This window comes from Diospyros lotus, chromosome 15, assembly GCF_014633365.1.
Source record: "Diospyros lotus cultivar Yz01 chromosome 15, ASM1463336v1, whole genome shotgun sequence".
NCBI classification, from domain to species: domain Eukaryota; kingdom Viridiplantae; phylum Streptophyta; class Magnoliopsida; order Ericales; family Ebenaceae; genus Diospyros; species Diospyros lotus.
The window spans coordinates 6,683,128-6,755,216 of NC_068352.1; the positions used below are offsets into that span (position 1 = coordinate 6,683,128).

At 36.9% G+C, this 72,089-nt stretch overlaps 2 protein-coding genes and 1 long non-coding RNA gene across 3 annotated transcripts; all 3 read left to right on the forward strand.

Moving 5' to 3' along the window:
- Window positions 1–5,994: 5,994 nt before the first annotated feature.
- On the forward strand, window positions 5,995–28,458 carry LOC127792347 (protein transport protein sft2-like). Its single transcript, XM_052322814.1, has 4 exons — window positions 5,995–6,418; window positions 27,629–27,896; window positions 28,007–28,111; window positions 28,186–28,458. The coding sequence occupies exons 1-4, from the start codon at window positions 6,207–6,209 to the stop codon at window positions 28,294–28,296; spliced, it is 696 nt and encodes a 231-aa protein (XP_052178774.1). The 5' UTR covers window positions 5,995–6,206; the 3' UTR covers window positions 28,297–28,458.
- Window positions 6,440–27,620, forward strand: LOC127792348 (uncharacterized). Its single transcript, XR_008021113.1, has 3 exons — window positions 6,440–18,817; window positions 18,932–19,726; window positions 20,028–27,620. It is a non-coding gene; the product is annotated as an uncharacterized LOC127792348 (long non-coding RNA).
- Window positions 28,459–43,968: 15,510 nt separating the features above from the next.
- LOC127791457 (LRR receptor-like serine/threonine-protein kinase RGI3) lies at window positions 43,969–47,620 on the forward strand. The gene is made up of 2 exons (XM_052321348.1): window positions 43,969–46,932; window positions 47,014–47,620. The coding sequence occupies exons 1-2, from the start codon at window positions 44,121–44,123 to the stop codon at window positions 47,460–47,462; spliced, it is 3,261 nt and encodes a 1,086-aa protein (XP_052177308.1). The 5' UTR covers window positions 43,969–44,120; the 3' UTR covers window positions 47,463–47,620.
- Window positions 47,621–72,089: the final 24,469 nt, after the last annotated feature.

A 72,089-nucleotide genomic window follows, 5' to 3' on the forward strand; every position in this document is an offset into this window, starting at 1 on the left:
TATTTTCACTTTTATACTATGTTGGGCGTCTCTGGCTTGTATGTGCTTGGGGGTTGGTGTTTTGGGAGAGTTTACTGGAGATGTTCAACTTATAGCCTTCCTTTCTTTATGCTTGTTAAGTCTCTCGACTTATTTTGCTTCCCATCATTCCAGGTAGTGATAGTGTGGGTCAAGAGCAAAGGAGATAGCATTTAGCGACATAGTCAGTATGGTGTACAGGCAGTTCCGCCAGTTTCCGTCAACTCTGATGTTTGAGAGGGATTTACCCCGTTATTTTTTACTGTGCTGGGTCTTTTCTCGTGTCTCATGTATGTCAGCACAAGAGTCTGTATGCATTTATTTATCATGTGACTATTGTGCTAGCAGAGTGCCCGTAGTGCATGCATGTGTATAACTTAGCTTTCGCTATTTTAATTCATGTGTATGCATGCTAGGGTAGTTTCTGTCTCGTGTTTCATTCTTTCTCTTTCTGTAGGTGCTCCCGTTCGGGTAGTCCGGGTGATTGGGATATTCGGGCATGGATGCTTACAAGAAAGGTCTAAGTAGCTAGGGGATTTCAATAATATACAAGGCTTGGTGATGAATTAAATGGGTTACTTTCTCAAATAATCTCAATAAGGCGAGTTTCTTTTGATACTCAATAAAGCTTGTTTCTTTTGATTACTTACATTTGTTATATTGTGTTGTATTGGTCATTGCTACGAGTTGTCTTTCACATGTAAATGTGTGTGTGCATATGTTGCATTAATTTGCTGTAATTTTGAACTTGTAATCATGTGATTAAAGATATATTGTTTCTAAGTAGAAGTTGTGTGTCTATTTCAAGGTATATATGTTGCATTTGTTCGTGACTTCTAACTTATGACCATGTGGTTAAAGATATATTGTATAGAAATAAATTGCCTAGCACAAATATATGTTGCATTTGCTACAACTTTTGACTTGTGATCTTCTGGTAGAAGATATGACCACTTGGAAGAAGTGATGTCAAGGACTGAAATCAAGAGAGAAGACGAAGAGGAAGTAATAAAAGGACATAAGAATGAAAGAAAACTAGGGAGAGGAGAATCAATCCAACTTCTTGAAATATTTCATCTCATTGAACTTTCAAAAATCATAATTTTGAAATATACCAATCCATCATATTGCATAAGAAAGCTTAATTCTCTCTTCTTTTTTAGCATTATATGGACTCTTTAATCAGAGCATAACAGTGTAATTTTTAATAATAAGCATCAGAAACAATTACTCTTTAGAAATAAAACCACTAGAGCACTAAAGTAACTTTAGCTGAAGAAAACAAATATATTCTAAGGAGAAAACCCACAAAAGTGCTAAATTAATATGTGGTTTCTTTATTATTTTGTATTTTAGAACAAATCTAGAACTAAACAACAAACATAGGATAAAACAATTTGTATGAAGTTAATGAATGAATTGTTCATATATTGATAAGTAAGCAAAAGAATTTGTAAAACTTTGTTAGCTTAAGAATGGGTGAATTAAGCTTTTTCACCATTAAAAAAAATTGAATAACTTGAAGTTAAAAGTAAAAGGAAACTGAAAGAATGAAGAACACATGATATATAGTGGTTCGGTTATGCCTACTCTACTATCTTGGCTCTTCACCAAAGATTTTGTCCAACCAATTTATTGAGGCAGTTTTTAAAATAGGCTTAGCTACAAACCTTTACAATCAATGGCTTTTTAAGTAGGATCAGCCAACACAATGCCTTTTACTAGGATCAGTCTTAATCTTTGCAAGATCACAATGAAATGTGAATAAAAAATACAAGAGAAAGTATAAGATGATACTAAAATACAAATACTTCTCTTGGGTTTACAAAGAGATAGAATGATTAGAAGATTTAAGCTTAACCTCTATTCCTTTTGAATGATGTAAGCAGTAAGGCACTTCTTTGAAACTTTGAAATCTCAAGAGGATATGGCTTTTTCATGTTCACAGCATTCTAGTTTCTCTTCAGATTTCAACTCCTTATATAGTGTTATGTTCTTTAATGCATCTACTGAGTTATCTATCAAAGTGAGAGAAAGTTCTTTGTGTCTTAATTGCTAATTTTTGTCTCTACAACATCTCAAAATTTAGTTAGAATAATCAAAATTCATGTATAATTTGTTTGAGAAGCATTTAATATTTTGAAAAGTAGAGACATATTACATTTAATGCATTGCAACGGCTATAATTTTCAAATTTTGTCAAATATTACTCGAGTACAAAGTGCTTGTTAATCGACTAATTTTATCTTTACTCGAGTATAGATGCTTTGTAATCGACTATTTATCTGACTTACTTAATTACAAGTTTGCTTTTACTTGATTAAGTTTAAAGACAGAAAATTGCAATACGTACTCGATTGAAAAGCTATATCTACTCGAGCACACATATACTTTTACTCAATTACCATTTTAAGTACTCGATTTCACAAATGATCCACAGACTTAACACATTTTTAGAAGTTATACACTTGATTACAAAATGACTTTACTCAATTACACTTAGATCATTACTCGATTACAAAAATTTACAAAATCGATTAATTTTGCTTTGCCATAAATTTATTTTATCTACTCAAGTATAAGGCTTATTTAGTTGAGTACACTTGATCTTTACTCTAATACACTAAGACTTGTAATTGATTGTCTATTACACAACTTATGCTTACTCGATTACAAACAAGATATACTCGATTACAATAACATACTTCAATTGATTTGATTTCAAGGCTTATCTGATAAGAACAGTACTCGAGTATATAAGATTTTTACTTGAATACAATAGTTAAATCACTAAATTACTTGATTACATGAAGCTTTTTACTCCATTACAAGAACCAATCTTTTTGACCTAATTATGAGATATCACTACATTACTCGAGTGACATAGATTTGTACTCGATTAAGAGACTTGCTTTACTCGATTGATCTATATATCTTACTCAATTACTTTTGTACTTATATATTAACTTTAACACACTATTTTGATCATCATCACTTAATAGAAATTTTCTCATTTCTTCATCAAATCAAAACTTTAACAAACTGACAAATTACTCAATATATAATCATCGAAAAAGATGCAAATCCACCACATATAAAAGAAGTTGCATTGTGATTAACAAGCAAATCCAAAAAATGAATATATCTTATTTAGCAAAAGAGGAATACTTTCAGAAAAAGAAACATAAAGAGGAATTGAACCAAAAGACTACAATAAGAAGTTGATGTGTTATAGAAAAAAGTCTATTAAAAAACTAAAATAGTTCAAAATAATTTTTGGGCTAAAAATAAGAAACTAGAAGTACTGGTCTTTGAGAGACCAGAATATAGTCTTTTGGAGACCTTAAAGACGCGCCTCTGGGAGGCATGATTTCTCGGAGATTGAACACTTCTCTAGGAGACATGGTATCTCGGAGACCAAAAAGATATGCCTTTGGGAGACACGATATCTCGAAGATTGAACACGTATCTAAGAGACATGGTCTCTTAAAGACCGAAAGAATCAGGAGACTGTCAGGTCTCTCGATGACTGTTTTGGAAGACTTTCAAAGTCACCTGAAAACTGTAAAAATCTAGAACTTGTCATGTAATTAATTTCCCTTTGATATGGAGGGGTCCCAAAAAAAGTGCAAATGGGACAATTCTGACATCCAAGAATCCCTCCTAGAGATCTATGAAAATGATAGAATATCTATAAGAATCTTAATTTTAGTTGATCTTGGAATGTTAAGATAAATATTGTTCGTAAGAATTCTAATACTAATAGATCTTGAAAATCTTCGTGCTCCTCTATAAATAGATGAGTCTATATTTCAAAAAATGGTACTTATTTGATATTGATTTCAATACTATCATTCAAGTTTTCAGTGTCTAAGTATTGAAATGTTTGCACAGGGACTATCTTGCGCCCTCTAATTTTGCTATTTTTTTGTAAAGTTTGAATAGTTTGATAACGATATTTTCAATTAATAAATTTATTATTATTTTCAAGCAACAACAAAAGAAAAGTTATTTTTGATGGCACATTTTAACAAATAAAATTTTAGTTTCAAATCGTGCACCGTTTTACCTAGTTTGGTGTTCAAATATCACATTTTATTTGGATTTGTTATTAGCTAATTTTTCTTATAGTTACAAGGAATACATACAAAGATAAAGATAATGCCAAGTTGAGAAAATCTAAAAAGATTAGCATATCAAGAGCAATTAGCAAATCAATTTATGAATGGTATAACATAATTAAATTAATGCTTGTGTTCTATGTATATGAATTCAATCTCATTTTATAAAAAATTAATTTATGTATAACATTACTTCATAAAATGGAAAAGTGAAAAGGACAAACTTCACCTAAAACAAATTATCTTTATATAATAACAATGATCACATTTTAGAAGTAAATGAAGAGTAACATTAGTAATTAACAATGCCTCTTATATAATGATTTAAAACACTTTTCTTGTATACTAGGTTTCAATCCTTAGATTTTTGGCCCAATGGCTTTTTCACGTCACTTGGAAAAATAAGGATAAACAATTAATTAAGATAGCATTTGTTAAAATGAGTAAAATAAAATTATAATATTTTTTGAACAAAAATATAGAATAATTAAGATAAGGTTGAAAAATATTCTAAAATTTTTATCAAATTATTTGTTGAATTTTTAAAATGTACTGTAGGACACATGTATCATTTTTTTTTTTATCTGTAAGGATCAAATAAATTTATCTAGAAGGGAAGGGGGATAGAGATAAATTTATCTGAAAAAATTTAAATAAGAAGTCATGTGATATTTTTTTTAAGAGTCGTCAGATAAATTTAACTAATATAACGAAAAACACTTTTATTTAGAATACTTTTCATATCTCATTTTTTTTCGGTCTATATATTGATTAACAAATACTATTTAAATGACATAGATTAAATGACAATTACCTAGGGAAAGGAAACAACCCAAATTGTCCAAAATCACTCTTGAAAGGTCAACTATCCAAAATCTACTAATCAATTCTCCATCGTCAGAACTAAGCGGAATCATTTAGTTAGGCTATTTTTAGTATTAATTTAGTAATAACTCAACGTGACATCTTGACAAACAAATTATGAGTAATCTTCCAAATAATTTCATTGAACTAATGATAAAAATTCAGATTTTTTTTTAGTTGAAACCTAAACCATAGATTGGTCCTAAATTATAATAAATTAACTAGATTTTAGGCAAAGTAAAAAGTTAAACTATAGATAAACCCTAAAATACAATAAACCAAAGGCAAACCTTTAATCCAAAATCAGCCAAGAATGAACTAAGAAAAAACTCTAAACTCATGAAATTCCACAAATACACTACAATAAACCAAACAATAGGTTAAAAAAAAAAAAAAGACAAGGAGATCGATGAAAGAAAATACCTTGCAAATAAAATATCATAGTGAGACGAAGTAGTAAAAAATACTAGAAAAATCAATACATTTTCAATATTTGATTAAAAAATCTCAAAAATATTGTATAGTGTCGGTACACTTTTTTCTCATATTTATAAATGTTAAAAATGTTTTTCATAAATGCCAAAGATTTTTTAACATTTATAAACACCAACAATGTAGTAAAAAATGCTAAGAAAATCAACACATTTTTGACATGTCATTTGAAAAACTTTAGACTAACTTTTTTGTTATCACGATATTTATTCTCAGTGTTTATAAATATTAAAAATAGTGTTAATAAATCTTAATTTTTTTTCACTATTTATAAATGTTAGAATTGTAGTAAAAAAAAGCCTAGAAAACAGCTTAACCCATTTTGGTTATCCCTGTTTGTTTTTCTTATTTTGTTTCCCACCGGGCCAAATCTCAAGGGTATGCAAGGGCGTTATTGTAGTTGAGCCAAATCTCAAGGGTCTTACTGCAATTTTCCCTCATATAAAAAATGTTTATCTTGTATTAATGTGAATATATACGACGTCGTATCTAGCGGGAAGGCAATGGCCAAAATATCACGTTTCGCTCGAAGGGCCAAAGCAATTGGGTTGGAGGCTTCTCCGGTATCGGAGATCTATCTCCGGCTTTCTTCTCCGGCGATCAGACGTCGCAGCCGAAATCGAATTGAATCAATCCCTTTCTTCTCTTTTACACCTTCGAATATTCCTTCTTGATAAACCGTCGTTGTCTTCTATTCTCTAAACAACAACAATGCAGAAATGGTTTTCAGTCGGCAGCGGCGACGACGACGATGGGAACCGTCCGCAACAAGCTACATCGTCTTCGTCTTCGTCTTCCTCTCTTCTGGCTGATTGGAACTCATACACAGCCTCCAAAGCTTCGGACGAGAGTGGCGGTGGGATTTTCGATCTCGAAGCTGCCGTCAGATCCGCCAACGACACCGTCGCTGGCACTTTCAGCGTGTAAGAAACGTCATCCTCATCTTCTCTGTCCTTCTCACTCACCCAATTCTAGTGTTTTTCCGTGCTTTTGATTTGATTTTTGAGTAGTTTACCAAATATTCGTCGTAATTAATCTTTCTTGTATTGAGTTCATAACTTAGAAGTATGGCCATTAGTTAATTCACAGAGCATTTTACATTTTCTAGGCGTCTGTGGGAAAGGATACTATAATTCTGGTTTAAACTTTCTTCAAGGCGAGGGAAAGATTGTTACCCTTGAAGGGGCAATATCAATTGCCTGGCAGTGTTTGGACATTCTCAAGAGTGTTAAGATTCCAACGAGGGGTTGCTCAGTATGCAAAATAATGTGGGTAATATACAATACGGAAGCTTTCTCGGTTCCAATGGAAGTGATTTCCATTTACGTAACTGGTTATGTAGAAGTGATGAATGCACTTTGGAGATGGAAAAACAGCTTGTATGGGCAGCTGGGTAGGAGACAAAGTCCAATCATGAATAACATGTCATATCTTTTGCAAGCCCATTACAACTTATGCCATGTCAAAGGGTTTCCCACCAAGTTGCCTTCAATCTTACTCTCTCTCTTCTGTTACAAATTTCTATCTCATGCACTCACCTCGCAGGTGCATTTGTTGATCTTCTTTTTTCATGTTCCAACCATCTTAATCTTTAAACCACTTGTTTACGATCTTTTATTCACCTCTACCTATACGATGTAATTGGTAAACATGAGCCGTGGAATTTAATAGATACTGATGTCATTTATTATGTTTCCACTACAATACCACATTGGAAGGATAGATGAGCTTGCCTAGGCACTCAAGTCACTTCAAGGCCCCATGCTTGTCTACCTCTGTGACATTGGAATGTGGATAGGCTGCTCAATCCAATCTTGGTGAGGTTGAAACCCCCCAAACTAATGAACAAAGTTGATGTAGATGAATGGCCAAATCACCACCTTGGTGGGTCACACCAAGGATACAGTTACACTCAAATCCTTAAGAATCCGCCACAAGGGAAAAGAGCAAATAAGAGAAATCTTTCTCTAAAGAAGACTTATTATTTCATTCAAATTAATGATAAAACTACCACATAACATTAAAACTACCACATAACATCCCTATTTATAGAAGGGAATCCTAAACTAAAGAAGAAAATAATTATAATAGGAATAGGAATCCACCTCCAAATAAGAAATAAGAATCCAAAACCAAAAGGAAATATGAATCCTAAATCAAAAACGAAAAATAAAATCTATTCTCAAATAATTAGGAATCCTAAACTGTATCACTTTGGTTGAGGTGATTCACATGAGACTATGCCTACACGTGACCTCAGATGAGGTGACATGTGTTCAAGGTGCTCTTGTAGGTGTAAAAAGAAAGTGAAGAAAATTTGTCCCTGGAAATCAAAATGGCAGTTTGATGCTGAAAATAAAAGGAAATAGAAACAAATGGGAAAAAAGGACATCACTATTGATTCATTGCTATTGTCCACACAATCACCATAATCTGCCTTCTCAATTTCTTTCTCTCTTCCTTTGTAGCTAGAAAGTTCACCATGACGTAGATCATAAGAAGGTAAATTGGAGAAGAGTCAGTGGAGGTTTCCTGGGGCTCTTGCATGCTGAGGGGTTTCGTTGAGTGAGGTCACTCGTCGATGAACCTATAGCACATGTGGCACATGGTTAACCTTCCAGGTTGTTTCTCTTCACTGGAATGCTTGCCGGTGGTAGGCAGTCCCTTTGATGGCTATCCTTCTCTCATTCTCCCTATGGTCTAGACTCTTTTTGTTTTGTGGCTTAGTGATGCAGATGACACCAAATCTCTATGTTTCTTCTCTTTGGAACTCTGGTGTGTTGCTTTCTTTGGCCTTATAATTGGGTTATTGATGGATTATTATATTACAGAATTATTTTAGTTTCACTTCATTCTTTATTGCTTGATAATATGTCATGTCCTTTTTAATTTATTAGTATTGTTCCTACTGGTACAAAAAATGGCTTTTGAATTTGTTTCCTTAATTGGAAGTGGGAAAGAAAGATCTAGCTAGGAAATATAATTTTTTGCAAAAATCCCAAAGATGCTTGTTTGAACATTATCCATTATGCAAGAGCCCCGAAGTTATTTGTTTGAACATTATTAAAATAACTTGTATTTGAGTGTATTTTAGAAGTTTTATATATGTTATCTGATTATCTTTTTTATGTTAGATATGTTTATTCAATTTTTGTCCTATAAAGCACGGAAACTTCCTAGGGGAGTCTGTTGTACTAGTGGCCTTGGCGTGTCAAACATTGCGAGATGCCTCCGACACGTATCGGGCATGCCAACATGATGCGTCCAACACTTCCTTATAACTTTTTAAAAGGATACATGAGGAGCCACGCGTAGGACACTTGTAGAACATGCATGTCCCCTATGCAAACACTTTGAACTTTGACGACTAAAAACTAAGAGTTTTCTTTTTTACTCTTTAGTTTTACGACTTGATAATTGCATAATTCTTTTTTTTTCCATGTTTTGATGGCATGAGTGTTCAGTTTTCATACCCTTCATGCTTCTATTCTCTAGCTCTTTAAATATTGACTGGATTGTGAGGGACAAATATAACTAGACTAGACTGTGAGTTAATTGCTAGATGAGAGTTATTCATTTAAAATTTTGGCTTATGAATTTTAAATGCATATTTGTGAGTTTGGAATGTATTTTGGATCTTTTGATACTTGTTTATGCTTTAAAAATATCAAAATTATTTTATTAATAAACATATCTCAATGGTGTCATGCCCTAACTTTTTAAATATGGTGTGTCTCATGTTTCGTGTTCGTGTTTCATAGTTTTTGTCAAGTTAGTGCCTTGCTTTGCTTAGATGAGTGCTTTTTGGGGGTGTCTAATGCCTCGGGCAATAAATATCATAGCGCCTTATGGGTTCGTGTCTTTTTTGACTACCTTGGGATAAATACTTTTTAGGTGTTGTACTTGTTTCCAATGTGTACTGAACTCATATACTGATCAGACAGGTTAGGATATTGTCACGACAATGCTGTGACAACCGGCAGCTTCCTTGGTTCAGTGTGAACCTAGGCAGCGAACTAAATAGAGAGGAAGAAAGAAGAGGGAAATGTAGAAGAGAAGTGGAGGGAGAAAGAGAAATAAGAGAGAGGATAACAGATTCTTTGATTGAATTCTTGAATGCTGTTACAGAAGAGAGGATAGGCTTATATAGCCTTGCCGAGAGCGTGGCCACACAGGATCACTCCTCCTCTAACAAACCTTTTTGTCATATTAGACACCTGGCAGATTCTGCTATAACAACCTACCTAGCTGGAAAGTAAACCATAACAAACTATCTAGCTGGAAAGTGAACAATTGCAAAGGAATAAAATACTAGGAATTACATATAGGAAATAACCGATCCTTAGCTCAAAATTTTAACCGCAACCATAGCCTTTTCTGTCTTTTTCTGGTCTCGTGTCGTGACAGATATATGTTGAACACCCAAATGACCTTACTAATTTTTTGTCAATGTTTTCATTTTGGACATGTTTCAGAAACATGAAGGGAATGTGTGTGACTATGAGGTAAACATTGTGGGAAGACATGGCAGAATTTTTAGAACTTTGCACAACGTAAAATGTATAAATTTTGGATAAAGTAAAGGAATAAAAAATTGAGCCCGAATCACTATCTAAGCAATTTTTTTTTTGGGTCTAAATGATGGTTATATTATGATTATTATTAAAGGATTGATACTGTGTTTTCAATTTTTTGTATTATCATGATTGTAGAATGACTGGATTCTTCATATTTTTATTGGCATTTTTAAGTTTTTTAGGGCCCATTTGAATTTGTATTAGCTTCCAAATTATATTGTTCATTCCCAAAATTTCAAAATGAAAACTGAAAACCATGTTTGATCTTGTGTTTGGTGTTAAAAAAATGACAACCCAAGTAGAAAAGAATGAAGATTTTGGAAATACCCTAAACTTCTTTTTGTGTTGAGTTCATTTTATTTGCTCTCTCTCTCTATGTACAATTAATTATAATATTATAGATATTTCAATAATAATAATATTATTAATTATTTATAACATAAAGTAATATATATTAGAATAATTCAATTATTCATTAGTATTCATATGCAGAAGTAAAAATGACATCAAAGGAATAGGACTGGACTTGGCTTTGTGTAGCATATTGGAAATCATGACTGAAAGAAAGGTGGTATTGAGTAAGGCATGGACTTTTGTCATGATTGACTGGTTTTTAAAATATTTATCAGTATCTTTTAACATATTAAAACATTAGCTTGTTATGGATATATTGAGTATCATTTATTGGTAAATTCTGTTTTTTTTTTTTGGTAAAGTGTAAATTCTATTTTTTATTTTATTTAAATACATATTCTACTATTGATTTAAATTTATGACAAGTGGAATTTATTGAATGACTAAACTAGTTAACCATGAACAAGTACATTGACCTGATAAATATGCTCTGATCTCATTAGAAATCAGACATATGGCCTATGCTACTATCTATTTAGATCATGTCATTGCATAGGAATCATTACAAGGGACAGCATGCAACAATGTGGATTCAGTGCGAGCGATCTGCAAAGATGAATTGCTACTGTTAGTGCCTTTTATGCCTGCGTTGGCTTATAAGTATTTGTACAAGTTTTTTGTAGCACAAAGTTGTGGTCTCTGTATACTGCCCAAACATGTAAGTAAATTTATGCTGTATGATAGGAGTCCCATTCAAAAACATGGGAAAATTCAGTACGCCAGATGGTGTTGGTTTTTAACATCATGATTATATGCTTCAGCATAAATCAGGTAAGGGGAGATTGAAAACCTTTACTAGAATACTTATTCTAACTCGACAGATAAAGTAAAATGAATAATTAATCAGTGATTGGAAACCTAACAAACACAATGTGCTCCTTAAATGGTTCTATTTGGGGGCTTGAATTTATGTCAGATTCATCATGGATGCTGTCTTCTCTCTTTTTGGGGACATTATACACCCCAAGATGAGAACTATTTTTTTAGATGATGTGATGATAAATTATCAAACATGTTTTGTAGCAGTATAACAGCTAAATAGATCTAATACAGTAAAGACAACAATGAAAAAGAATAACTAAATGGGATAGATTTAATGATAGGAAGTTTAAAAAAATCCAAGAAAAGAAAAGAAAAGAAAAAGGATCTTAATTGTTAGGTGGGAAAATTTTTTTAGTTGATTTTACCCCCTTGTGTCAAAGATCCCAGGAGGCCGGCCCTTAAGTTACCATTTTCTGAGTAGACATAAATAAGTCCTCTAGGTTTGAGCCATGTGTCCATATTGTGCATGTGGGTGGTAGGGACTAGCAATGACTGCAGCTTGCTATTTGGATAAGGGTGTTCCAAGTGCACGAGTCTTCCTGCTTTGTGAGGGTTAAGGGAGGATTATTTCTGTACCCAACTGCCCTTGTTTTGAACAATGCATTATGTGCACATGCGTGTGTTATGGCAGTTTAGTTTTCAGTTTTGTAGGGCTGCAGTTTGGTTTTTAGGTTCTTATGGCCATTCCTTTTTTTTGTTTCAGTCTTCTCTGTCAGTTTCGCTTTCTTATGTAATCTCCATGTGCAGTTATAAACATGGGAGTAGTTTTCGATTGGTGGTTATTTAGTTTTAGTTTTCAAATTCAGTTGTATTTTAAAAGGAGGGGAAGTTAATGAAAGTACTAAGCAGATATTCCTTCAAAGTTGAGTTCCTTAAACTTAGAGATTGAAGAATTCTCTCCAATGAGCTTTTGTTTGCGGTTATCTATAAAGAGAAAAATAGGTTTTAAGGGTGGGAAAACATATAAACACAACCTTTCAATAAATCCTTTCCTTGAAGTTCAAGTACATTGCCCTATAACTAGATCACAGACTTGGGACGGTAACAGCGTATTAGGGACATGCAATAGTTTCCTTGATCCCCATTGTTGAACTGCATTGATGGATTCTAATGGTGGTGATGGCAATGACTGCTGCTTGTCAGTTAGATTAAGGTGTCCCGAGTGGACGATGCTTCCTACTGCTAGGGTTGGAAGATGATCGTTTTTGTACAATATCTTATCCTTTCTCTATAAAGAGGCTATTTCCACAACTAGAACCTGGGTCCTCCAAGTCAGAAAAGGAGCACGTTATTGCTGCTTGCTATTTTTGATTAATGGAGAGATTACAGTGGCAAGTCAAGTGAAATGGATTTGTGTTGGGCTTTGAGATCAAACTGCTGTAGAACCAGTCAAGGAGAAAGAAAACTGAGAGTGAAAGGGTAAAGAAGTATGCAAAGGAGGGAACAAAAAGAGAAGAGAGATTAGACTGGAGAAAATAGGAGGGGAATAGTATTAGGCTGATGACATAGAGAAAGAATATAGGGGAGAACCAAAAGAAGAGAAGAAAAGCAGGGGAAGGAGAAGAAAATAGGAGAAAAAATTAACACAGGGAAATGAGGGCAGGGCAGGGCATGATTGAAGAAGTTTGTTCTCTGAATCCTTAGTGAGAATAGGGCAACATCATATTAGTGCATAGTATTCCTGATAGGGATAAGGATGGGGATATTTTGATATTGTTTCCTATTTTTATTTTAAAGATTATATTTTGATTAGCTTTTATCTTGCTATCTTATTTTGATTAGCTTTTATTTTAAACATTTGGGTTGGAATCAAAGTAGGATTTAGATTTGTAATCATGTTATAATTAGGTTTAGATTAAGACACCTTTGATGCAGTCTTTTATTCAGCTTTTGATTTTCCTTCAATTATTTCCTCTCTTCTCTGTTTCTCTCTTGGCTTTGCTTCTTCTTTCCCCTAGCTTTTGCTTCTTCTTCTTCTTCTATTACTCTACAAATCTCTACTGTTCTCCGTCATATTTGGTATCAAAGCAATCTTTTTTATTGTTCCGCATCAGCTCCCCTTGCCTTTTTCTTTCTTCCTTTTTCCTTTTTCCTTTTTTTTTTCTTTTTCAAAATGGCTGTTACCACTACTTGAACCCATGACATTTTTGTCACAAAAGAACAAGCTTACAGTCACTAGCAAGGCTCACCCTAAAAAAATAAAAATAAATACTGACAAAAGAAATAACACACAGAAATTAATTCTATTATCACAAAGAAAAGAGGTTAGATCTGAATGTAGTCTTAACCATTGTTGTGATATTGTTCAGGACATAATACCAGATTTATCCCTGGTACAACACCCTATTCAAGTACCATTTCAAGAGCATATCCTAAACACAATTTAACATTACAAAATAACAATAGATCTAAATCTACATAACAATTAATGTAAATCAACATTTAATTGACTTAGATATTCTAGGTTTTAAAAGACTAAATAAATGATAAAGACACAAGATTCAGAGTGTTTCAAAATACACATAAACATACATAATATCCTAAGTTTTGAGATTACATATAAACTCACATTCGGGATTATAAATAAACTTACATAACAATCAAAGTTTTCACATGCATAAACCAACATAAAAAGTCAATCAAAAACATAGTTTATGGATCTTCATGTCCTCCAAAATATGAAGTTCTCGCACATCAACTGTACTAGCTCCTATTTAGATTCGGAAAACTGTCATCGTCTCATCAAATTGAGGCCTTGTGATCACCCAACATCGATGCTTCCAAATCCAGAGGTTCAACAGTCTCCCATACAATGTCTTCCTTGTCAAGTAGATTAGGTTCCTTTGACCTAATCATCCAACAAATCTACATTGTCAAGACTAATTGGATCAAGAGCACCCTTTCTTTGACTAATATTCCTACAAATATCAAATAAACATTTTTATTTGATTGATCAAAAATATTTAGTCTTGAATAAAGAAGACCAATGCTTAATAAAAATTAAGAAATTTACCTTTCTCTAAGTTTCAAGTTGTAATGAATGTATACTGAATCATTTAGACTTTTATGCTCTAATCTGTTTCTTTTTAATTGATTACTCAAATGTACTCCAGTTTCTTTCACAGCCACTTGTTCTACCACACTAGTTGAGGGTTCAGACAACAAAACTTTTAAACTCTAGACAATCAAGACCAAATTGTTCCCACTATTTATTCAACTATATATCACAAATGGTTAAATAATTAATCAACTAATAACGTTTCAACTTTCAAGTACTCATGAAAAGAAATGAATTATTTTTACAGATATTAAAAATATAAATTTACTTGGATTTAGCTTGTATCATTGAAGAATGGTAACTGTTAAACCAAGGTCACCATTTATGTGCTCATATTCTTCAAGCTACTCACTAATCAAACATTGGGTTCTATCATTTCCCACCAATTATACAACAGTATCAAGAAATCCTCGAAAAACATCCTAGTACAAGTAGGTTGAAAATAATTACTAGGATTAAGAAAAACAACTTACAGCATGAAGAGAGTTATAAACTTGTTTGTCCCATCTAGCATTAATAACTTTGACAATAGGACCATACAATTAAAGCGTATTTGTTCTCTCTTTAAAGGCATGTTTTGCCCTATCCATTGCTTCATACAAATATCCCATGGTAGGCTTTTCTTTCCCTCATGACACTAGCATCTACTTGATAGGCCCCTGGTTTACTTGAGTTATCAAAGAAGGTCCAAGAGGCCGGGGGCAAGGGCAAGGGCAAGGGCAAGGGTGTAAATTGGATGGCTGGCATAACAGCTAACCATGTGCGTAGGGGTAGAGAAGGGAAATTACTAGGTTGTGTAACAACCTAGCAAGTGTGTAACAGATTTCTGTTGAGGAGGAGGGAGGGAAGAATATGTAGAGGGGGAAGAAGTTGGGGGAGGGGGAGATTTCATTCTTGTATTGAGTCTTGGGAGAGTTAAGGGCCTCTCGAATGCTCTGGATTGTTCTTTTTTTCTTGTTGAAAATTACTGAAAGCTATTGATATTTGATTGCTATTGGATTTCTATCTGGTATCCTATCAATTTGGTATCAGAGCGTTATCGATCCTAATGGTGAACTTGACGGACTGAGTAGCAAAATTGGAAGGGAGGATGGAAGGCATGCAACGGGAACTTGATTCCATGAGGGGTGTGGTTTAATCGGTGGGGAAGAAGGTAGCGAGGTTGCTAGAACGGTTCGCTTGGATGAGAACGACGTGGGAAGAGCAAGAACAGGAGAGGAAGAACGAGGAGAGACGGGAAGACTAGGAGAAAGGGAGGAAGGGGAAACAATCTGGCCAGCACTTACCAATTGGGTCGTCCCTCATTGAGAAGGCCACGCCGGAGCTGGGAAATCGGCTCAAGGAAGCTAGTAGTGAGTATGATGTCTATGGGAGGTCAGACGGAAGGGGCCGACGCCTGGAGATGCCGGTGTTTGAAGAAGACGACCCGGACGGTTGGGAGTTTCGGGCTGAGTGGTACTTCTCTGTGAATTAGTTGTCGGATGTGGAGAAGTTAGACTTCGCTGCTCTCGGCTTTGAAGGAGCTGCTCTTGCTTGGTTTCAGTAGGAGCAGCGAAGGTGACGGATGAGGAGTTAGGCGGAGCTTAAGGCGACAGGTGAAGAGTTGGGAGTTGCAGTGAATGGGCTGGCTAATAAGGAGAAGATGGACATAACAGCATTGTGTTTGGAGGGTGTTGTACTTTCATGGGTCCAGTGCGAGCAACGGAGACGAAGAGTGAGAAGTTGGGAAGAGTTGAAAGGGCTATTGAGGAATTGCTTAGGGTCCATGTAGGAAGGCGCGATGGAGAAGTCGGACGAGCTACATATTGAAGGGGGATTGGCGGTTGAGCAGAACATGGTGTCGCGAGGTGGAGTGGCTGCTGTCGACGATGGCGTTGGAGAGTTCTCCAGTGAGGCAAAAAGGCAGCCGACGATCGGTCCATTTAAAATGCCACGGACGGCTGATCCGGTGACAGCCACGAAGAGCATCTGGCCGAGGGTTGGGGCGCCATCAACAGTCCTTGATGTCTGGGAAGCTGGTTTGACTCTTAGCCAGGTTTCTCAGAGAATTTACATGGGGCTGATTGATAATGGAGGGCCCCCCATGTATTCTCACCATCATGAGGGGGTGGGTGCCTCGTCCAAGTAGGTCATGATGGTGGAAGGGTAGCATGTTTCTAGAAGTCAAGGGCTTAATTTGCATTCTGTTGTGGAGCCCAATGATATAGAAGTTCCGCTTGTATGTATCATCCTGATTAGTTTGTTTGCCCTTCAACATTATGGCACCCACAAGGTTGGGTTCTTGTTTACACCCATTATCATGATCATAGTTATCAAAGGCGCGCGCCTAGGCGCGAGGCGCCTTAAGGCGCCAGTTTGGCGCCTCGCCTGGGCCGAGGTGAGGCGGTTTTGGCGAGGCCCTCGCCTTGCGCGCTTAGGCGCTGGGGCGTGAGGCACGCCTCATGAAACTGAGGTCTTCTACTAAATCTTGCAGCCCAATCGCGCTTGCCTCTCCTCTCGACTGCATCCAGCCGCGCTTGCCTCTCCTCTCCAGCTCGCTGCTCGCTCCTCACTCCTCCCGACTATAGCATTTGCCGCGCTTGCCTCCCCTCTCCAGCTCGCTACTCGCTCGCCCGATCTTCCTCTTCCTCTCTAGCCCCAGTCGCGCCTGCCTCCTATCTTCCTCTTCTCTCCAGCTCGCCCTCGCCCGATCTTCTTCTTCCTCTCCTCTCTAGCTGTGACCCCCTCCTCTCTTCCTCTCCAGCTCGCCCGATCTTCCTCTTTCTCTCTAGCCCCAGCCGCGCCTGTCTCCTCTCTTCCTCTTCTCTCCAGCTCGCCCTCGCCCGATCTTCTTCTTCCTCTCCTCTCCAGCTGCGACCCCTTCCTCTCTTCCTCTCCAGCTCGCCCGATCTTCCTCTTCCTCTCTAGCCCCAGTCGCGCCTGCCTCCTCTCTTCCTCTTCTCTCCAGCTCGCCCTCGCTCGATCTTCTTCTTCCTCTCCTCTCCAGCTGCGACCCCCTCCTCTCTTCCTCTCCAGCTCGCCCGATCTTCCTCTTCCTCTCTAGCCCCAGCCGTGCCTGCCTCCTCTCTTCCTCTCCTCTCCAGCTTCCTCTCCTCTCCAACTGCGACCCCTTGATCTTCCTCTTCCTTTCCTTTCCACTCTCCAGCAGCGCCTGCCTCCTTTCCAGTCTCTAGCCGCGCCCTCTTCTTCTATTCTCCTCTGCCGAGTCTGCCCATGGTCTTCTCCTCTCTTCCTCGCCTCTCTTCTCATATGCTCTTGAGCTCTTCAAGTTGAAGCTGCTAAGGGCCTAAGGCTGCCCACGTCTTCTCCTATATTCATAATTTCATATTGTAAGTTCTTTACTTGTATTTTATTTGTTTATTTCTTGCATTTTTGCCTAATTTATTTTGCTGGCAATTGGTTGCTGAAATTTGCTTTAAGTCTTTATAGTTTATTTCTATCATTAGGAGAATTTTGTGGAAATTGGAACTGTGTTGCAACAGCCCAATAAATGTCGTCAACCACTTCCAAAACGGACCCGGCATGGAATTATTTTGAAGCTGATCCTAATGATAGAAATACCACCACATGTAAATTTTGTCGTAAAGTAACAAAAGGTGGTATATTTCGGGCGAAACAACATTTTGTTGGCGGTTTTAGGAATACTAAAGGTTGTCCAAAATGTCCTCCGTCAGTAAAAGAAGAGATTGGAGAGTACATGCAAAAGAAGAAAAATAACAGGGATGAGCAAAATATAGTATCGTTAGATGATGATCTTCAATTTGGTGAAGGGTATGATGATGATGATGATGATGAGCCGTTGCCTCAAAGTAGAAAAAGACCCAATGTATCTACCGGAAGTGGAAGCGGTACTGTTAGGGTTGGTAGTGTTAAAGGGCCAACACAAAAGGGTCCACTTGATGTTTTTCTTAAAGACCCAGAAGTTAATGTGTTGAAAAGCAAGGGCAAAGGAAAGCAAACAAGGTTGGGTGAGCATGATTTTGCAAAAAAAGAGTTAAGAGCTCGAGTTTGTAGAAGCTTTGCACGATGGATGTATGATGCAGGCATTCCATTCAATGCAGTGACATATGACAGTTTTAAGGTATTTATAGAAGCAGTTGGTCAGTATGGTCTGGGTGTGAAGCCGCCTAGTTACCATGAAGTCAGGGTTCCCCTTCTCAAACAAGAGGTGGAAGCCACTCGTGAAATGATGAAAGATCATGAAGAGGCGTGGGCCAAATATGGATGTTCCATTTTGTCAGATGGCTGGAAAGACAAGAGGGAAAGGACATTGATTAACTTTTTAGTCAATTCTCCTAAAGGAAGTATGTTTTTGGAGTCTGTTGATGGTTCTAGCTATTCAAAGACTGGGGAAAAGATGTTTTAATTATTAAGTAAATGTGTGGAAAAGATTGGAGTAAGAAATGTGGTGCAAGTGGTCACTGATAGTGCTTCAAACAATGTTTTAGCAGGTATGAAATTCATTTTTGTAATTTGTATTATGTTTATAAATAGAACAATTTGAATATTCATTAGATATTTATTATTTACTAATATTTTGTTAATTTCACTCTAAATAATAACAGGAAGATTTTTGGAGGCAAAATATCCTACGTTGTTTTGGACACCATGTGCAGCGCACTGCTTGGATTTAATGTTGGAAGATATTTTCAAGTTGCCTAATATGAAGAAGACATTTGAGAGAGCTGTTATGGTGAATAGCTATATCTATACTCGTTCGGGTCTAGTAAACATGCTTAGAAGGTTTACTGACAAGAAAGAGTTGTTGAGGCCTGGGTTTGCAACTGTCTTTATCACTTTGGGCATGATGTATAGTCTGAAAAGCAACCTTAGAAAGATGTTTACCTCCGAGGAGTGGATGACAAGCAAGTGGGTAAAAGAAGCGAGGGCTAAAAAGGTTGTAGAAGTGATTTTGATGCCTTCATTTTGGAACAATGTTGTATTTGCTTTAAAGGTGGCTGGTCCATTGGTGCGTGTATTGCGCTTAGTGGATGGTGAGAAGAAGCCTGCTATGGGATACATATATGAGGCCATGGATAGGGCCAAAGAAGCAATTGCTAACTCTTTTAATGGGGATGAAAAGAAGTATGCACCCATTTTTCAGATCATTGATAATCGATGGGATGTTCAGCTTCATCGCCCCTTGCACGCAGCTGGTTGGTACTTGAACGCAAAATATTTCTACAAGGCTGAACGTATAGATCCAGAGATCATGACTGGCTTATATGAATGCATTAGAAAGTTAAATCCAGATATAAAGGTTCAAGACCAAATTGATGCTGAGCTTTCGATGTATAACAATGCAGATGGGTTTTTTGGAAACTATATGGCTATTAGAAAGAGAGCTGAGAAATCACCAGGTACACATATATATTATATATTACATTATATATATAATCATTCTAGATAATAGATTATAACTAATCCATGAATTTTATTGGACAACTGAATGGTGGGCTTCGTATGGAATGTCAACACCCACGTTGCAAAAATTTGCAATTAAAATTCTTAGCTTGACTTGTAGTTCATCTGTGTGTGAACGTAATTGGAGTGTGTTTGAAAATGTGAGTGCATTGTACATATAACACTTACAATTTTTATTAGTAGTTGGTTTGTTTCATGTAGCTTATTCTTAGTATGTTTTTGCATAAATTGTTGCAGCTTCATACTAAACGGAGAAACAGGCTTGATCAACTTCATTTAAACGACTCGGTGTTTGTGAAATACAATAGAGCATTGAGGCGTCGGTATCAAATGCGTGATACCATTGACCCTATCATATTGACCAACATTGATGAAAGCAATGAATGGTTGATTGGAAAACTTGATGAGGAGAATGATAAAGATGATGAAACTGTTTTTCCAGATGACGTTGGGGATGGGTTGACATGGAGTAATGTTGCTGCGGCTGCAGGAGTTGCAGAGCCTAGTTATCAATTTAGAACTAAACAAACTCGATCACAATTGGGATCAACTTCGGCTTCGACTTCAAAGCGACGAGTAACTCAGGAGATTGAAGAGGAGGAGGAAAGTGAGGCAGGGACCGAAGATGATGAAGACTTGGAAGAGGGAGAAGAATTGAGAGATGAAGAAGAAGATGAAGGGGTGATTGAAGGGGATGATGAAGATATTGACCTTGATGTTGATGATCTCCTTGATGATGATTGATTAAAAAACTTCTTTATATTGATTGTGGATTTGTAGTGTTTATGTGTTTGTTTAAAACTTTGCATTATAATTGGTACTTGGTAAAGTTTGAGACTTTAAGTTTGAACTTTGATGATGTTTCTAGTTTAGAATTTGCATGATGAATGAATTAACTTTGATGATGTTAGTTTATAGAATTTGAAGATAATGAATCATGAATGATATGAATGTGTTATTATTGATAATTTGATAGTTGTTTTATGATTTTACAAGATTTTGAGTTTTTTTCCTAAAAGGTGTGCCTCGCTTCGCAAAGGCGCGCCTCGCCACGTGCGCCTCGCGCCTCGCCTCATGCGCCTCGCGCCTCAGGCTCCAGGACCTTTTGCGCCTCGCGCCTTTCAGAACTATGATCATGATGTGGCTGTTGTGCATCAGTGCTCTTGGTCTATATAACATCTTTCATTGGAACCATAATGTCTACAAAGCACTATACCCATATTACATGTACAAGTTTTTTAAGAAAACCCGAAGAGATGGCTGGATGTCCTTGGGTGGCGTCCTATTATGCATAACTGGTTCAGAAGCTATGTTTGCAAATCTAGGACACTTCTCACAGTTGTCAATCAAGATTGCATTCACATCCCTGGTTTACCCATCCTTAGTACTGGCATATATGGGACAAGATGCTTATTTATCTCAGCACCATGATATTAGACATGACTATCAAGTGAGATTTTATGTTTCTTTACCTGAGAAACTAAGATGGCCAATTCTGGTAGTTGCAGTTGTAACACCCCCTCTCCTAGAACTGCCCGAGAAGAGGTGCTTTGGGGAAAACAAAATAAAACTAACTGATAAACTGAAATCTGATACCATGACTGAACATCTCAATCAATTGGAATAAAAACTCTGAGTTAATACAGACTGAAAAGCACAAACTCTGTCTAAGGGACAATCCCTCAACTGAAATATAAAATAGATCTAAACTGAGAGAACACTATAAAACTCAACAGACTCCCGGACATCTTTTATCTTGAGCGGCTCCACGTACACACACTATAGACCATTGCTGCTAGGCCCCACATCTGGTACTCCCCTGCTAGAACCTGGAGGGGTGAAGAGTACAAGGTGAACTACAAAAGCTCAGCAAGTAATAAGCTAGAAAGAATAACTGAAGCTGAATCGAAGAATATCGATATCGATAAATAACTTACTGAACTTGTACTGAATAATCACTGCCTGATTGCATTCATAAAAAAATGTAATGCACATAAACTGTAACTAAATGTAGGTATGCAACTTTGGCTCATAGGCCCACATAATCTGATAAAACATACCTGACTGATCTGAATCTTGTAAACAGAAAAACTGTAAGCACATAGTGTAGGCAATATGCCCCTGGCCCCCTAGTGGCCACTAGGCGGGCAACTCATAAACTGAGCTGAAACTGAAACTGATGGGATCCCCGCGGACAAGCCGCCTAGTGCGCATAATGCAATGCAATGCTCACATAAATGCTGGCACACGATATGTAGTGCTCCATATAAAGTCATGCTCAATGCTCATACAAATGTGTATGCACATAATCCCACAAAATAATGCTGATCATGTCATAATTAACTGCTAAACATGGTATATGATTTTTACAAGCCATATTGAGATACAAAGATTTTGAAATTTCTGAGTATAGGCATGGCATATTGGATTTTATCATATCTTGGCATAAAAATTCAATATTTAAATTATTGAATATTTATATTAAATTTAAGACTTGCATTAAGAATTTATTGGAAGCCATTCGGATGCCATATGATACTATTCGGTTGATTGAGGAAGTATAAGGAGGCAATTCGAATGAAACAACAGCCCATTCGAATGAAAAAAATGGACTATAGCAAGCTCATGCGAATGGTAGAAACTCATTCGAATGACAGAGGCTCATTCGAATGATAGATAATATATAACAGAGGCTATTCGGATCTGATCAATGACTCATTCGAATGACTCACAAATTCATTCGAATGAATTTTGACAACTTCCAACTTTTGAACTGGCAAAAAGCGACTCATTCGGATGCAACAGTACCCTCATTCGAATGAATTAATGGGATACTCACGGGTCATTCGAATGACAAAGAGACTCATTCGAATGCTAGACTATACAAAGCAACAACTTATTCAAATCTTCAAGGACTCATTCGAATGACAAGAAAACTCATTCGAATGACAGTCTCAAAACTTCAAAAACACATATGAATGATACAATAACACATGACTCATTCGAATGACTGATAAATTATAAGGGAAAAACTTACGATAACACTGAAAACTCATTCGGATGCCTCAAAACTCATTCGAATGACACAAGACTCATTCGAATGACTGGAATCTCATCAGAAATAAAACCCACGATAACAGAGACTACATCTTGAATCAAAACTTAACATCACTACACCATTCCAAAAGAAATCTTGGGAGAACAATCCCAATTGACACGAACTAACTTAAGGATGAATTAGAGATCGTTTCTGAAAGCAAACGCTGAAAGATTTATGCACCAGTTATCAAACTCACTAGGTATGGATATAACTGCACATATACATACGCCTGTAAACACAACTGATAAAGATCTAGGAACAAGAACGAAAAGTCTTGTTTAATCTGAGAACATATGCTAACATGATTTGGAGATCATATTTAAAAGAATTGCTACAAGAATCATGCATAACTTCTTCATGCACTCACTGTTATACACACACACATATAGATATATATATATATACATGCACTGTCTGTAACAACTAAAACTCAACAAAAGAGTTACTGAAAACTGAGATTTAACATTGATTCATGATCCCGTAAGAATGTTTTACAGGGATAGATGCTTGCTCAATGAAGCCTTTGATACGCTAATCTAAACATGCACATAGGAATATATAAACTGGCTGATAAACTTAAACTGAGAATCAAAACGAGAGTCTTAAAAATTTTGAAATCGAACTATCATGATCCTGTAATGAAAGGGATTACAGGAAGATTACTTGCCTTTCAATCTCTCTGATTGGATCAACGAAGCTTGCAAACTATCCTTTACTAGACATTGATGCTGCTCCCAGACTTCTCTATTCTTCATGGCGTGAAGAAACTAAAGCTAATGGGCTATACATAGGTATAAAACCCTAGATCCCACTCCTTTTATAATTTGGATTTTCTTCTCCTAATATAACTAGGAGACTTCTCAATCCCAATCCTATTCACGCATGGATATCTCAATCCTCATATCATATGGATTTTCAATCCCTTAATCACAATAACTTTAATTAATAATTAAATTCTAATAACAAATCTCTAAATGACCTTTATGTCCTAGCATTTAATTTCCACAATATATAACTAGAATTAAATGCTCTTTAAATACTATTCTCTCAATTGAAAATCTAAATTGCCACATTGGCAAATTCCTTTAACTCCAACATTAAAAAGAAATAAATGCTATTCTTTTCCTTCAAAATCTTTAAATTACCACATTAAATAATTAATTGGCAAAATCTCTTAATCAAATACTTCAACAATTAATTAAGTAATTCCTGAATAAATACTGGCCCCTCTAATGGGTCGTTACAGCAGTACTTGTTGCAATTGTGGGAAGCCAAGCCATCATCACTCGGACTTTCTCAATCATCAAGCAATGCTCTGCCCTGGGTTGCTTCCCAAAAATCAAAATAGTTCACACATCATCCAAAATACACGGCCAGATTTACATCCCAGAGATTAACTGGATCTTGATGCTATTGTGCTTGGCTGTTACTATTGGTATAGACCCAAAGATCTTAAATATTGATGGGAATTTGGGCATGAAAGTTATTTACGGAGGATTGGTTGCTGCTGTTTTAAGAAACTTGAAGATGTGGATCATGTTTAGGGTGCCAATAGGCTCTTTAGATACACCACCTGTAGTTTATGAACAAGACCATCTTTTCTCCAAAGTTAAAATGAGATGTCATTTGATGGCCGTGGTTGCTGAGGTTGACCAGATTCTCAGCCTAGAAGAGGAACTAATTGTTCGCGACAAGGTGGAAATCATCAACGAGGTGGAGGAAAGGATTGGGGGCCCGGCATACAAGCGGTCTCTACCCCCATCATATGTGTTAAGAGGTGCTGATACAATGGAAGGGGCTACCCCCATTGGAACCTTACCATTTGATCTAGCAACAACATCCATTTTTCCACCTTGAGGACAAGTTGAAAGTTGGGGGTGATAGGCCCCAGGTTTACTTGAGTTATCAAAGAAGGTCTAAGAGGCAGGGGGCAAGGGCAAGGGTGTAAATTGGATGGTTGGCATAATAGCCAGCCATGTGCGTAACAGATTTCTGTTGAGGAGGAGGGAGGGAAGAATATGTAGAGGGGGAAGAAGTTGGGGGAGGGGGAGATTTCATTCTTGTATTGAGTCTTGGGAGAGTTAAGAGCCTCTCAAATGCCTTGGATCGTTCTTGTTTTCTTGCTGAAAATTACCGAAAGCTATTGATATTTGATTGCTGTTGGATTTCTATTTGGTATCCTATCACTACTCTTCCATGATAGTCATCAACAACTTTCAACAACTTCCAAAGTAGCTGGGCTTTGGAGTACAGATGATCAGTGACCATTAGCAGTGAACTTACTGCAGTCTGGCACCTTTGCTGGCCTTTGGCAAACCACAAGCAAGAAAGAAAAAGAAAACATCGTAAACAAAATTGAAAATAAATGGAAGTTATTATAAACATGTTTAGTTTTATTTTTCTAAAATGAAAATGAAACAACATGCCATGCCTTTATCCCACTGTGTGGAGTCAACTATCTAAGATGAGAAGAAAAATTGCACAAAAAAGAAACGAAAATTGAAGCTAAAAGTTGAAAGCTCTGTCAAACAACTCCTTAGAAACAATCGAGCTTTCTAGTAACAGTTTTCCTTCTAATGATTGAACAATGTTGAAAGTTGATGCACATTCTAGAAATTAAGAGAAGATGATTTCAAGAGAGAAATCTAGAGACTTGGAGGAAAATATACAAAAGCAAAGAAAAGTCTAAAAACTATTAGTTTTTCCTTAAGTAAGTAGAAAACTACAAAGACCTAAGAAAATATCTAGATCTAGAACCAATTAGGAATTATTATCTAAGAAAAATGAAGAATTCTCTAGAAAATTGGTGAAGCAACCATGGAGGCCTATAAATAGGCTTGGGGGGCCATATATAAGGCAAGCCAAAAATCCTACAAACCAATTGCCTCCCAAAGCTTCCTACCAAAGTTCTCTACCATCTTTCCAATTTTGGGGAGAAGGGCTCCGACACAACCATTGTAATATCACTTCCATCAATACAATTAATTTTTTACTTGAACTACTTCAATCCAATTTCTTTCCCTTTAAACCTTTCTAATCATCAACCACTAAAATTCCAACAATTGGTATCAGAGCCAGGTTCGTTCACTACTGGGGGTAGTCTTCCTCTTTCCATAAAAAATTTCATCCTTCTATTTCCAAATGGCTGAGTGACTTGGGTCCAATAACTCATATGTTCCAGTCTGCATTCCAATCTTTCGTGGAGACAACTATGATTTGTGGTCCATAAAATTGAGGACATATGTCACGACTATGCTATTTTAATTTTCGTTTTTTTCCTTACTGTTTGCTGTTAGGATTCTTGTTGCATTGCTATTAGTGTTGTATTTTAATTTCCAGCTGTCAGTTTGTTAGAATCAAAAGGCCACGTGTGAGGCCTTAGGAAAAGGACAAAAGATTTGGTTGTAACTGCTTGGAGGGGGAGCAATCTGCTGCATCCGCACCCACTCAAGCGAGTATATCAGCCCTTCCAACTTTGTGGGAGAGCCAATGAACAATTAATAGAACAGTTTTCTCAATTATTCTCCCTCAACATTCTTTCTTCTCTCTCCCCCCTCTCTACATTCTTCCCTACCTCCGTTCTACCCTTGAATCTCACTGATTCAAGGTAAACATCATTGTCACATCGTGACAACATATTTTCTGTCCCATAAATCCTTCAATTCTTTTAGTTGATTATCCTTAAATTCCTAAGGATAATCAGTTTGCTGGAGAATAAATAGCGCCTGTGAATCCTTTAGTTGATTATCCTTCAATTCCTTTCTCTGAGCAATTGACATAGTGGATACATCTCTAGGGATTGTAAACCCTTCACTAACAATGTTCCATAAATCTTGGGACAGAAAATGTCCTCATTTTTATGGACCAAAAATCATAGTTGTCTCCACGAAAGATTGGAATGCTGATTGGAACAGATGAGTTATTGGACTTGACCATTTGGAAATAGAAGGATGAAATTTTTTATGGAAAGAGGAAGACTAAGCCTAGTAGTGAATGAACCTGGCTCTGATACCAATTGTTGGAATTTTAGTGGTTGATGATCAGAAAGGTTTAAAGGGAAAGAAATTGGATTGAAGTAGTTCAAGGTTTTAGAATTGAAAAAATTAATTGTATTGATGGAAGTGATATTACAATGGTTGTGTTGGAGCCCTTGTCTCCAAAATTAGAAAGATGGTAGAGAACTTTGGTAGGAAGCTTTGGGAGGAAATTGGTTTATAGTTTTTTTGGCTTGCCTTATATATGGCCCCCCAAGCCTATTTATAGGCCTCCATGGTTGCTTACCAATTTTCTAGAGAATTCTTCATTTTTCTTAGATAATAATTCCTAGTTGGTTCTAGATCTAGATATTTTCTTAGGTCTTTGTAGATTTCTACTTAAGGAAAAACTAATAGTTTCTAGACTTTTCTTTGATTTTGTATGCTTTCCTCCAAGTCTCTAGATTTCTCTCTTGAAATTATCTTCTCTTAATTTCTAAAATGTGCATCAACTTTCAACAAATATTTTAATATGTGGATACGATAAAGTATCTAATGTACATTGCAAGATAGTTTGAAGGCCAAATACTAAGCTGGTCATCATGAACCTTAATTACAATTTTGTGTTGTGTTCCTTAATTTTGGACCTATAGTATATGAGCTTGTGATATATTTATATATATATATATATATTCACATGCGCGCACACACACATATAATTGATTTATTCTCTTATCCTGTAGTCCTTGTTGACTCTTGTTCAGGGTTTCAAAAGGAGTGAGAGACTTACCAGGGAATCTTCAATCTGCCACGAGTAGTCTTCCATCAGGAAAATCTCTCATGTACTTTGGCATGCTTCTGGCAACTGGGGTGTTCTTTATTTTTATTGCATTCACCTTGTTCCTTCCGGTCATTGTGCTGGTGCCTCAGAAATTTGCCCTCTGCTTTACTTTTGGATGTGGCTTGATCATTGGCTCGTTCTTTGCTCTCAAAGGTCCGAAGAATCAGTTTTTGCATATGTTTTCGAAAGAGGTATACAAGACACCTATGTTTATATGCACCAATGGTTGTGGAGCTATATATTGCTAATGCGATCTTTTTCCTCCACTCTCAATGTTTCCCATCTTTCTTTTTTTGGCCAGAGACTTCCTTTTACGCTGGGATTCTTAGGCACAATGGTTGGTACAGTTTATGTTTCAATGGGGCTGCATAGTTATGTTCTCTCTGTCATCTTCTCTGTGCTTCAGGTATCTCACTTGTATTTTCCGTCAAGTGGCTTGTTAATCCGGTTTGGAGCTAACATTATGGTAAAACCTGGCAGGTTCTTGCATTGGCATACTATGCTGTATCCTATTTTCCAGGTGGATCTGCAGGAATGAAGTTCATGCTCTCTGGCCTTACCTCTTCAATACTAAAATGCTTTGGCCGGTAAATTTGATGCTTTTTACAGTGTTCGGTTCAAATTCCTTCTCTTGGTTTATTGGGATATTGATCATATCTGTGGTACTTGTCAAAAGAAAAATAGAAGGATTTGTCTCTATATCATTTAGAAATCAAAGTGTTTATACAAGGCATAAGATGGTGTTGTATTTCATTATTCTCTTGTGTGTTTGTGCATGGTTTCCAGTCATTTTAGTTTGATCAAACCAATTCAATTTGTTGAATCACCCCTCCTAAAGGTTCACATCAAATGGTCGTATTTGTTATAAATTGAGAGCACATCAAACACCCCTCAAAACACTCATGACTCACCGACCAACACACCACAACACAAATATGTAATAAAGAACAAAATTTAAACAAGAATAGAACAAGAAAGAAACATCAAATTGCATGAGACGCAGTCTTTTATCTTGGTTCAAGTCAATTAGATTGGCTCTACATCTAGCAGTTTAACATCTTCAATCGAGCAGTTTTTATTTAGTAGAAATGGATCAATACAAAACCCAAGCACTCGTACAATTTTATTGCTCAAGTACAATCCCTTATTCACTCCAAGAAAGCTTAAGAACTCATACCAAGATTCATTTTCTCTAAAACATGTACTCACAATAACAATCGAGCGCTTGAAAGGATGTTAAATCTATTTTGACCGCCGCCTTGCCCTTTTATTTATAGAAGAGGTAGAATCTCTCATATAACTAATCAAATATGAGATATTATCGTTAGACCCTCAAAGATACAATAATTACATTTTAAAAAATAAAATTCGAACTACTTAAAATAAATTCACCCAATAAATTTTCACAGTTTGCATTGATCTTTTATCATCTATCTCGAGGTAAACACAATACTATTAGTGTCCTTAAACACCCAATAAAGGAATAGTGTTTTTTTTTTCTATGTAAAAAGAAATAGCGTAATTTTTTTCTAATAAAATGAGAATAGAAAAGCTTTTTGCGAGTAGTGGTAGTGATGCCCATGGGAGTTGTTGACAAATTCTATTCGACTTTGAGAAAAAAGGGAAAGAAAATCAGGGACAAAATTGAAAATACATATAATAATTATCAATTAGATTTTTAATTTTTTACATGAAAATAAGATCCGAATACAAATATAAATATATAATTTATGTGTCATAGACAAATATCCTTTAAAAGAGCTTAAAAGTCTAAAATAATCTTTTGGGTAAAAAATATAAATTGGAATTGTCTTCAAGGGACATGGTCTTCTAGAGATCAAAATGTTTCCAAAGAACACTATTTTTTAGAGATTGGACACATCTGGGAGACACGGTTTGAAGATTGAAAGAATCGAGAGACTTGATAGTCTCTTGGAGGCCATCTCGAGAGACTATAATTGTAACAAGTTCAGGAAGACTATAAGATCTTGAAACTTGTCATGTAAATTTTTTCTTGATCGGAGGTTTCGAATAAAACACAAACATGATGATTCTAATATTTGAAATTTTTTTGAGAGTTTTACAAAAATAATAGACATTATCTATAAAAATTTTAATTTTAGTGGACTTCAGAATACTTGAATAGACATTATTAAAAAAAATTCATAATTCTAATAAATTTCGAAAAACTCTATCAACCCTCGTTCCAAATGATATTCAATTTTTTAATGTCTAATTTAAGTATTGAAAACTTTGTGCAGTAATTGTCTTGTATCCTCTCAACATTCTTTTTTTTTACAGAGTTAAAATTGTTTGGCAATAATATTTTTAATTAATAAATTTATTATTATATTTAAAAGATAATGATAATAATAATAAATAAAAATTAAAAAAAAAAACTAAAAACCTCAATCTGTCAATCCATCCTTTAAAATGTGACTTAGTTTGGAAGCTATACAACTCTCTGCTTAGCCATAGGCATTGCCACTGGTGAAGACAATTCACAACTGGGCGCCTGTCTCAACTGTACTTAAATTAAATTAAATTAAGCTGCTCTGATCTGGATCTGGATCTGGATCTAATTATTGCTTCTGCATTGCTTTTATGTGTTATTTGTAGTTAACCGAAGCATGCAAGCGTAGAGCTTTCGCACACATTCTTTGACTCGCAAACGTTCAATCAGCTTGAATTTCTTCAAGTATTCAAAAACAAATATTAACTCGATACCAAGTAACCCACCCCAGGCCCAGGCCCAGGCTGTATGCAACATGTCTTGCTCTGCTCTACCCCTATTTTATTTTTGCCCACAAAAGTGGGTTTTGTTCAGAAATTTAACATTTTGTTACTGATAAAGATTTAGGATTTAAGTCTTAGGTTAAGGGTTATAATTTTTTGGGTAAATAGTAAAAAATTCTAATTTTTTTTTGAATTTATAAATTTATCTAAACATTTTAATTTTGACAATTTTATTTCAATTGGTTCAGTAATTTTATTAAATCAATTTGAGAGGTATAAATCATTGCTGATTTGACATTTTACTTCTTATAAAAAAAATATGAGTAAGACCCATATATATATATAAAATAAAAAATAAAATTATATATGTGAGTTTAATTTTTATATTTTTTTTATGACATGTGGCTTGACACGTCAGTAATGACACACGCTTTTCAAATTGATTTCAAGTATTTAGATAAAATTACACTTAATTGAATCAATTGGGATACAATTGACAAAATTGAAACATTTCAATAAATTTATATATTCACAAAAAAATTATTATTATTTTTTACTATTTGTCCTAATTTTTTCGGCATTTGAATTCAAGACCCAATAAATTGAGTTTAACCCTAATAAATTGTCACTTAACTAATACTATTTATATCTTACACCATAAAGACCCTTTACATCAACAGTTTTTTCATTAACATCTCAAACAAATTTTTATTATAAGGGTGCATTTGATAAGGGTGAAAGAGTGAAAAATGAGTTTGAAATTCATTTTTCACCCAAATTTCAGGAAATTCTATTAAAGTCTTTTTTTTTTTTCCCATCGAATTGGAATTGAAATTCTATTTTAATTCAAAAAGCGAGAATTTTCCTTGAAATCAAGAAATTAAAATTCTTAGGGAGTGGGGTGAGAATTGAAATTCCATAAAATTAAAATTCCATCCCACTTTCCATCCTCCAATCAAACCTACCTTTATAGACTTTTTGTCTCATTTGACAATCCATTCTATATCAATTATATTTTATTTTAAATAATAAAAAAAATATTTTAATTCTTGTACTTATACATATTTTTCATTTAGTGCTATCTTTAAAATAGTAAAGAATTGGAATGTTTACATGAAAAAATGTGTTAAAATATATATTTAAACATTTTAAATAGCATATTTAGAATTTCTTAAATAATAGTAAATTATAAAACAAGAGAATCCCTTCAAGCCGCGTCCTTAGCTAAAGTTTAGAAGTGCTTAGCAAAGCCATGATAATAATGAAGGGGCATCCACCCCGCCTGACCCCCATTAATAAACTCTAATTTTATCATAATCAGTAAGCATAGACCACTGGATTTAAGGAGGGATTGGGACAGCAGCCTTGTGATTAGGGGACAATGACATGACCTTAACTATTAACTATGGGCTTTGGAACAGACAAAACATAGGGTACTTATTTTATATAAAGGATAAAATAAAATGGGGAAGATCTAAGCAAGGAAATGGCCACCCGAAGAGGACAGAGCAAACAACGAAAGGTGCCTTAGCGTGAGCCTGCGGGTGTGTGTTGATGTGACATTTTGTTTCATTCCATGCCAAATTAAGGTTCAAATTATTGATTCATCCCATCCTTCACAACATCCAAAACATACTTTTTTCAAGTGGATGGAAGCATTTGGCATTTTTAGGCGGAATTTAAAATTTAGGGCTTTTTGTCTATGTTTCAATAACAATTAATCAATGTTGATGCTGATTTATTATTGTTATTATGTCAGTATGGTTTGGTGTGATTATTTTACGATGAAATAAAATAAGAAAAAGGAAGATGATAGGGATTCTAAACTCAAGGTAGGTCTAAGAAGAAAAAAACTAAAAAAGAGAAGACTGAAAGGTCTTCCCGACAAAATTGTCTATTTAGAGATTCTTTTGGAGATCTCTTTTGGGTACATCTAGGAGACTCTTATAGAGACTTTTCTTGGGTTTAAGAATGTGTCAAACTCACATTCGATGTCTTTACTTGGAAATCAAGAACAAATGATTCGAAAGACGTGGATATTTCCCTACTTGTTAATTTCGATCTCTATAAATAATAGGTGATTTCTCTGATCGAGATAAGACAAAAACTCTACTCAAATTATAATCTTTTTATTTTTTTACACTTTTTTTTGGAGATTAAATTAAGTATTTGAGAGTTTGTACAGTAGACATCCAGCATCTTTAACTGCTTCCTCTTTTGCAGGCCTCTTAGAGACTGGAGATTTCAAACGGACACTTACTCCCAACTATAAATTTATTATTATGTTTAGGCAATAACAACCAAAATACGATATCTAGATCATAAGAAATGAAGATAGAGAACATTAGATAGTTTATGTAGAGAGAGGTAAAATCATCTTAACAACATAGCTGTTTAGTTGTGCAAAGGGTGAGACTTTATATAATCACATGGTGGAAGTTCTATATAATTTCACTTGGCCAACGTTATTTTATTTAAAGTTAATTAATCTTTTTTTTTCTTTTCATATTAAACAAAACATTATTAGTTTAGTATGGGGCCATGTTACCACCTAATCCACAACCAAACGGGCCTTAGAAAAGAAGAACTTGGTAAAAGAAAGAAATGAAAAGAAAGGTTAAATGGAGCAATAAATTTAAGGATGGTGCTTTGTAATAGACAGGCCCAAAACAATGGCACACCAGATGTCGGAGGGATGCGACGCTAGAGAGTGAAAGAGATGCTTGAGGAAGGAGATTGCAAATGTCGATAGATAAAAGGAGATGTCAACGAAAGGAGACGGTAGACGCCGATGAGAGTCGTGAGACTAAGAGACGTAGTCGTCTGTGGGAGAAAGGAGACCAAGAGCAACATATTGCAAATGCGAGGTGGCCGTGACACTACTTAGTACTTGCACAAGAAAACGAGAGAGAGAGAGAGAAAAAGTGTTAAGGTTGATTATGCCTCTATTGCCTAGAGCCACACTAACTCTTAAGCTGGCACTAATAATAAAGGTGGTGCATTTTGCCTTTTATATTTGACTATCAATTGGTATTTTATAAATGTTAAGGGGGTACTTGGCGCCAATGGTATGCCTAGTAGCCATCAACCCAGTGTTAGCCAAACTACACAATTTTTTATATATGAAAGTGAGGGTACATGAAGATGGAAAGTTTCCATTTCCTTGCTAATTATGGGTCACATGGGATCCATTTTGTAGATGCTCTTGATTGTACACAACTTGCAACCAATGTCCACAACACTTGTATTAATGTCTGTATGTATAGGAACTATTACAATATTTTTGGATATATCACTATTTAAGATATAATGTAAAAATAAAAGAGCGTAGTGTATTTAGGAGAAAAAATATAGTAAAATTAAGAAAAAGTGTGGTGTAGATAGGGGGTGCAAAAGGTCAGTTTGGTTACCGAATTAATAGAAATCCACTCATCGAGGAGTAAAATTAAATTAAACTGACTAATTAATCCAAAAAATTAAATTAACTAATAACCAAAAAAATTGAATCTGAATTGTATAAATCAAACCGAATAGATTAAATTAAAAAAATTAAAATAACTTATAGAAAACACACAAAATCAAAGAAAATAATATTTTTTTATAAATATTAAAATAATATTATTTTTAAGTTCGGTCGATTTGATTTTTCTAACCAAAAAAATTGAGTCGAAAATAAAAAATCAAACTTTTGAAAAAAAATTAATCGAATCGAATCGATACAAAAAAGAAAAAAAAAATCAAACAAAACTAATCCGACAACTTTAATTAATTCTATTTTGGTAAGCCAAACTTTTGTTCTTCCTTAAGTGTAAAAACAATAAAAAGTGTAAAAAGTGTGATGTAAGAGAGGTGATATAATGTGAAAGGGTAATAATGTAATTAAAATGAACAGAGTGTCATACCATACCCCCATGTACTTAAAATTGCGCGTACATATATTTATGAATTTCGAGAGTCCGAACCATAAAAATGTACTACTTTATAAAGTACAAGTAAATTTGTTAATAGAAACGACTCTTTCCAAAAATAGCATAATATTTGAGTGGTTGTCATAAAGATTATAAGAAATTTTAATCTTATACCATTTTGATATTTTAATTGTAATAGAATATTAAAAATAATCGTTTTTAACAAAGGGAAATTGAGTTAAGAATTGAAAAATGAGGTTTTTTCTTATTTTTAAAAATTTTAAAATAGTTTCTACTCATTATATGATCCTCTCGACACGATCAAAATCGTTCGCTCGTGTTAGAAAAAGATTAATAAAAAAATTTGTGGGAGAGATAAAATAGAATAAGTTTTTAACAAAAGATATCGTAAAAGACTAACAAAAATTCGATATGAAACCATTACATATAATAAATAAATAAAGATGATTAATAAGATTAAATTTATGTTACCAACTTCATCTAATAAGATATGATATTATTTAGGAATATGGTAAAAAATAATTACTTCTTTATTATGAAATGCTGGTACTTCTTGACTAGTACTACTATAGTTTTAACATTTTTTTTTAATTTTCAAACTTAGGCAACACTGAGTTAATAACACCTTGTTTAATGATAAAAAAAAATAATAAAAAAATTATTTTATGGGACATTGTGTAGTGGTAAAGTATTTAGAATTTCGCATGAAATATTAGAATTTGAATCAGTGCGGTGACTTAGAAGGCAGATTTATTACTAGAAGGCTAAGATTGAAAGGTAAGTCCCACATGAATTGCGCCGAATGCCTAATTCTTAGTATTTATAGATTGTATTCACACCTGGATTTACCCGTTGGTGCATTAAAGGGGAATATCACTTGTCTCTAGGGATTTGTCGGACAAACCTCGGACACCCCAAATAAAAAATAGTAAAAATTAAAAACAAGCAAATATCCTAATGCCATAGCCTTCTAATTTTCAAAACAACAAATAGTAATTAATAAAATAGGAAAATAATTGATATTTAAGCATCTTGAAGTCAACAGTGACTGCAAATTTCCTTTATTCTTTTTCCCACTTACTTTATTTCACTTTCTGTTTGGTTTGGTTTGTCCATGAATGCAACAAATGTGTGGGGATGATGCAGCCCTCACACAACAGAAAGAGTGAGCAGTCATAATTCATTGTACCATTCTCTTTGCTCCTCAACCAAGTTATTTAAAATCAGAATATTAGAAGATTTGACAATTTGTGATATATAAGCAAAAGAGTAAAAAAGTTAGGTTCATGAATTCAAGCAAAAATAAATAAAAAAGAGTTACAAAAATGAATTTTTGCAAGTGAAGTAGCACAATACTGAAAGGACAAGAATCAACTAATGGTGAACTTATTTGATATTACTATCGTTGTCGTCTAAATATAACAATAAAATTTGTATTGAGAGAATCTTTTAAACACGTTAAGAATCTATAAGATAAAAGTTGGTTAGAGGGCATATGACATTTTTTTGCAGACACGAATTCTTTTATGTTTAAGTGAAAGCCAAAATGTAGAAGAGAATATAGAGCTCTTTTGTAGAATATTTTTATATACTTGGAGAGTATGGGGCACCACTTATTTATAGAGGTGATAGCTAATAGACGGTAGAGTCCCCACTTCTTTCAAGATTGAGATTACAACCATTTGTTCTGGCTTGTCAAGCAAAGACTTTAGGGGTGAGTTGAAGGGTTTCTAGCGAGGATGCAATTGGGAGAGGTCTTCAGGGGACTTTTGAGTCTCCCAGGGAGCCCTTTCTTATGGTTCCTGAAGAAGGCTTGCGAGGGTCTCATGGGGACCTCTTTAGTCAGAAAAAATCTCCAAGGCCCTTTTCGGCCTTTGCTTTTTGGACTTTTGTACTTGTCTTAGACTTGGCTTTTTGGGTCTATTTTGATTAGCATATCAATTCCTTCCCACTTATTCTGTGCCTCTAAAAGGATAGAGTAATTTTGTTGCTTTTTTCTCTCTTCAGTAGATTATTCACTCACTTGGGACTTTTATTTATTTATTATTAATTTTATGTTATAGCTTTATTTAGTGAACCATCTTGGGATCGTGCGGTTTTAATTTTTTTTCCAGTTTGCCGCTTCGCCTTCCGAGGTTCTCCTATTAAAGGTGTTCCTGGGTCACTTCTTTTTCACTTTTCACCTAAGTGAATTTTACTAAAACTTCCGAAAGACTCTTTCCCCACTCTCTTGGAGACTCATGTGAACTCTTCTGCCTCTTTAAAGACTTCCTGGATACCTTTACACTATCCCAGAGACTTCTTATAAACTCTCTCGGAAACCTCAACTATTCGGTACGTTCTTTTAAGCAAATGGCTAAGACTAAACAAGTACAAAGGCTTGTTCTCGCCCATGAAGTTAAGAGTTCTTTTAGGAAAGGGTTCTAGGTTAGTTGAAATGGACCTCAAGAGGATAAAGGCAAACTTCCCTACCCTTTTCCCTCTGACTGTGAGGTGAGGGTGCCTAGTCAGGGAGATACTTGCACGACTCGTGTGGATGAGGGTTGCATAGGTGTTCACAAGGCATCTTTAATAGCTGGTCTTTGTTTCCCAATTCTCCAATCTGGCATGGAGTTTATAAGGATGAGCCACTTGGTCCCAACCAGCTCCACCTCAACAGTTGGGACTAGTTAGTGGGATGTGATGCATTCCCTTGAGTAGTTTAACTGTTTATATAGGCTTTGGGGGGTAGACTATCGGGCCTATTTCTTCACCCTTTAGAGGTTACCCAAACTTGATAGGCTTTTCTTTGATCTGTTAAACAATCTTGATAACTTCGAGTTTGGGTGTTTCTAGGTGAAACCCCCGTCAAGTTGGAATACTCCACTCAAGTGATGTTAGGATGATGAGTGGGGCACTTAGGTAGTGAGCTTCCCTCTCCTAAGATTACCTGCACAATATATCGTGAGGTTATTAGGAAGTTAGCCTCTCTTGGGCTATGTCATCTACATGAGGTGTTAATTGCCGTGGGCTGTGGTCTTCCTCTTAAGGAGTTTTCGGGGCCTTCCAGGCCATTGGATGAGTGTGGAACATCTCGCATTGTCCCCTCGGCTAAGAAGAGTGATCCTTTTCTTGCTAAGGGAATGAGGGGAGCCATTGACGGACCCATCGTGGATTCTTTCCCTAGTGTTGTTCAATCGTCAGCCTCTACCCTCAACTTTTGCTAGAATTTGCTCTTTTGATAATGAATGGAAAGAGAGGAGAATTAAAAGAATTGAGGATAGTGCACACACTTCCATGTCCCCATATAAGCAACCATTTCCTGAGGTCTAGGTTTGTTCCTAAAGTTTTGGAGTTCCTTTTTTCATCAAAGTCACCTACTCTAGGAGATTCAACCCCAATTTCAACATGGATCAATGCTTTTATCCTATAAACAAGATTAAATAACGTCTCGCCTATGGAGACTCTACTTGTTGTCCGATAATTTTCTAGAATAATTCATAATAGACTATAAACTTCCAAGGAAAAATACTGGACTTACCCGGGTGTTGTGTTTTCATGCAAAACGAGGTTTTTTGATGCTAAAATTGAGACATTGAGAACCCGAACCTCAAAACTTTTTGCACGGACCTCCGTAAAATAATTTTCTAGATTTTTTAGGGATTTTTTTCACATTTTTCTAGGCCCCCATGCGCTGGCGTGTGGGATGCGCGTGAGATCCGCGCGTGTAGCTTACACGTGTTTTCTTCTCAGGCGATTCCTTCGCCGCTGGCCACCTGTAACAAGCCTCGATGCTCGTTTTGACTCCACCATCTTGAAGAACTCATTGAGTCGATCACCATGGCACCATTTGGTGGCCGAGAAACATGCCGGAACCGGCTCAAATGGCCGATTAACAGACCGCCTCCGGCTGCTTTGCGTTTTTTCGGCCAACGCTCGAAACCCACTCAAATGGTCACCAAAACTCACCAAAGTTTTCAGAAATAATCTACTCCTCATGGGTAACAAAAGCCCCTTATTTTGGTCGCTCAATTCATTCAAAAACGGCCTCGATTTGAAGCCAATTTCTTCCCCAAATTCGGCCTTCATTAACGCCTATTTATAGGCCATTTCGATCATTCAAAAGCTCGATCTTGACCAACCCAAGTCTCCTAGAGTCTCTACCTCCCCCAAGTCGGTCCAAAAACCCACCGAAAGCTCCATTTTTCGCGATCTAAGTGGCCAAACTTTCAGCCACTTTCGGCCGAAAGTTGGCTCGATTTTAATGTGATTTTGGCCACTTGTTGGCCAAGAATCTAGTCTTGGCCTTGCCCCCGAGGTCCCCCAGCCATTTCCTCGTGACTCCCATGGCCGAATTCGGCAACGAGATGGCTGGTCGGCCATGGTTGCTTGGGATTTTCTTGAAATTGCATTATAGCCCCTTATATTTTGGCTTTCTCTCTTTAACCCATTTTCACAAAGCCCCTCGACTTTGCATAATTGTATTTACGACCCTTAAGCCTAAAAACATCTATTTGACCCCTAAAAATTCTGAAAAAATATCGTTTCGGCCTCCCTCTAGAAATTTTGAAAAACTGCACTTTGGCCCGAATCTTTATTTTGGCCCTAAACCTCTTCGTTTCTTCCTAAAACCACTAAAGGGTTGTTCCTTATGAAAAATCGAAGACCCTTCAAGCTTCCGTTGACTTTTTGGAAATCGTCTATAATAATTCGGTATTGTAGCCTAATTGGCAGTTGCATTTTAGCTGTACCGATCCGATTTCTTTTGGCACCATAAATCCTATCTCGAGACGCTCGTTAATGCCACGTAATTTTTCGTTGGCATCTTCGCTCTAGGGTACTCCCTATAGTCGATTCGGTCAATTTGTCAAGCTATTTAGATACCAATCTTTTCTGAAATCCTATTTTTCTAATAAATTTCTTATTCTTAATTAATCCAAATTTCTTGAGTATTACAGGGGTGAATTGGGTAATTTAAAAATTTAGTTTGAAACTTAAAATCCTTTTGATGGAAAATAAAATTCAATGAAAGTGAGGATATTGAAATGCTAACAATGATAAACAAACAAAATAATACAAGTGAGAGAAGAACACGAAGAATTTATAGTGGTTCAGTTTAAAATAAGTTTAATCTACTACCTTAGTTCCTCATTAAAGATTTTGTAAACAATCCACTAAAAATCCTCATATCACTCCGGATATACCCTCTAGTAACAAGGTAGGAAAATATAAACCTCTTACTTAGATAAGTAGGCCTTCTAACTACCAAAGTTAGAAAATACAAGAAATGTATAATAGGAGAGAATCTAAGAGATGAATCTCTTAGTTGCAATGTCTCTCAAAATAAAAACAAGGCTTGAATGATAAAATACAAATTGAGATCAAAGCTTTTGAGAGAGAAAATTTAAAACACAATTGCAATTGAGAATATTGAGAAGATGTAAATAATTTGTAAGGTCACTTCACTTCATTTCTATCCATTAGTCTCTTCAAGATCTCCTTGATTTGTATTTATAGGCCTCCCAAAAGTTTCAAGAGAAATGTACCCGTTTGTGACCATTAGAGTTTGAAAAACTAGCTATTGAAAATTTATGCATAACAAATTGTTAACATAAGCACATAAACTGTCGACAGAATAGGCTTAGAAATGAAAAACTGTCGACAAAAGTATATAAACTGTTGATAGTTGCCTTTGCAAACTTACTGATTGTCGACAGTTGCTTGCCAAACTATTAATAGTTTCATGGCATAATCAAAACATGCTTTTTGATTGTCGATAGAGTGCTAGAAAACTGTCAACAGTTTCATGCATTTTTCTAATACTTGTTGACAGATGATCTTGAATGCACTCAACAATGATTTCTTTGGTTAAAAGATATTTTATTGAAAATTCATTTTAAATCAATTAAAATTAAACACAATATTTCAAAATGCCATAAGAAATTTTTCACAAGATATCTTGGCATTGAATTTAATTTTCATTCAATAATTTTTGATTAAATAGAAATATAATATTTCAATTGTCATCAAAATTTAATTGTATGATTAAATTAATTTTGGTGCTTAATAAATCATATAAAAGAAATTTAGAGCACTAAGATAATAACCATAGATAAAATAATTTCATTATCAAGATGCAATTGATTTTTATCATCAAAAGTATATCAAAGACAAAATATCAATCTATCAAGAACATAAAGATGGTCTTTTGCCTTTGAAATTTTTTTACTTTATTTATCTAATGGTTCAAAACTAATTTGTAAAAATCATTTAGGAAATTCATCTAAATAGTTGTTTGTGCAAATTTTTATCTATAGAAAATTATAGATCATTTGGTTTTCATTTTAACAAAGCACTTGAAATTGATTTTTGTTTTCAAATCCTATACTTTGATTTAGAGTTTAAAACCATTTGATACTTTTTCATCATCAAAATTAAACACAAGAGTAAAACATCACACGAGTCCTACAAAACTTATAGAAAGTGTCCTTATTCTTTATGAGGATCGATCAATTTTCTTTGGGAATTTGATGAGACTCGATCCTTCAATAGTTGCAAGGATGGCGGATTGTGGCTTGGTGAGCTAGGTGTAATTTCATAAATAAATCTTAGAGGGGGCATCGAGCTTTTTAGACTTGTCCACCCTCTTACTTGTCCCTTCATCATATTCTCTTTCCCTTCTTTTTCTTTCTTTATCCTCACTTCCTTTTACCATTCTCATCACTTCAACCTAGAAGATATATTTGTTAGCTTAAAGAAATAGATCTACTAGGTTTGTTGGCTAGTCTAAGGAAAGTGACTCTTGTAGAAGGGCTAACCAGGTTCCTTGAACCATTTTAGTGACGGTTACCCTTACCTACAAGTCTCATATCTCTAACATTGTATTTTGGAATCGATAGACATATTATTGGAGGGTATCTTTGCTACTCTATTGAATGTTAAGGAAGTAGGCGGTGTCCTTCTTTCTTTGACTACTGATGGTGAAGGCCTTAATGAATTCCCTTCTTAATTGATCAAAAGAGGAAATAGACCCTTCAACCGGATCATTGAACCAAACATGTGCATGATTAGTTAAAGTTAAAGGGAAGGGCTCAACACATAATAGCGTCTTCCTAGCCGTGAAACAACATGAAGGATTCATAATTTTGTATGTGGTCATGAGGATCCCTTTTCCCTAAATAAGTAGCCAACTGGGGCATTTTGAATTTCCTCGAAAGAGACTTTTCCATAATCTCTAAAGTGAAGGGCATTTTTCTCTTCCTCTAATGATCCTCTTGGGTTAGTACCAGCTCTTTTATTTCAAAATTTTCTCTATCATCTTTTTCATGTTCGTTGTCTCTTGAGCACTAAATACATACGAATTGCAAACTTCTTGTGCTTTCCTAAGCTAGTCTTTAGAAGGGGCTCGGCCTTCTATAGGAGTTGTACTTTTCTTATCACTAGGTATTTCTTTTTCTAAGGGGGGTTCTCTTTTAACGTGAAGCTTTTAGACAACATATTCATTTTCCTGAGGTAGAGCCAAGTCTAGGAGAGTCTCTTAGTGATCATCTGCTTGGGGGCCCTCATGGAGAGACAAATTTACTTATATCTCCTTGGAGAGTCATCGTGATTGACACACTTTGCTTTCCAATCACAGTTCTATAATGTTTGCTACAAAGAGGCATGAGGTATGATGTTCTGTAATAAACCTACCATCTGCTGGAGAGCCTGTACACTCTTCTTGTGTTGCCTCTAAAAAGCCTCATAGTCAATTAGAGAGATAATAGGGGGAGCTAATTTGGAGGTTCTCAAGACCCCAAATGGAAGGGTCTCTCATGGTGTTTGAGTGTTTTTGGGAGATTGGACTTCAAGTCTTTCTCGACTTTATTAGTTTCCATCCACAAGTGATCTTGTATAAGCCATTATTAATTTGCTTTAGCTTTTCGATCAAGTTTTTCACAGATAGTGCTAATTGTTGTCATTAAAATACAACAATAAAATTTGTATTGAGGGAATTATCTTAAGGTTTTTAAGAATCTACAAGACAAAAGTTGGTCAAAGGGCGTACAAAATTTTCCCATATGAATCCTTCGATGCTTAAGTTAGATTAATCGAAAACCAAAGAAGAATGCATAAAGTTTTTGTATAACTTTTTGATATAGTTAGAGAGTAGGGGTAACCCCTATTTATAGATGTGATCGCTATCAGATAGAGGGAAAGGGCCCGATCTCTCGGAAAGTCCTTTCTTATGGTCCTTGAAGCAAGCTTGCCAAAGGGTCTCACCGGACCTCTTCAGTTGGAAAAGTCTCCCAGTCTTTTATGTCCTTTTCTTTTTAGACTTTTGTACTTGTCTTGGATTGAGTTTTTGGGCCCATTTTGGTTGGCATATCAGCTATGTACTATATTATTATTTTTTTAATTTTTAAGAAATATTGTTTGGTAAAATTACACAAAAATACATGTTAAACTACTTAAAAAATACCTTCCTTTTATAATTGAGCTAATATTTATTATTTATTTGTATCATTAATAAACACTCGAATCTGTCTCTATACGACTGTCAATAATCTGCATATATCTTTGGAGCTAGAATTTGAGTTTTAATCCGTGATGTACTTGTCCAAGTCGTTAGCCTAGGTGTGATGGATCGTAGTTTACAAAGAGAGTGAAACGCTCCGACCAAAGACTATTGCAATGCAGACTCCTTGATTTCCAAGTAAAAAAAAAAACATTAATAAACACCACATAATACTAAATAGAAGTTGAAAATGGATAAAGAAAAGCAAGGATAATTAAAGTGAATAGGAAATAAATAGTATGTCTTTCTCTATGCATGCTAGTGGGCGGTGGGGTTCAAGGAAAGCGGAAATCATTGACGTCGTCACCTATGCTTAGTAGGGTGGGTCACATCAAGGTCATAGATAGGTGGTTCTCTAGTACAAATAAATGGGAAAGTAGTACCTTCTGTTGGTGGCAAAAAGCTTAACGCAAACCTAATGTCATAAGCCAGATCAAGACTAATCATCCCCCCTCCTCCTATTATATATATTTGGGATAATCACTTTAATGCGATTTTTGATATTTATGCTCACTTTTATGTGAATTTTAATATTCGTGTTGTCGATTATGTTAGAAAAAATAAATTATAAGTATGAGTCTTTGTCTCACTGCATAAAATGAGGATAAAACTCATGACCTATCAAAGTGGCACCGATATATCATTTACTCGATCAATCGACGTCTCCTAAGAACTCCAATCATATATACTTGAAAAATGTTATTAGTACACTCATTTTATATATCTTGTGCTACATAAGGGAGTATTATGATAAAAAAATTCCTTATGAAATGCATAGAGACACTTGAGGCGTAAGGTATTTTGGTCATAATATCCCCTTATATAATTTAAGATGTACAAAATATAAGTACACCTAACATGATTCTATATACTTTCGGGCAAGAATCTCTTCTATTGGTATTGGTATGGGACTTAACCCTCTTTACTTGGAAAAAGAATATGGAGCCGACAGAAACAACCAACCGAACCAACCAAATGAATGAAAGACAGAAAGCAAAACTGTGCAGCAGATGAAGCGGATGTGCATCGCCATCTCTGAATTAACAACAACGGAGCACCAAATGTCAATAAAATAAAGAAATAATAAATAGAATAAGCTGCGGTGCAATTGGATTCGATCCAGATCTTCGTCTCTCGTCTCGTCTCTCTCCCGTTCTCTTCTATAAACAAAACATGGCTCTGCAAATCCCAAAGCAACGCATCCACTCTTCCCAATGCCGCCTTCTTCTTCCTTAAGCAACAATCCCTTCTTCTTCTTCTTCTTCCTTTCTCTCATTCTCTTCTCTTCTTCTTGTTCCGCCATTGATGCACAGGGCCAAACTCTCTTAGCATGGAAAGCCAGCCTCAAGAGCTCCACCGACGTTCTCGCGTCCTGGAATCCCTCCGACCAAAGTCCATGCAACTGGTTTGGAATCCACTGCAACTCCAATGGCGATGTGGTGAAGATAAGCCTCGTTTCAGTCGATGTCCAGGGCCGATTGCCGTCAAATCTCCAGCCGCTCAGCTCACTGGCTTCTCTCATCCTCTCGTCGGCCAATCTCACCGGAACCATCCCCAAACAATTCGGAGACTACCTGGAACTTACCGTCATTGACATTGCTGATAATTCTATCTCCGGAGAAATCCCGCCGGAGATTTGCAGGCTGAGAAAGTTGCGGAGTTTGTTACTTGACGGCAATTTTCTGGAAGGCGAAATCCCGTCCGCCATTGGAAACCTCTCGAGTTTGGTGCATTTTACGCTCTACGACAATCGGCTGAGCGGCGAAATCCCGAAGAGCATCGGGAAATTGAGCAATCTGGAGGTTTTCCGGGCCGGAGGAAATCGGAATATTCGGGGCGAGCTGCCATGGGAGATCGGAAACTGCTCCAACTTGGCCTTTTTAGGCCTCGTCGAGACCGCCATTTCCGGTAGCCTTCCGCCATCGATTGGGAAACTGAAGAAAATACAAACCATTGCCATTTATAGGTCCCAGTTGTCGGGTCCTATCCCGGAAGAGATTGGCAATTGCAGCGAGCTGAAGAACCTCTACTTGCATCAAAATTCAGTCTCAGGTGAAATTCCCGGCCGAATTCGGGAGCTGGGAAATCTTCGGAGCCTGTTGCTATGGCAGAACGCCATGGTCGGCACAATTCCGAACCAGCTCGGAGACTGCAGAGAACTCGCCGTCTTGGACCTGTCGGAGAATCTCTTAGCCGGCAGCATTCCGGCGAGCTTCGGAAAGCTTTCGGGGCTTCGAGAGCTTCTGCTGAGCGATAACCAGTTATCAGGTTCGATCCCTCGTGAACTCTGCAACTGCACCGCTTTGAATTACCTGGAACTCGACAACAATCATCTTTCCGGCGAAATTCCCGATTCAATCGGCAACTTGAAGACCCTGAATCTGTTCTTCGCCTGGCAGAATAATCTCACAGGAAAAATTCCGGAATCCATATCGGAATGCCGGAATCTGGAATTTCTAGACCTTTCTTTCAACAATCTGTTGGGTCCAATCCCAAAGCAAATCTTTGCATTAAGAAACCTCACCAAGCTGCTGCTACTTGACAATGATTTTTCCGGCATTATACCGCCGGAGATTGGAAACTGCTCGAGCTTGTATCGGTTCCGGGTGAACCAAAACCGGCTTTCCGGCACTGTTCCATTGGAGATCGGAAATTTGACAAATTTGAATTTTCTCGACATGAGCTTCAACAAATTTGTGGGAGAGATTCCGCTTTCGATTTCAGGATGCAGAAATCTTGAATTTCTTGATCTCCATTCAAATGGGTTCTCTGGTTCTCTGCCTTACACTCTGCCTCAGAGCTTACAGTTGGTCGATTTTTCGGATAATTTGCTTACCGGTCCCCTGCCACTCAGTGTTTTTGGTTCGTTAATTCAACTAACTAAACTCAATCTTGGGAAGAATCAGCTTTCCGGGGGGATTCCGGCGGAAATCTCGGACTGCAGTAAGCTTCAACTGTTGGATCTCGGAAACAATGGCTTCTCCGGTGAAATTCCAAAAGAATTGGGCAAAATCCCAGCACTCGAGATCTCTCTCAATCTGAGCTGGAACCAGTTGGCAGGGGAGATCCCATTCGAAATCTCGGGTCTAACCAAACTGGGAATACTTGATCTCTCGCACAATAAGCTTGCCGGAAACCTGAACGTCCTCACAAGCCTTCAAAACCTTGTATCCTTGAATGTCTCATTCAATGACTTCTCCGGTGAATTGCCTGACACACCATTCTTCCATAACCTCCCGATGAGTAACCTGGCTGGAAACCAAGCTCTGTTCATCCCCAGTGGGGTTGTTACTCCTGCCGACAAAATGGGAGCTCTAGGCCACGCCAAATCCACGATGAAGCTGGCAATGACAATTCTCGTCGGTGTCAGCGCGGTGCTAGTGCTGTTAGCAATCTATGTCTTGGTTCGTGTGCGTGTGGCCAGCGATGGATCCACAAGCGTTGACAGTTGGGAAGTAACGCTTTATCAGAAGATGGAATTCTCCATTGATGAAATACTGCAGAGCCTAACATCTGCAAATGTGATTGGCACTGGAAGCTCTGGCGTGGTGTATAGGGTGACAATTGGAAGAGGGGAACCACTGGCGGTGAAGAAGATGTGGTCCTCAGAGGAGTCTGGAGCATTCGAATCAGAGATTCGAACACTAGGATCAATCAGGCACAGGAACATCGTGCGCCTGCTTGGCTGGGGATCAAACCGGGCCATGAAACTGCTGTTCTACGATTACCTCCCTAATGGAAGCTTGAGCTCACTCCTTCATGGTGCCGGCAAGGGAGGAGCAGAATGGGAGTTGCGATATGATGCTGTTTTAGGCGTTGCACATGCCCTTGCGTACTTGCACCACGATTGCTTGCCTCCTATGATTCATGGAGATGTCAAGGCCATGAATGTTCTATTAGGCCCTCATTTCGAACCATATCTAGCCGACTTTGGGCTGGCCAGGATTGTCAATGCTGACAATGTTGATTGCTCAAGACACGCTGAGAGGCCACTCCTTGCCGGTTCCTATGGCTACATGGCTCCAGGTAAATTTGACCTAGTGTTCAATTACTCTCCATATGGTAACATAAGTTTTTAACCCAAATGTGTTTTTCATGGCATTGCAGAACATGGTTTGATGCCAAGGATCACTGAGAAGAGCGATGTGTACAGCTTTGGCGTGGTCCTGCTAGAGGTCTTGACAGGGAGGCATCCCCTGGACCCGACTCTGCCAGGGGGCGCGAACTTAGTTCTGTGGGTGCGTGATCATCTGCGTGCCAAAGGCAATCCCATTGACATTCTTGACCCAAAGCTCATAGGAAGGCCGGATCCTCAGATGCACGAAATGCTGCAAACGCTGGCTGTTTCGTGTCTCTGCACCAGCGTGCAGCCTCATGATCGTCCAGCGATGAAGGATGTGGCTGCAATGCTGAAGGAGATTCGACATGTTGAGGCGACAAGGCCTGAGCCTGATTTACTCCTCAAGGGTGGCATGGCAATCCCGGCTCGAAATGCGGGGTTGCAAGGGTCTTCTTCTAGCTGTTCCTTGGCCTTCTCTGAGGATTCAATCCAATGAAAATAAGGCTGGATGAGTTTATAATATAAGCCTCTGCTCCGCCTAGTTCTGTTGTAGATTGAATTGGGAAACTAGTGTTGAGGGAAGAAATTTAAGTGTAAGAGTTGAAACAGATTATGGAAAAGAAGAGAATTAAGAGCAAGTATTGAGAGAATTAAGAGTTGAAACAGTTTTAAGTGTTTTCTCCTCCTTTATGAGGTAGTTTACTTACTTTAATATATATATATATATATATATATTTTTTCATTTTCATCTAACAATGATTACTAAGCAGATACCCATTACTAATTTAACTTACATAAAAATTAGAAAATAAATTCTCTAAAAATAATTTATCTTCTAAACTATGTTTTGGTCACTATATAGATGGTCCAACTATTAGATTCTTACTAAAAGTTTAAAAATGAAACGACGCAAAAATAAATTGAACAGTTAAAGTAATTTTCAAAATTCAAAAATAATTTTTTTTATTTATGTAAATAAAACATCATTTATGAAATATTATATGCTCAAATTTGGCAATGAGAAGGAGAAAATTTAAGGTTGCCTTATTTTTTTGTTTTGTTTTTATATAAATATCAACCTCTAGTTTGACACATAAATCGACCCAATTGTTAAAATTGCTATGATGTCATTTTATTATGAATTTTATCAAGCACAATTTGATTAAGCTAAACAATTTAGAGAAAATAAAAAAAAAAGAGGGGTTTATCCTCGACATCCACGATCATATAATAATAAAATAATTCATTAAATATAGTTTTAAATGAAAAACTACAAAACATTCAAATTAGATTTTGGATATATTGTAATGATCCGTTAGTGCGTTTGAGTGTTAACTATGAGAATAAAATATTTTCTTTGTTGAGCCATTATTTTTGAAGGATTAAGTGTGATATTTTTTAGTTGGTTTGACTCATAAGATAAAATAGTGAAAAAGTCACGGATTTGACTTTGACGAAAATGGGACCCACGACTATGCGAGGTATGTGTGTAGAATATTATATGAAAAATGGAAAAGAAGAGAACGATGTATTTACATAAAGAGGATTTATTTAAAAGAATTATTTGATATTTGAAATTGAAGTATTTACATAAAAAGGGATTTCTTCTTCCATCCAATTCTTCTCTTCTCCCATTTTCTTTTATTCTCTCTTTGAAATTGAAGTTGTAGATTCAAATTCGTGGGATTAGCAATTGGAATCTTCGGTGGATTCATCCAAATAGAGGCAAGTTCTTGCTTACACTTATTTTTCATCTTTGATGTGTAAGTTCCTTCTTATTTTTCTTTCTTTCCTTTCTTGTTGGATGCAAGTTTTTGGTTCCTCCCTTTGCTTCTTTATTCCTTGATGATGTTGAGTTGAGGGTTAAAGTTTGGAAAATTTTACAATTTTTGGAGAAAAAGTCATGTTGGTGCCTATGTAGAAAGTAATGTAAATCTCCCTCCTCTTTGGTTTATTTTTGTTGGTTTCAATTGGATTGCGGGATTGAGGTTATTTTACTTCATAACATGTAAATATTTGATGTATTTAGAGTTGGGATGAGGTATTGGATGATTTGGAAAGGATTTGGGCGATTTTTAGGTGTTCTGCTTTGTTAGTTCGAGTTTCTGGGTTGTTGAGTCGACTCGGTGGCATTCCAAGTTGACTCGGCACTTTTAGCTCTTGGCCAAGTCGACTTAAGGGTGATTCAAGTTGACTCGGCATCATTCGAGTTGACTCGGCACAAGTCGACTCAGATTGCGCATGTTCCACTATTTTAGTGATAACTTTTTGTATAGATATTCAATTGACAAATCGTTTAAATTGTTGTAAACTAGATTCGATAGGATTCAATTTGGTACATAATTTGGGGGTATTTGGACAAAAATTGGAGGAGTTGGATCCCTATGAACTAGCAATTAGAAATCTAAATCTTCAGTTCTAATTCAATAATGTTTTGGTGCTTGGGGCATAACTACTTGTGGTGATATCCAAAATGAAATCCATATTTTGTGCCATAGTCTAGATGTTGTAGACTTGATTTTGATAAGCTAATTGAGTAATTTGGGTATGAGTTGAGTTCATAGCACCCCTATCAAATTCTATTTAGATACTAGAATTCTTCTGTTATGGGAGATTTACCTCACCCCAGTTTTATGGAATAAATATTTTTCTTTGGGCTATGATGAGAACCATTGAGGGGTTAAGAGGTGATGCTTCTAGTTGTGATTCCCTAGCCAGTTGGGAGAATCTTATTTGGCATTTCTTGACGTGTCTTGTTTTAATGGCCGAGTAGGGCTTGATCTCTTTACGTTTCTTTGCGAAATGATGCTGAACCTTAATGAGGTAGGTTCTAGATGGTTTTATTTGGGGTTGTGTGGTATTTTAATTTATTTTCTATTACACATTGTATGGTGATGCATTGGGATATTAAGCTATGAGTTTACATACATCTAGAATCATGCTTTGTATTCGGTAGAGGTGTGAGCATTGGCATGACACAGTTGACTTGCGAGTACCGACCTATGTATTATAGATGAGCATACAAGCATGGAGCATTTGTATGTGTGAGTTCTTATGTAGACGTAGTTGTTAGTGTAGGTGCTCTAGACCCAATCAGATTGGGTATGTTGTACATTGACAATTGTAATCATGTTTATTATTGAATAAGAAGTTATTCAATTTTACAAAGAAGTCGTTCTATTAGTTTCTTGTTATTATTGTAATAACCGAATGAAACTAGATAGAAGTTCATATGATGTATACTGTGATTAATCTATAAAGATGTGAGATGATGCATCACAGTTTCTAGACATCATTAAACGTCTCAAGTTGTAGCAATGTCAAGAATGAACATTAACAATTGCGGTAAGACTTGTATGTTCTATGTTTTTGTTATGTGATAGCAATGGGGGTCTCACACCCATAAGCATGGGGATGTCTAGACAAGTACATAGGTGACCGATGTTGGAGAACGTGTCACTGGACATGACTCGCCATGAGAATTTATTTTGGTTAAATGTTGATGGTATTCTTATACGAGATGTGTGTAACTAATCCTTGGACCTGAGGTTGTCACGATCATCTCATAAGAAGACCGGTATGCTTTGACATCGTTTCGATGGACCTAGATAAAGGCTGCACGTGGGCGATAGTTGGACATACCGTGAGGCTTATGGAGATGGGTGCATAACCAAGATGAGACTCGTCTATCCCTTGATAGAGAATGATGTATCTAAGGTGCCTTCAGTAGATATTCACTTTAAATCCATGGCCATGGTGAAAGAGATCAATAATGAGTTATTGATTCACTTTCTATTAAGTGAAGATATCTAGAGGACCGAAGAAAACTTATGTGATCGTAATCAAGCAACACATCGCCAACTTGAGATCACATAGGATACATTGACGAGAGGATCGAATTACACGGTAGCCATGCTCGTGAAAGGTTATTTGCGGATTATGAATCCTTCTGAATAATTGGGTAGGCATGATGCCTTGCTAGAGACCAATCTTGTCTTATGTGTTAGTACCGACACATTGCCAACATATTCGGAAGCCTAATGAGTCATGCCTAATAGGCACGGTCCTTGGCTTAAACCAGAAGAGCGGACGTATGGTTAAGTGGGACACTTCAGCAAGAAGTTATGCCATTGTAGGTTCTCACGGAAAAAGAACAAATAGACGTAATGACGTCGATATGACGAGGGATCGTCATAAAGGAAAGAGTTTTCTAAAATGACAATTGATTAAATTAAAAATGAGTTTCTAATTTAATAATTTTATATTTATTAGAGTGGCAAATAGGAAATAAAATATATTTGGGCTTAAGTTAATATTTTGACTAAATTGGATTTGGGCCAAATATTAAATTAAATATTATATTTGGATTAAATTAGATTTGGACCAAATATTAAATATTATATTTGGGTTAAATTAGATTTGGACCAAATATTAAATATTATATTTGGGTTAAATTAGATTTGGATCAAATATTAAATAATAAATATTTTGGCTTGAATTAGATTTGGGCTAAATATTTTATAAATGGATTTGGGCCACTTAATTATATTTCTAGTTGGATTAGAATAAGTCCACTTAAGATTCTAGTTTAACTAGGATTAATGGGCTAGCCCAATCTATTAGGGTTTAAGAAACCCTAGGATGTTTTCTTTATAAATATCCCTTTATGAGTTGCCCAAAGATAATGGTTGGTTGTGTGGTTTTTCAAGAGTTGAAAAATGAATGCCATTCACTCTTCCCCGTTTCTTTTTGGCATCGATTTGAAACGTGGACGTTTTTTTCCGTCCATACACAAACTGCAAAAAGGAGAAGGAGCTAGCACTCCTATTCCACTCTCCTTACCAACGGACGCGTGCCGCGCATCACGAGTTAGAGACCGGATGCTTGGACGGCTCAAATCCACGAACGACTTAAAAATCTAAAGGTTAGATTTATTTTATTTGTATGTGAATGATTTAATTTCGACATTGATCCAACCGCCGGGATTGAGGTAAGGTTTAAAATTTTTGAACTACACTGCTTGCCCCATAGCGATCTTGCTTTACTTTCAATAGCATGGCCTGATGCTTGGCTTATGGGGGCCTTGACATCACGTTTATGTTGCATAAACCGTTGCATTTCCTTATTTGTTGCATTTAATGATGAGGATGTGGGACTTTGGGGAATGATCTGGTGTATACCTTGGAGGTCTTTAGATATAGAAGTTATTTGGGCCCGGTAGGGAATAATCTGGTGTATACTCCACAGGTGTACTTTGAGACTTCAAGGAATGATCTGGTGTATACCTTAGAAGTCTATGGTAGCCTATACTGGGCTACAATAGGTTTGTATGCCAGACTTAGGCGCCAGTATATGTCTTATGTAGGCCCTAAGGACTATTTGTGTGCATTGGTACATTTACGTTATGATTTGGCATTGTGGTACATGGCATAACTTGGCATGCGAAACATGGTATGATTTGGGGGATGGTTATGGGCGAGTTAGTTATTAGCCCTATTAACCTTTTCTTTCTATATACTTACTGAGTCTTGTGACTCACTCTTACTTTACATCATTCCAGGTAAGCGTGGAAAGGCAGTCGGGGGTGGGTTCAACCAATCTTAGTTTTCCCTATGATAGATGTTGTGTACAGAGGCACCCTAATTGGAAGATTCTTGGGCATTCTGTCTTGTTTTGAGTCTAGGAAGGATATGATCTTGTTATGCTAGGTATAATACCCCATATTTTTGTGAAGATGCCACGTATTTTAAGTGAGTTTAAAATACCGAAAATATGTTTGAATTGGCAACAAGTGACCGAATCAGTCGTAGGGAGTACCCTAGAGCTTAGATACCTAAGGTTAAAGGTATATTTTTTTATGAGTGTCTCGAGGTTAGATTTATGACACTGAAAGAAATCAAATCAGAAATTGTTTTCGGTTAAGCTAAGTTGTAGCCTAAAAAGACCGAATGATGGTAAGGGGCTTCCGAAAAATCGTATATATTGAGTAATTTTGAGTTATTAATTTTGAAATTTTAAATATCTCGATAAATTTGATGTTTGAGGGTGTAATTGTAATTAGAAAATTATCCAAACGAAATAAAGATAAAATTAAGAGCTTATGTGGTAAAATATTGAAGTTGAGGACTTGAAATAAGGGCCAAAGTGTTATTTGAAAGAAGTTTGGGGTTTTAGCTTGGATTTCAAAAGATCAATTCATTCTAGTTTTGGATTTCAAAAGCCACTCAATTATGGCTTTGAGTCTTTGGAGTCCATGGCTAAGATTTTGACAAGTGGCATAATGTGATTGGTTGGAGAAATCTATAAAAAGACACCATGGGTTCTTCTCAAATCATTCCAACCAAGTTTGAGGAGTGAAGCACTCTAAGAGGAGGAGCTTGCTCTAGAGAGAGAGAAGGGAGTTCAGCAAGAAGGCGGGAAGAAAGCGGCGAAGAAGCAGCGGAGAACGAGCCTCGTCGGAGTTGTGGGTCTTAACCGGAATTTGCCAAAATCAGTCAGCAAAAAAGTGAGGTAAGTTCAATTTTTTTTGATAATCCTGTAGAGGGGGAAGAGAAGGCCGCGTAGGTTCAAATGGGGGCCGAATCGGAGTTAAAACGAGGGAGATATGACCGAAATACCAAACCGAGGCATTGCTGTCCGAAAATCTGCTGCCAGTGCGTGAGTTACATGCACCGAAAAATGCCTGCGCGTGAGGGCGTGTGGCCCTCCTTTCCAGGGCGTGTGAGGGGCTTATTTTTCTCTAAATTTTCCATTCATACCCCTAAATTAATACCCTTCAACCTTATGTAAAAATATTTGAGTTTAGGTTTACTAAAACGTGTGTTTTCTGCAGAAACCTAGGCCGTTTGTAGTGAAACCATACCGTTTAAGAGATAAACCAACAAGGTGAGACTCCTATACTCCAAATCCTATTTTTTATTCTCTTATGAGAGACTTCTATTGCATGAGACGTGTTTCGTGAAGTTCTTACACATAAATGCTTGTTATTCTCTTACATGAAATCATGTTGCATATATGAACTGTACTTTTCTGAAAAATATATGCTGTTGGCTTTTTAACTGTTGCATTTATAAAATTCGTGTGGCCATACTGTTGTACCTATTTGTTGTTGGCCGAGGGAAAAAGTCGGATATCCCCCGAGAGGCGCTATGCGTGCGCCATCGAGAAAGCTCTCGTGGGGAAGACCGTGAGCCTAAGGAACAACGGATGTGGTGCTTGCATGAGTGCTATGAAGTCGGGCCAAAGTGACATGGTTAGGGACCTCCCGAGATGCGCTATGCGTGCGCTATTGAGAAAGCTCTCGTTGGAGGAGGCTAATGTGTTCACGAGGCAATTCGGAGTAGTTCTCGATGTCCTCTCATACATTTTATACCTGATCATGCATCGATATAAACTATTTTTGGAGTTTCTCACTAGAAGATTCATCTTCTAATTGGACTATGTCCCTGGAATATTCAAACTTTTCAGATTCGACAAGTAGCTCTAAGGGAAAGGCTAAAGGATAAGCTTAATTTACTATTTATAGCATGTTTAGCATATCTATGTTTATGTGCGAACCTTTGTAATTTTGGAAATGTTTAAGACGTTCAGTTATATCTTGCGAGAGATGATGTCCATGTAATTCATTTTGTAAACATCTTGAACAATTTTATGATAAATAAAGTATTATGGTTGTGAACCATATTAGGTTCGATCTAGCTTCCACATTCGAGATTTTAACGCCTGTCTTAGCTATTCGATTATTGGGTTTGTTAAGCTGAGAAGGTGTAAATTTGGATTTTTGGGATATTGTGTGATGTATGACAGCTATTGTGATATGAAAAATTTTTATATTCCTGAAATCCTAAGTTATAACACGCTCAAGAAATTTGGGGTGTTACACTAGGCATGGTGGTTCTTATGGGATATGCATGCACGTGGGCCCTAATGTTGTCATCAAAGAATGTATACTATATGACTTCTGCTTCTGTTGTGTATATTAATGAAAAGCTCTTTAGAGATGTTTTTAAGTCTGCATCTATATCCATTTTCGTGAGGGCTTTCTCTAGAAATTCCTGTGTTTACGAGACTTTCAGGAACAGGTCCTTACATATATACAACTAAAAACCCTCGATAACCCAGTTCAGTTCAAGAACAAACTAAAAAACCCCTTATAATCCTCACAAGTATAGATAATTGGAAGCGAAATACACAACCTTTTAATATTTGGTTGGCCAAATTCTCAAGACACAATTAATATCAAGATGCAGTCCAATTAACAACTACATTGGGGACACCTATTGTTGTTGGCAAAATATAATGATTAAATTTATAGTACAAGAAAGTTAGGCTAAATTAGAGCTAGCCATAAAACTCAAGGTAACAACCAAGCCAGAAGAAAGGGAAAGGCCACTGTCTAGGAAACAACTTACATGATGCTCGGGAAAAAGCTCAATAGGTTTGAATCTCTTGAAAAAGCAGTTGTAGTCTCGAACAAGCAATAGTATTGTTGAAAAAAGGTGAGAAATGAAAAACTACCCAGGATAAAACTTTGTTGTTTGGGAGAGAGTAGCTTCAAGGCAAAACACTATTAGATGGCACAAGGGGACTCCTCTTACGTGAGACTTTTGATGTTTAAGTCAATGTAGGTCATAATCATTGTGCAGAAGCAGGTTAAAGGTAGTTTGGGAGAAGAAGTGTTCACTATTCCAAATGAGTAAGCATCTTAATAATGCGTTTAAGCTTAATTATGTGAGATTAGTGTCTTAATGGTGTTATTCTGCTAGAAAGTCTAAGGAGAAGATGAAGTAGACCCCCCTAAAAGAAGGGTAGGGGGTATTTATACCCCTTAATATGCTAGTAGTGAGACAGGTGGAATACATGCACGGGGCAATCACAAGTTTTTTTTCTATGTGAGAGTTATTTAGGAGAAGGTCTCCCTTGAGTTCCATCGGGAGAGTGACTCAACCAAGTGAACATGATGTGTGATTCCAGTGTTATATGAAGACATTGTCTAAGAGAACATTCTTCTCCCGGAGAGGAACCTTTTATGGGAGAAGGAGATCTTCTCTTGGTAGTTGACGACTTCCTCCGAGAGAGTTGAACCTTTTTTCTTGGTGGTTATATTACAACAATGGCTCCCTACTCTTGTTTTGGACTACAAGTCAAAGGGAAAAGTAACGTGAGTGGTGAAGTTGTCTCAGAGTAGTACTTCATTTTTGTCTAGGGGAAATGCATGGGCCTTGTAGTGTCATGAGTGACCTGTTGCATTTAATGTGTGGGCTGACAATCATTATAAATTATAATGATTTCATTAACACGCATAGCGGTTGGCCTCCGGAGGAAGTAAGAGTATAAAAAGGTGGCCAACTAACATGGACTTTACTTGCATTGCATATTTTTGGGTTAAGAACACTTGAGTATTTTACGCTATCCTGGACAATAGTTTTTGCCTGCCCCGAAGAATGAATTTACTATTTCCTAGAGAAGTATTGTAACACTATCCAGGAGAACATCAACTTCTATCCTAGATAAATTTGTGCGCCGAATTGTGAGGTAAATTTCGAAGAAAGATGGTGAGGACTAGGCAAGTGGATATCACCAATGAGGAGGATGAAAGGGTGAAAAAGGTGACTCTCTCCTTAGGCGAACCCTCCATACTTTGAACGAGTGATGCTATAAGACTAAGGACTGCATACAACTATTAGTGTATGCCCTACAAGTTAAGAGTTAAGTTATACTTGATACATTAAGATGAGAATATTTGTTGAGTAATATATCTAGTTGTTTCATGTTCACGTTATCTATTGGCAAGCTTTGTCTTTTATATTTATTTATTCATTCAACAATTACTTAAATGCAACATGCCTAAAGACAAAGTCCTTAGGTTTACTTTGTGTATAAAGGAATTGAGGTGTGACTTCAATTGTAATGTCCTTGATAGACCTAAGAGTACAACCTTAAACTTGTCCCTAGTCAAAAGTGTCACTGAGACGGGACATTAATGACACAAAGAGACCGATGTGTGCTATGTTGTTACCTTTAGGAAAGATAGTAGTTGATCTTATAGACTATGGGTATGGGATACTTAAGCTAGTACGTGGGTGCTTGTTGGTGAGTATAAGTTTACTAGATAGTGACCCGACTGAAAGGATTCCTTATGAATCTTACAAGTGTTAGTGATTTTCCCTAATGCTAGATTTAGATGACATGTCTAGCGGGTTTGTAATAAATACATTTGATATATATTTGTATATCAATTAATAAAAGACAAGTTTATCTTCATTCATAAACTCTTCAGTTTATTATACAGATGAGTCCCTGGATTTCTTATTTGAGAGTTTTATTCTTGAGATGTTGAAAGATTACCCAAGAGGCCAGTGAATTTGGTGTTTTGACTATTTCTTTTGAACAATGAGAATATTTTGAAATATGATACAGTAAAGTTATTTGAAAATATCATTTTTCTTGAACTACAAACAGTTGCAGCAACAAACAAGATAAACAAGTAAACATGGACCATAAAATATCCTCATAAAGATATTTTGGAAAACTCTAATCAATTGATTCATATGAAAATATTAATATGAGAATGTATACTTTTTTTTTTGTTAAAAAAAAAAAGAGGTTTAAGAAACATCTTTGTATTAAGAGGAAACAATTTAAAACTCATAAGACTAAATGTGGCCTTGAGAAATAAGTATATATGCAGGTAGATTTGAAAAGCTTTTATATATGCAATAAAAAATGATCTTTAGAATACTTTTATGCATGCAAGTTATAAGTGATGAAACAGAAATGTTTAAAAAACGGTTAGACAAAATAGGATTATTTTGTGTGATATACATGAAATGATATTTTTATAAAGATTAAATTTAAACGAGTTTCAATCCTAGAATATGTATGTAGATAGAAAAGCAGTTCTCATGTAGAAATAAGGATTGAAACATAAAATGATTTAAGATGATTCCAACCAAAAATATTTTGATAACAATGCACAGATTGTATGTATATACGGAAAATAAATGCATAGTAGATAAAGAATGATGCTGTTAAAATATAAGTAATAAGAGTAAGCAACATGAACACAATGATTTTTAGAGTGATTCAACCAACTAGTTTAGTCCACTACCTTAACTTCTCACTAAGGATTTTTTAAATCATCCACTAAAGATTTTAGCTTTTAAGGCTTAACTATAACCCATACATAGTTTTTATAGGCTTAACTAAAACCTTTACTTTTACAGGTTAAGTAGGAACCCTAGGTTTTACAGGCTAAGAATCAACTTCCACTTTTATGGGCTAAGAATGAATCCCTGCTTTTACAGGCTAAGTAGTAACCTTTTAAATGAGGCTTTTACACGCTTGGCTTAGCCACAACCAAGACATTACTTTTCAAGGTGCAAGCATAACCTTTACAATTTTCACAGTACATGTGAAAGGATTTCTCAAGAGAAAAATATAAAATGTACAATGCTACCAAGAATTCTCTTGAGCAAAATATAATTACAAGAATGAATGAATTAAGCACTCAACTCTCTTATCCTAAATCTAGTTTAAAAGATATGCATGAAATCTCACAAGATAAATTCTTAGAGTGATAGAAGATAAACAAGAAGAATCACTCACTTAAGTATAACAAACTGGCCAGAATAGAATTAAGATTGCTGTGAGGATTAGCTTGACTTAGCATGATAGCCACAACCCTCATGACTGACTGATCATTAGACACTCACAACTTCTTTGATTTAACCAATATCGGTCAAATTTGTTAGAAACCATATGCATATTATAAAGATAAGCATTAAGCACTCTTGCATAAATATATTTTATCATTCTCTTATAACATAACACTGTTAGACATCTTGGACTAAGTAGATAAAGCTTTAACGGTCAAAACAATAATCTTTTTTATCTTTGAGTAACGACTATATTTTTCAAAAATAGATGCCAGTTAGAGATACTCGACTAATATGCATATGGCACATACTTAATTGGACATTTCATGTAATCGATTATATATAAGCCTTACTTGAGTATGATTAAGTCATTACTCGACTAACTCAGAAGTCATAGAGACTTTGCATTAAGCACTCGACTACCAGGCTAAGCTTACTCGACTAATAGAAGCATATACTCGAGTACAAATAACTGATACTTGATTAACCTTAGGCACAAAGACTTAGCTAGATTTCATCCAATCTTTACTTGATTGAAAAATATAGATACTTGATTAAAAATGATCCTTACTTGATAGATTCTAGAAAAGCAGAAAGTTTACATAAAAATATACTCGAGTAGGAAACCTTAATAGTCGATTGAAAATAGTTTTGCTATAAACACATAATCGACTAGTTTTGAAGAAGGCACAAGACATTACTCGACTGAAAATATGCTCAGACATCATGGTTATAAAGATACTCAATTTTACAAAAAGCTTACTTGAGTGTTGAAGAATCAATACTCTTAGAAATACCGTATACCCAATCATATCTTTATGAAACAAAACTTTGTAAGAACATACTCGAGTAGATTTTTATGATACTCGATTAAATAACTTTAGTACTTGTTTAATTTTAAAAAGAAAATTGAGCAATACTCGATTGTCTTAAAAACTATTTTTAGATTGAAAACAAGTTTAGAAATTTTAAAAGATTATTTGAATACTTTTCCTTCAAAGGCTTCAAAAATAGATATAATTAGTTAAACAAATGACTTTTATATTTAGCCATTTTTCAAAACCGTTTTCTCTAGAGCTTTTCATTATGCTCGATTGACACAAAATATGTTTTTGCTATTTTAAAGAATATAAGGCTATATAAGCTTAAAGTTCTCCAATTTAAGAAAAAAAATACTTTCATAAACAAAAACCACGCTTGAATATTTTTATAGACATAAGAATATATGAACATAAATTTTTTCAATTTAGAAAGATTTATATAAAATATTTTGGAAGGCATCAATAAACCAAATTTATTGAAAATATATTTTCTAATTTTTTTTTCTCCATAAATCGAAATACAATTTTCTCAACAAATGTTAAGAACATGTGACTAGATTATCTAGTAACAAGATTTCTTAAATATTCTTGGTTCTTAGATTAATTGGATGGGGGCTTTGATTAGTTGATTATTGACTGACACGATGTTTCCTACCTTTATTAGTATTAGATACTAATGGTTACGGGTGGTGAGTCACATACCATATGACATGGGGATGTCTCTAGTAAACTCATGGGTGGTTGATGGAGAATAATGCATTGAATGTGACATTGATAACTGATCACATGGCATTGTGGATTATGATCATGTCGTTTAGTTGCGATTATGTATTGATCCTTAAACTTGAACTAACACAATTATCTTGTGTATTGATGTGCGAAATTTGCTAATACGCTGAAACATCCAACTGTGAGATGGGGACGTTTATCTATGTGGTTTTGTATCATTGGTGTTGTTGCTAAGATACAACAACTAAAATTTGTAGTAAGGGAGAGCTGGAGCTAAGGCATAGCGAGGTGGACAACTAGCAGGAGTCTGCTGGTGAAGATGGGCATTGGGTAGCTCTGGTCCCCGATATCCCGGCCAGGGTCGTAGATGGACCTCTGAGGGCACTTTTGGTAGTGGGCAAATCCATTAGACAGTGGCCTCCAGGGTACTCGAGGCATAATTGCCCTCACAAGAACATGTTAGAAGGCACGCGGGGATTCCTTACTTACATATGCCCTCCGATGTTTAAGTCAGTACGGGTAGGAAAGAAATGCAAAACACAAGTAAAACATGTTGTCATTGAATATAGAACAATTATACCTTTCTTGACTAGAGAGGGTTGATCACGGTACTGTTTTAGGGAACTGGAGATATGCCTAGACATTAGTAGCACTTGAACGAGCTTAAGAGGAATACCCTCTAGAGGGCTAGTCAACTTAGAGGGCCCTCTGGGAGAAGGTGGTCCTTGCGGCAAGTTGCTAAAGTAGGGTCTCGGCCCCTAAGGGACCTACCTAGGTGAGTTTCGGGATTAGTGGGAGATGCCTCGTGGTGATGCTTGCTTGACCACTATTCCCTTAGGGGACACATCACACTCCATGGATGTAAACATATTACCTTACATCCTATAGGCATATCATGTGTGGTATCGTATAAGCATTATATATGTATTATGTCATGTGAACATATTGTGATATAGGGACCTGAGGGTACATCAAAAGAGCATGGCATGTTATTGCACCATATCACAGCCCACCAGGTCATCTCTTTGGCCACCATGCTTATACATGCTATATATATATTATGTGCTAATGGTGGGGGAGAAGACCAGAGAACTAGCAGGACGAAGAAGATGGCGCAAATGGAGCTTGCGAATAGAACCTCATGTGGATCGGCCTCTCGAAAAGGCTTTCTTAAGAGAAAGCTCTCGGGAAGAGGTCTCTCGGAGAAACTGCGCCAAGAAGGAAATAGAGACTAGTCGGTGAGGGGTCTTTTAGAGAGACTAGGGACCTTCCCGAGAGAACGTGGCTGAGAAGGGGAGTTGCAACGATAATCGGCGGGATACGATGCCTTCGAGGGGACTCCCTGCCTTGTTGGAAGAGACGCTGCCTCCATCTAGAGAATTATAGCCCTTGTTGAGAGGGCCTTTGTGGCCGCCAAAGCGAAACAGAAAGCTCTTTAAGAGAGCTTTGATCTTGTCGAGAGAGAGAGAGAGAGAGAGAGCACCGAGAGGGAAGAAGCCTCTTCGAGAGAGGAAAGTTTCTCTTGGAGAGGGAAGAAGGCAGACAATTCCAGAAGCTACTTCCCATTTCTCTTTTGACTTTGGTTTTATATCCTTTTTACCTTGGACCTATTTGCCCTTTCATCCTTGCCTATTCACCCTTTTGCCATTCGCAATGCCTCTTTGGCTATTCACTCACGGTTTCTTCTTGGGAAATGTGTCTCGGCTCGAGACCACTTTTGGGATTTGCCGACCTTGGGCTTATTAACCAAAATACCCCTAGGTGGACACTCGAGAATTCTATGGCATTGCAATTGCTTCCCCGGTCTTTGGTTTGATTATTAAGTCAAAGGAAAGACTAATGCCATTCTTGCGTCCACTTGCCTTGATGGAGAAAACTACTCTCTTAGGATTAACGGTCTTACAATGACATCAAAATGAGATCATTTACTGAGGTAAGGCTCGATAGCCGTACAAAAGCACACCCCATTGTGCCAAGTGGGTGGCGAAAGATACAAAAACGCAACTTGGGGCATCTAAAATAAAGAATGACTCACTTGAGGGAAAGATATTAGTGTGCCTCTAAGGTGCTACAGGAGGGGCTCGAGGAAGCAAGAGCCCTATCGACGATGAGGCAGTTGAAAAATAGCCCCATGGCTCGGGAATTAGAAAAATTATGGTTACGATGAGGTTTTCACCATGGGGGAGGACATAAACATAGATAGATCAGATTTTGAGTGCTCAGGGGCACTAGATGTTTTAGAGAATGGATTTTGAACGTAGAGAAGCTTACGCTAGTGGTTTCGCTATATTTAGACTTGGCTTTAGCTAAGCCGAAGTTTTCTAGGATTGAAGTGTCTTGGTGGATCTTTTCTCGAGATGATGTATTGCCTATGGAGACTCTCGCCAATGCCTTAAATCATCACTCATTCGAACTTAATTTGCTAAACTGCTACAAGTGTCTTAAACCAAAGGTGAGAAATGATGATGCCAACCTAAAATCATTGTGCCAAGAGTGCTTCTCTTTTCTGCCATTATCAGTGGCTCTGCTTACCCTATCTTAGGGATTCCATTGGTATTCTATCATAACACTTGGCGAAATATGGCTGCCCATGTGTTCTGCTTCGACCCCGTCGATGTGTAAAAGCTGTCCATCTTCTACCATTCTCCCTGATTTAAATTAGTTACCTAGGTGATTATGTAATGACCCGTCAGAAGGGCCTAGAATTATTGAGAATTATTTAGCTAATTTTTTGCTCAAGAGAATTTTCCAATTAAATATTTAATGTGGCAATTTAGAATTTTTAATTGAGAGTATAGCATTTAAATTATGTGAAAATTAAATGCAATGGCATGAAGGTAATTCTAGAGTTTTAAATAATAATTTCCTATTATTAGGAATTATTTAATTAGAGATATTATGTAATTGGGAGAATCCATATGTGAGAAGGTTTAGGTTTGAAGTCTCCAAGTTAATTAAGAATAAGCACTCCCAATTATGAAAAGAGAATGAGATGGACTTCTAGGGCTATTTCTTTATCTATATAAAGGCACATAAACCATAGTGTTCTTCACACCGCGTGAGGAGCAGAGAGCCAAGAAGTCTGTGAGTTGCAGGAGTTGCTTTGCATAGGAGATCTCATTGAAAGCGTTTGATCCGATCGAGATCATAAGGCAAGTATCCTCCTTATAGTCCCTTCCATTACATGTTCTTGTAAGTTCATTTTCAAATTATTCAGTATCTTTGTTTGAGTTTTAGATTTATATTAGTAAGCAGATACATATATATATGCATATAATAGTGAAGTTATGCATTAGTTTTTATAGCAATTCTTTCAGTTATGATCGTTGATTTATCCTCATGTTGATTCTTATCGATTGGGATTTTTTTTCCCAAGATTTATTTTAGAATGGTGTAGTTTTGTTAATATTTGAATCAAAATAGAGTCTCTGTGAGCGTTCGTTTCTGGGTTGTTAATTTGCAGACATCCGGATGAGTTCCTTCATATCTTGATGGATTTTTCCAAGTATGTGAGTAACATTTGGATAGCCTTTGTTCGTATCCAGATGGTTTGATCCACATCCGAATATGTCTAAAGTTTAATTGCAAGTGATATCCAGATGTCTCGCATCACATCCGGATGAGTCCTATAAGTCTGGGAGTGTTATTCGAACACATCAAGTCATATCCAAATACTTCTAGTGCTTATTGTGACTAATATCCGAATATATTGATTCATATCCAGATGAGTTCCAAGTTCTTTGTGTATGATATCCAGATGGTTCTTCGTACATGTAGATAGCTCATATCCAGATGCTCTTTCCTTCTATCCGGATAAATCCAGCATATCTGAATATCTTATTTTATATCTGGATGCCTCTCTCAAAAGTTGAATTTCATATTCGAATAGTCTCCTGTAGTATCTAAATACCTTAATGAGATATCCGGATGGCTTAAATCATATCCGAATGTCCTCTGCTATATTTGAATAGCTCCTAGAATATCCGAATAGCTTATGTGATATCGTCCCAGTATATCTGGATGAGCCTTCAGTCTATCCAGATGTCTCTCCCATATCCGGATACCCTTCCTTCATATCCGGATGATTTTTCTAACAACTCAAATAATGGCTTCCATTAAGCTTAATTCAAGTTTTATTTAAATTAAATTATTCAATACTTCTAAATATTGAATTCTCATGCCAAGTATGATAAATGTAACATGCCAATACCATAATACATAATTCATAGAATCTTTGTATTCCAATATATTGAAGATCAGACTATATGTTTAGCATTTATTATGACATGATCAACATTATTTTGTGAGATTATGTGCATACATCTTGGTATGAGTATGGAGCATGACTTTATATGAAGCACTTCATATCATGTGTTGGCATGTATGTGAGCATTGTATTGTATTATGCGAGCCAGGTGTCTTAGTTCGTGGGGATCTCATAGTAGTATCAGTTTCAACTCAGTTATGAGTTGCTCGCCTGATGAGACCAGGGAGCTAGGGGTTTATTGCCCACAGTATGTGCTTACAGTTTTTATGCATGCAGGATTCAGAACAGTCATGTATGTATTATCAGATTATGTGGGCCTATGAGCCAAAGTTGCATACTTGCATTTATTTACAGATTATGTGCATTAACATTTTATAAATGCAAACAGATAGTGAATATTATCCTTTTAGTACAAGGACAGTTAGTATTTTATCAGTATCGATATTTTTCGATTCAATTTCAGTTTTTCTTTCTAACTTATTACTTGTTGAGCGTTGTAACTCGCCTTATACTCTTCACCATTCCAGGTCCTAGCGGGGGAGTAGCAAATGTGGGGCCTAGTAGTAGTGGTTAGTAGTGTGTGTACGTGGAGTCGCTCAAGATAAAAAATGTCTAGGAGTTTGTTAGTTTATAATGTCTTGTCAGTTTAGGATTATTTTATATTTGAATCGAGGGATTGTCTCTTAGATAGAGTTTATGGTTTCCAGTTTATGTTGACTTAGAGTTTTTATTTCAAATTGATTAAGATGTTCAGTTATGGCATCAGATTTTAATTTATCAAAGAGTTTTATTTTATGTTAACTATTTTCCCATAGCACCTATTTTCGGCCTGTTCTAGGAGAGGGGGTGTTATAAATTGATGCTAATGCCTTCTCAACAACTTCCATCTACATTATAACCACATTCCATTGCACCATTGCATCTTACATTGAAGACTAGCAACCACTGTCTCTTCTTCTCTTACCTAATATAACATCCTGCATTGAGCGATAGGAAGGATCAGAACAACTTAGCCGGATGGGCCTACGTGAACTTCCTAGGGGGTCACCCATCCTTGAGCTTTCCTAGCTCAAGCATGTTTAACCCGGGAGTTCTTTGCCTCATTCAGCCCAAAAGGTATCTAGTTAGTGTTAGGTATCCAACTGGTGTTGTTTCCTTCCTTACTTATCCTTGATATATACTACCCTTCTCTGGGCTCTTGGGGTATTACATTCTCCCATTTTGAGCACATGACATCCTCATTATGTGACCTTACAACTGGCCCTAAATCTTCTCCCCTTTTGGGGGCTGCCATCCTAGAAGCCTGCTAGGAGCCCCTTCTTGTACAGGCCCTCGAGCCTTGGCGCCACTCCCCGCCCTCATCGGACCGCCTTCACTAAGGGTCGGTTCTGATACCACTTGTAACATCCCATATCAAGTGATAAGAAGGACCGGAACAACTTACTTTGATGGGCTTATGTGAACTTTCTAAGGGGTCACCCATCCTTGAGCTTCCCCAGCTCAAGCATGCTTAACCCGATAATTCTTTGCCTACATTCATTCCAAAAGATATTGAGTTGGTATTAGGTATCGAGCTGGTGTTGTTTCCTTCCTTACTTATCCTCGATATATGCTACCCTTCTTTAGGCTCTTAGGGTATTACACCTAAAGACATCCCATAATATATTTCCACATTAGATCCATTCTCTATTCCATCTCTCTTCAGAAAGCTATTATCTTATGGTGTTTTGACATCACTATACGAGCTCCCAAAGCTCTTAGCATTTATACTTGGGATAAGACCATCATCCTCAAAAAGAGTTTTTGTCTCGCGTTTCAGATCAAACCTGCCTTCACCAGCTATTCTTACATCCTTCCCAATTGTTTCTCTGGTAGGTCTACTAATTTATCTTAGGTGACTCCCGTCACCGCTTTGGACTATCGCCTATATGAACCTAGCCTTCGAAGCTCTTTCAAGTATCTCGAATTGAAGGTGGGAGATGACATTACCAACGTCCCTAGGTCAGGGACTCAGGAGATGTTTAAGAGAAGAGTATTTCTTCAGGCATTTTAGAAGGTGTCTAGGAGGTGGAAGATAACATTTCAGGTGAGTCGAAAAACCTTAGGGACATTCTAATCAGGGCTACGATAATGGCTTTCTAGTAGCCAGTTGCCCTACCTCAGTCACCGACATACTAGTCTAGCTTCTGATTTCCTTTCGAATTTTTTTCATGCAATTTTTCGCTCTAGGATGTTATTGTTTTGAATGAATGAGCAACACAGTTTCTCTCACACCTATGGTGTCTTTTATTTTCTAGGGATGCATACTGCTAATTTACATGCTTCATGCTATGCATACATATATAAGTAAGGAGGCATGCATCAAGCAAAAAAATGATTTCGGTGAGAGATCGTACCTGGCCATGCTCTTACACGCTCCCTTAGATCTGCCAACCATGTTAGTCAAGAGATTAGATATGTAAAGACTAGATTGGTTGGTGCGGTACCTTTTCCTTGGCAAGAGTATTAAGCCATTCATTGGCTAAAACTTTGTCCTCGCGCTGTTAGTTATTATTTCGCTTCTCAATCATAAAGTTAGTGCCTGAAACTCTTAACTCAAGCAAACCAATGTAGTTTGACATATACAGCTTAAAAAATAGAAAGCCATGGATGATAAAGCAAGTAAAGAGGAACTTCTTGCGTACCTCAAATCAGACGCCACTGGTTAGGGTGTTAGGATAGCGATGACTAATTGGGGCATAACTTCCCATGCTACTTATATTGTCCTTCAGCTTTTTGCTGGGCTACTACAGGGGATCGTGGTGGGGCCCTTTCTAGCCTGAACATCTCAGTGGGTTTTAGGTATGGGGGACCCTTAGAGCCAAACCATTACGATGAACTAGTATTTAGGTGGGGCACACCCCCATTCTAACTGTCAAGTGGTTCTAAGGCAAAGTTGCTCACACTAGGTAGCTCAGATAACACCATGGGCTAGGCAGAGTTCAATGTAAAGTTAGAGCACGGGCCTAGCCCCCCAGAGTCAAGCAAATCATTTTTGTTTTGAGAGCGGCAAGCGTCGGCTTGTAGAAAGATGTTTGACATTTGATACCTTTGATGTAGGTTACTCCTTGACATAGTATGCTTTCTAGCTTCTCTCATCTACACTCATAGCCCGTTCTTAGGGTCTATTCACCACAAGAAATATGGATTGGGGTTTGAGTCTTTAGTTTGAGTGCGATGTTTGGGCTTAACTCATGTTGCAACCCTGGGTCACCCGGTGACCTTTACTCTATATCTTTGTCGAGTCTTTTCAGTCCATCTTTTCCCTGGTTTGTCTGCCATGGAGAATCTAGGTTGGACTAGGGGTCTATCGCTGAATTCCCAACGGTCGTTCTGAGTTTGCTGGGAGGCTTAGCGCCGGATCCACCAAGGAGTTAAGGTTAGCTCATACGCTTAGCATTGGACTCTAACAAGAGATCTAGGCTAGCCTGCGGGCATGGCCTTAGAACACATCCAGAATTCAGGTCATATGTTTAGCCTTGCAGGCGCTTCACATTTTTTTCATTCCCTTTTTCAGATTTGTCTACCACAGGGGATCTAGGTTTGGCTCAAAGTCATTAATTAGATTTCTATTGGATGTTCCAAGTTTGCTGGGAGGCTTAACATCGAATCTATCAAGGAGTCAAGGTTAGCCCTTAGACTTAGCCCTAGACTCAAACAAGGGATCCAAGTTAGCCTGCAGGCATTGCATCAGAATGCATTCGAGAATCAAGGAAGGTTCACAGCCATTGCGCCAGATCTCGACTGGGCGAGTTTGTCTAAGAAGGCAGGGTTATGGTTTATTCTTCCACGTTACTCCTTCGAGTTCACCCAACACAAGGAATCTAGGTTAGACTCGGGACTTGTCTTTGAATTGCCACTGGTCGTTCCGAGTTTGTCGGGAAGCTTTGCACCGGATCTACCAAGGAGTCAAGGTTAGCTCATAGGCTTAACATCGGACTCGTGCAAGGGATCTAGGTTAGCCTGCAGGCATGGCATTGGAGCACATCAGAGAATTCAGGCAAGTCCAGGTCTTAGCACCAAATTACAATTCGTTGAGCTATACCTCTTAAGATGTGGTCTTACCTTTACCTTTGTTGGCTTATTGCCACTATATTAGGTAGCTTTGTTGCCCTTCTGTGTTGTGTTCAGGTCGTGACACCTTGTTTTCTTTCACATCAAGAATTCCTTAATGAGAATATTAGGGGCATGGATATGTGTTGGAGTGGATAGTTGTAAAGATATTTTGTTTTGGCATACCTTGCCTACGTCCTCGATAAGAGAATACGGGTGTCGATATTTTGTTTTGGCAATTTGGCTTGCCTAGCCCACGTCTGCAACAAGAGATCTTCTATATCAATATTTTGTTTCAGTAGTTCGGCATGCCTTGCCGACGTCTGTTACAAAAGAATACTTATGGCTATATTTTGTTTATGTGGCCTCATCTTCATTTGGGCCCATTTAGGGTCGTCCGATGCAAGGGATCTAGGTTAGACCCGACTTTACCCGCCAGATTACTACCAGTCATTCCAAGTTTTTCAGGCGGCTTTAAGCCGGATCCACCAAGGAGTCAAGGTTAACACCTTAACTTAGCATCGAACTCAAGTAAGGGATCTAGGTTAGCCTGTAGGCATGGCATCGGAACACATCTAGTAATTGAGGTCCGTGGTCTTAATGCCAGATAGCCATTTGTCATGCTGAACCTTTTAGGACTTGAACTTTTCCTTACCTTAACTAATATGCCTCCATTGAGTTTATACGTATCATTGTCCATCCTACGTTCTTGTCATAGTTCCTGCATCACATTTCATGATAGCTATATATATATGCATGATTCATAGGGGATTTACGTGGTTCGGCTTTCGCCATCATCCACAAGAATACAAGGGGATGTATTATTTTATTCATTTCAAGAAGGTTACAGTATATGATAAAACTTAGAAAGGAAACACCATTCCTTATAGAATTGGGAGGTACTCCTCGGGAAGTACTGCCTCTGACGTTCTGCTTATTGTCCCTTCCCTCCTAGCAACATCTCTGATCGAAATGGTCGAGCATCTCTTTGGGTGCATGGTGCCCCATGTCTTGCCCGATGTTCCCCTTTGCATCGTCTGCAGCACGCATGTGTCAAGTCCCAGCATTTTACAATTCCGCAAGGCCCTTCCCAGCTAGGGCAAAGCTTCTCTTCTTCCTTCTTAATGCATTTGTGATAGCTATTTTTTGATTTGTACTTGTTATCCTTTCTCTGATTGTCCTTGTGGTAGCTGCCTTTATTACCATGATTGTGCCAAAGCAGTCATCTTTCTCATAATGGCTTTTACCCCTACTATTGGTTGGATCGTGGCCTTGGCTTGCCAAATTCAGACTGATCTGATTTCTTCCGATCGTTCAATCACTCAATTTGGTTTGACTTTGTTAGTGGCGTACCCCAAATACTTTTCATTCTTTCTTTCTCATTCAAACTCAAGGTTTTCTGAGGATAAAAAATACTCAATGTCTCTATTTTCTTGAAATGTCTTTTAGCTTGGGTAATCAAATTTACCAGGAGGATCGCTAGCCTAAAGTGAGTTTATCATGTTGACTTGTAGATTGGGAGCTTCTGTAGTAGCATTCTCAGAGCGATTAAAATATTGTCTTAGGTAAAGTAGCTTTTCTAGAAACTGCTTTAGTGACTTCTGTTGAGAGTTATGGCTAAGCTGCAATCTACGATGGCACCAGCAATCTGGTTCGGAGCTTAATATGCAGGAGCACGATTGCAAAAGCAGATAGCTTTGAAAGGCCGAGATTCAACATTGATTGATGCAACAGTACTATAATGCTTTACCGTCTCTTTAGGGCTTCCATACTGAAAGGCTTCATTCCCTTAATCCTTGCGATGTAAAAGTTTGTGACTTGCTACAACAAATGGAATTGTCGACTCCTTATTACTGCTTTCATAGTTTGCTTCAAGTGATCTCAATAGCTCCAACTCCTCTAGAAAATCAAGAGCCACCTCCAACTTTTCCAATTGGAAGTAGGACTTAGCCACTAGATGCCACCCCCACAACTTTATAGATTATTCATTATTCTTGGGTCCATAATCAACTTTGTTGTTATCACCAACTACCATAGAAAAATTCTTTCCGATATAGATGAGAGTCCACTCACAGGGTTGAATTACCTCTTCGTACCTTTAAAGCATGAGAAGAGCTTCTTTCCTCAAGAACTCTATATTAAGTCATCCACAGTGCCCCAAATGATCATACGTCGTGAACTTTGAGTTGGCTTCTCATTCCTTCTTGAGGTTGTATTCTTGACATATTCTTTTTCAGCTGACTATTTCTTGGAGACTCTCCATGGATCAACTCAGGTAATGGGAATTTCGAAGAGGTTGTCATGACCTTCTTATTGGTGACACAAGGAAACTCCTTTAACAATCCTGCTTTGCTCTGAATGCATCATGATCTTTCCTCGATCCTTCATATTTAATAAGCAAAGCAGTTGCTGGCATTCGACCAAAAACTTTGGGGTGGTTGTGGTTACTGGAAGGTCTTATCTTAGGGCCGTTGAGGGTTATGGAAGCTCGTACGCGACCTCTGACAGCTTCACTTTGGAGGATCTTATCAATGGGCAAGCCCTCTGGCTCCTCCCAGACTGGACGTATTGGCTCTTCTTGTATTACCTAACTTGTATTTGACATCGGTAGACTTGGTTGTCTTCCCCATAGATTTTAGCTTTTTGTCAGTGTCTCACAGATGATGCCAAATTTTTGTTGCCAAGACACAACAATTGAAATTTGTAGTGAGGGAGAGTTGGAGCCGAGGTAGAGCAAGGTGGACAACTGGCAGGAGTCTGCTGGTAAAGATGGGTGTTGGGTATCTCCGGTCCCCGATATCCTGGCCGAGGTCATAGATGGACCTCTGAGGGTACTTTTAATAGTGGGCAAATCCATCAGACAATGGCCTCCTGGGTACTAGAGGCGTAACTGCGCTCACAAGAACAGGTTAGAAGGCAACGGGGATTCCTCACCCGCATATGCTTTCTGATGCTTAAGTCAGTACGGGTAGGAAAGAAGTGCAATAGAAAAGTAAAACATGTTTTCATTGAATATAGAATAGCTATACCTTTCCTAGCTAGAGAGGGTTGATCACGCTACTGTTTTAGGGAATCGGGGATGGGCCTACATGTTAGTAGCACTCGGGCGAGCTTAGGAGGAGTCCTCTCGGAGGGCCGATCAACCTAGAGGGTTCTCCGGGAGAAGGTGGGCCTTGCGATGAGCTGTCAAAGCAAGGTCTCGACCCTAAGGGACCTGCCCGAGTGCAGCTTCGGTCTTAGTGGGAGATGCCTCGAGGTGATGCTTACTTGACCATTGTTCCCTAGGGGACACATCGCACTCATGGACGTAAACATATTACATTGCATCCTATGGGCATATCACGTGTGGTATCGTATAAACATTATATATATTATGTCATGTGAACATATTGTGATATAGGGACCTGAGGGTACATCATAAGAGCATGGCATGCTATTACACCATATCATTGCCCATAAGGCCATCTCTCTGGCCAGCACTGTAACGCCCTGCTTTTCCGAGCGTTAAATAACTTAAGAATTTTGGGAATATTTTTTTTTCAATATAAACCATTTCC

Bases quoted from the DNA above. Each gene is read 5' to 3' on its own strand.
- LOC127792347 (XM_052322814.1), top strand. From the start codon at position 6,207: ATGCAGAAATGGTTTTCAGTCGGCAGCGGCGACGACGACGATGGGAAC. The intron at 6,419-27,628 runs GTAAGAAACGTC...ACTCTTGTTCAG, and splicing joins GTCGCTGGCACTTTCAGCGT to GGTTTCAAAAGGAGTGAGAG. The intron at 27,897-28,006 runs GTATACAAGACA...TTTTTTGGCCAG, and splicing joins TGCATATGTTTTCGAAAGAG to AGACTTCCTTTTACGCTGGG.
- LOC127791457 (XM_052321348.1), top strand. From the start codon at position 44,121: ATGCCGCCTTCTTCTTCCTTAAGCAACAATCCCTTCTTCTTCTTCTTC. The intron at 46,933-47,013 runs GTAAATTTGACC...ATGGCATTGCAG, and splicing joins CTATGGCTACATGGCTCCAG to AACATGGTTTGATGCCAAGG.